Source organism: Medicago sativa, chromosome 8 (assembly GCF_051527215.1).
Source record: "Medicago sativa cultivar Bolivia chromosome 8, Bolivia_mono, whole genome shotgun sequence".
Lineage (NCBI taxonomy): Eukaryota > Viridiplantae > Streptophyta > Magnoliopsida > Fabales > Fabaceae > Medicago > Medicago sativa.
This window is the reverse complement of record NC_140756.1, coordinates 17,326,475-17,398,563: the sequence shown is the minus strand read 5'-3', so window position 1 is coordinate 17,398,563 and position 72,089 is coordinate 17,326,475. Positions and strand designations below refer to the sequence as shown.

The 72,089-nt window shown below is 32.9% G+C and overlaps 5 protein-coding genes and 1 pseudogene across 5 annotated transcripts; 4 read left to right on the top strand and 2 right to left on the bottom strand.

Annotated features, from left to right (window-relative positions):
- Window positions 1-7,722: 7,722 nt before the first annotated feature.
- LOC146897449 (uncharacterized) lies at window positions 7,723-8,452 on the top strand (annotated as a pseudogene).
- A 19,068-nt stretch (window positions 8,453-27,520) lies between these two features.
- On the top strand, window positions 27,521-27,871 carry LOC146897448 (uncharacterized). Its single transcript, XM_085736421.1, has one exon. The coding sequence runs from the start codon at window positions 27,521-27,523 to the stop codon at window positions 27,869-27,871; it is 351 nt and encodes a 116-aa protein (XP_085592547.1).
- Window positions 27,872-36,345: 8,474 nt separating this feature from the next.
- LOC146897447 (transcription factor bHLH14-like) lies at window positions 36,346-38,093 on the bottom strand. Its single transcript, XM_085733518.1, has one exon. It carries the CDS (start codon window positions 37,891-37,893, stop codon window positions 36,499-36,501), a length of 1,395 nt encoding a protein of 464 aa, XP_085589644.1. The 5' UTR covers window positions 37,894-38,093; the 3' UTR covers window positions 36,346-36,498.
- Window positions 38,094-41,714: 3,621 nt separating this feature from the next.
- On the top strand, window positions 41,715-42,560 carry LOC146897446 (uncharacterized). The gene is made up of 3 exons (XM_085736420.1): window positions 41,715-41,886; window positions 42,148-42,279; window positions 42,322-42,560. The coding sequence occupies exons 1-3, from the start codon at window positions 41,715-41,717 to the stop codon at window positions 42,558-42,560; spliced, it is 543 nt and encodes a 180-aa protein (XP_085592546.1).
- Window positions 42,561-56,173: 13,613 nt separating this feature from the next.
- LOC146897445 (uncharacterized) lies at window positions 56,174-62,814 on the top strand. Its single transcript, XM_085734552.1, has 6 exons — window positions 56,174-56,303; window positions 56,404-56,599; window positions 58,604-58,690; window positions 59,178-59,570; window positions 61,493-61,664; window positions 62,322-62,814. The coding sequence occupies exons 1-6, from the start codon at window positions 56,239-56,241 to the stop codon at window positions 62,492-62,494; spliced, it is 1,086 nt and encodes a 361-aa protein (XP_085590678.1). The 5' UTR covers window positions 56,174-56,238; the 3' UTR covers window positions 62,495-62,814.
- Window positions 62,815-65,773: 2,959 nt separating this feature from the next.
- LOC146897444 (S-adenosyl-L-methionine-dependent methyltransferases superfamily protein) lies at window positions 65,774-67,298 on the bottom strand. Its single transcript, XM_085736418.1, has 2 exons — window positions 67,279-67,298; window positions 65,774-67,040 (listed from the first exon to the last, which is right to left on the bottom strand). Exons 1-2 carry the CDS (start codon window positions 67,296-67,298, stop codon window positions 66,095-66,097), a joined length of 966 nt encoding a protein of 321 aa, XP_085592544.1. The 3' UTR covers window positions 65,774-66,094.
- Between the last annotated feature and the right edge of the window lie 4,791 nt (window positions 67,299-72,089).

The window sequence follows — 72,089 nt, the reverse complement described above, 5'->3', positions numbered from 1 at the left end:
GAGTAACACGTTTGATTTGTGGCTATCTACCCAAAAGAGGCTACAATTTTCCCTAGCATTTTGAGTTTTTAGGAGAAATACAGAAGAGAAAATAAGCATGTTTCAATACATAATGATACGTTTAAATATAAAGGCTTCTCATGTAAAGCTTAGATTTTTACTTTCTCTTCAACGTGTACGCAAATGAATGCAAAGGTTCTAATATTAATTTTGTGTCTTTACATTTAATATACAAATCTGCGTATCGGTGCTGATGATTTGAAGAACTTGTGTTTGATTAAAATTGAAATGCTGCTTCAGGAAAACGGACGTTCGCTTACTGATTTCAAATCTATGCCCAAGCCAAATGCAGTAGACATGCCAACCTTCACAAACAAGCTTATCGTCGATGAGCTAAATTACAACAAGGATGAACTGGCAAAGACACACGCTAATATGTTACTGATGCTGCGTATCTAAATTACTGACAGAGATGTGTGCATGACAAGATCAAGGAATCCGTTGGTTCTGACGACGGTGGTTTCTTTTTCTTATATGGTTACGGTGGTACTGGAAAAACCTTTATATGGGAAACATTGTCGGTTGCCGTTAGATCGAAGGGGTTAATTGTTTTGAATGCTACATCCAGCAGTATATCAGCTCTTCTATTACTAGGTGGAAGAACTGCGCACTTAATGCTGACAGTCCCTATTGAGATTAATGAGGCATCATCGCTTACGATGGAAAAGGATAGTCCTAGGGCAGACCTGGTGCGTGCTACAAAGTTGATAATTTGGGATGAGTGATATCATGTCCAAGAATGATCCCCTAACCAAGTTTAGACCTTTTTGTGGAATGACAATAGTTTTAGGTGGTGATTTCAGGCAGATATTGCATGTTGTCCAAAAAGGAACAAGGCAGGATATTGTTGATGCCTCAATCAATTCATCAAAGATATGGGTTTATTGTAATGTGTTGAGGCTTACTGTTAATATGAGATTGGGTGCATCTTCGGTACCTGTAGAGCAGGAAGACATTGCTAATTTTGGGAAGTGGATACTCTCAATTGGAGACGGCAATGACACCTCGGATGAGAATGGTGAAATGAAGGTAGAAATTCCTGAAGATTTCCTCATATCGGACACAACAAATTCGTTGATGTCACTTATAGACTTTGTGTATCCCGATTTGAATTATAAACTTGGTGACCCGCTATTTTTTTTCAAGAAAGGGGAATACTCGCACCAACACTTGATTTAGTTGAGCATGTTAACGAATATACGATGTCATTGATTCCAGGTGAAGAGAAAGAGTATTTAAGCTCTGATTCTGTTTGTCGATCGGGTGAAAATTCTGATGTCCAAAGCAAGTGGTTCACAACGGAATTTCTTAATGGTATTAAGAGCTTTGAATTCCAAATCACCGGTTGAAACTAAGGGTGGGATGTCCAGTTATGCTGATGAGAAACATCGATCAGGCCAATGGACTATGTAATGGTACGAGGCTGACAGTTACACTTCTAGGGAAGAACACGATATCCGCTACCATAATTACAGGAAAAAGGGCAGGTACAAGGGTATTCATTCCCAGGATGAATCTTATTCCGAGTGATCCAGGACTACCCTTCAAATTCAAGCGCAGACAATTTCCATTGACGCTTTGTTTTGCAATGACATTAAATAAAAGTCAAGGTCAATCTTTATCTTGAGTGGGAGTTTATCTTCCTAAGCCCGTGTTCACGCATGGACAACTCTATGTCGTTGTCTCTCGAGTTACTTCTAGAAAAGGTTTGAAGTTGTTCATCTTGGATGAAGATAATAATGTTTGCAAGGAGACCACAAATGTTGTGTATCATGAAGTTTTTCAAAAAGTATGATCATTGATTGTGTTTTAGAATTGTTGTTGCTATAATTTAAAAAACTAAAGTTGCGTATTGTTTGGAAATCATTTTTTTTTAATTTTTTTGTAAGGCATACTGGTCATTACAGAACATGCAATTTCTATATAAGCAGATCATCCTCCATTGACTTTTAATGGATGCACTTTTTAGGTATAACAATACGCGGAACTTTTTTTTTTACATCGTTGTTACCCTAAAATACAATATTTACATTATACCATTGGTTTTGTAAAAAAATAAAAACAAATAACAATCGGCGTTTCTGTAGCCCAAACTATATTTATACACATCCGTAAAAAATTTAACGTTTGCATTCATAGACTAGGTGTATACATCTGACATTGACTACTATATAAAAAATACAATTTTTTTTTTAGTTTTTATGATTAATAAAATACAATATGTCAACAAATAATAATATACAGTACGTCGGCGTATTTTTGCAAAAATATTACATATGATAAGTTTAACAATGAGTACATCTTATACTACAAATAATTAGTATAAGTATAAATCCAAATACTTTCGTTATGTGCAATATTTAGATATTTCAAAATATATACATCATTAACAAAATTAAGATGATATTTTTTCCCATATCAAATTTAAATTATAACCACACTTATAACTTTAAGATAGCATAATATAAAATCCATACATTTGATCAAAAAACTTTTTTTATTTCCCCGTGCTTGGCACGGGTCACTGTACTAGTATCATTAATAATCTACACGTGTTAACGCATTAAAAAAACGGAAAGACCGGCACGTGAGTGCCTGTCTTTTCACTAAATTATGCCTCTTTTGGGGAGATTTTGGGCTGGCTATTTTGTTATTCCAATTATATGATTAAACAAATTTTCGTATAATAATGTTATATTGTTGGTGTTATTAAAAAATATAAGAATTTTTGTTATATTTTTATTTTCATTGAAAAAGATAAATATTTGTTGAGTTTGTTACATTTCAAAGTCACAAATATCTATACCTTTTTTTTTACTAAAGATATATATACTTATAACTTTTATCTATATAAAAATTTTATATAAAATATCGTTGATAATTTACACACGTTAGCACAATAAAAAGAGTGTGGGTGTCTATCTTTCTGCTAGTTTGTATGTGTGTGTGTGTCTATAAAAGAATAAATCAAATTACATTGATATAATGTTATATCAATGTTACACCACTTAATATCGTTTTACTCGACACGTAATTTTTAAATTTGACTGTTGGATTGTAAGTTTATATCATATAATGATATAAATCATTCATGTAAATTTTTACAAAAATCTAAAATTATTTGATGTTATTTAGAAACACAAAGATTAGTGATGTTATATAAAAGTTTATGATAGATCATAACTCTCAACAATCGGCCAAATTCTTTAAAAAAAAAAAAATCGGCCAAATAAAACTTACACTAAATCTCAACCATAAACTTAATAAATCATGCGCTTCAAAATATGCAACAATCTTTTTTTAAGCTTGCGAGAAAATAAATACGTGTGATACTTCTCCTCCACGAAACGAACCCTTTGACCTGAATACAACATTCAACTGTAATTTTTTTAATCACAAAAAGCCTTTTTTCTATTCATACCTCTTGGCTGAAAGGCACTAGAAAGTAGAAACATGTGTTTTTCATGTTTAATTTTTTCTTCACTACTTGCACGAAGCAAATTAATTTTTTTGGGTACATGCAACCACGCATTACTTCATGACTCATGAGTGTATCAGCACCGTGATTTAAAGTTATTTCGATATCGCCGTTTTGTTTTTTTCGCAAAAGAGGATAAGATAATCACGAAATTACAAATGTCTATAGCACCAATATATATGGATATAGAGGAGCTTCAAATGTCTTTTTTTTTTTCGTTGAAGAAATGTCATCAATTTGTTTCTCTGTTGATGGAGTGCAAGCCAATCTAAAAAATATACAACAGAGATCTTGATCCAAAATCAGACATAAAATATTTGTGGTCTATTTCAATAGTCAAATTTGTGATATAAACTTACAATTCAACAGTCAAATTTAAAAAATATATACTCCTTCCGTCTCAAATTATATGACGTTTTAGTCATTTCACACAAATTAAGAAATATAATTATTGTTGTATGAGAAAGAGAAATTGTAAATACTTTTTACAAAATTATTCTTCATTAATTACGTAGGAAAGATAAATTAAAGAATTGAAAGAACTGATAGTAATTTTTAGTTGAAAGTAAAGTAGAAAAAGTAATATTTAATAGGTCATTTGTATTGTAAAACGACTTATAATTTATATCAATTTTTTTCTTGCAAAGTGACTTATAATTTAAGACAAAGGGTAAAACAATATTATGTAGTATAACAATGATGTAACATTACGTCTATCTAATTTGATATCTCTCGCTTTTTCTCAAACTTTAGACCACATACAATACAATGGTGGTGTTGAAATCCAATTTCAACACTTGGTGGGTTTGCAATGGAGACTTGAAGTTGGTTGAGAACTGATGTGGAGGAAAGAGGAGATGAAAGTATTCAACATGTTGAATGCTGAAAAATACCATGGCCAGAATGCCACACGTTGCGTTTTCGTTGGCTAACAAGAGCGCGTGAGATTGCACGGGCCGACAGGTGCGAGTGGTGAAACAGTGACGCGGAGAGAGAAGAGGTGAGAGGATAAGGTATAACACGTGGTGAATCCTGATTGACTGTCTGGATTTATCTCGTCTTAATAATTTGAACCCAATTATTTCATTGCAAATTATTATTTTTTAAAAAATTACCAAAATTCATGATTTTTTTTGTCTATAAATAGAGACTTGGTTCATTTGATTTGGACACAGAAAAAAAAAATGAAGTTTTTCACTATCTTAATATTATTATTATCTTTCTATTAGCTTTTCTTTTGAAGTTTTAATCTTATATTTAGTGAAATGGATCCCAATAATAATCATTTCAACACCCATTTAGCTACCAAAATCCCAACAATTATCAAAATCCAAATCAATTTTGTTGTCTTGCATTTCAAGTTATTTGTGTGCCGCGTGCTTAGTTTGTTGTCTTGTATTTTAAGTTATTTGTGTGTCGCGTGCTTAGTTTATTGTATTGCATTTTAAGTTAAGAAAATAAAAATAAATTATTTAAATAAATTTTGTTTTTACAAAAATCTAAAAGATAAATTGTTAAGTGTTTATTATTTTAATTTAATTATAATCGATAATTATAATTTTATGTAATCATAAAAACAAAAATATAAAATTAAATTAGAATATGAAATAAAAAGTGGTGGGGTAGAGTATTGAATGAAAAATCATTGGAGAGTGTAAAGGTTGAATGAGTGTTGAATTATTAGGTGTAAGAGAGAGAAAGAGAGAAAATAGTCTGGAGTGTTGAAAATTAAAAAAGTAGATGTTAAGTTTTTTAACCATTGTAAATGGTCTTATAAAAAGCTTTTTTTTTTTTTTCATATATCAAAGACTTTTTAACATCTTAATGCCCATACTTAAATCACAAACTTGCGTTACCAAGCTCAACATTTTTAATGTCCCTACTTAAATCACAAGTTTGCGTTACGAAGGTCGGCACTTTTTTATCCATGCCACTTGGAATGTTGGACCACACGCGTATCACTCCTACCACATTAATTTGTTATCATAAAAAGACTGTTTTTTATCCATGCGTCTTGGCTAAAAGGCGCTAGAAACATGTGTTTTTAATGTTTAATTTTTTGCTCACTACTTGCACGAACCACATTAATTTATTTGGTACATGCAGCCAAACATTACTTCATGAGTGTATTAGAGTGATTTAAAGTCTTGTCAGGAAGAAGAAAGAAAACCATGATTGATTTAAAGTGATTAAGAAGAAATTGTCGTTTTTGTTTTTTCGCAAAAGAGAGAATGACGTAATTAGCTGATCACGAAATTACTACTAATGTCTATAGCACCCCAATATGGAGTATGAATTTAGAGGGGTTCCACTTTGGTGCCATTAATGGCACCAATGGTACCATCCAATTCCATCTCCACCACACACACATACATCACACACACATCTCCACGCGGACCCATACACATCAACGGCCAGAATCTCTGCTATGACACCAATGGCAGTATTTCTAAGTCACTGAAGTATTCCCCAATTTAGAGAAGCTTCAAATGTTGAAGGACTAACAAGGTCAATCAAAATCAGACAGAAAATATTCGGCATATCATTCCTACTTTGCCAATTAAATTAGGCTTTATCCTTTCAAAAATAAATAAATAAATTAGGCTTTATCCTTTCAAAAATAAATAAATAAATTAGGCTTTATGAACACCAGTCGAAACATACATCCTCTAATCTTCAAATATAAACACAAAAATTTATATTCTATTGTCTCAAAAGTGTTTTCTGGAAATTGTAGAATTTTTTTTCTGACCCTAATGCCAAAAAAATGAAACATTTGACCCCCTTTGAGAATTATATACCAAAATGACCCACTTTGAATTTTTTTTGTTTTGTCTTTTTCCCATTACAGCCATTTGAAATGGCGGTAATGGGCTGCTTTTTCTGCGTCTCCCTGCTGCATTCCAGAACCATCACTTCTTGTCTTTTTTTTTTAATTTTTTTATTCATTACTGTCATTTGGTTTGGCCGTAATGGATTTATATTTTTTTTTCCGTTTTTCCTTTTTTGGCACAATATATTTATTGTAAAATTAAATACAAATAATAATAAATAAATATTAATGATAATGATAAAAAAATATTAATTTTAAAAACACTAATTATTTTATTTATAGTGTTACAAATAAAAACAAAAAACTACTTTCGAAACCAATTACGCCAATTTAAATTATGACCTCCCGTAGCACATAATTTATCTTTTTTTCTTCGTATGGGTCGTTGGTTTTGCTTTTCCACTTCCTCAGGTTGTTCCTCTTCGACCTCCTCATCATTAGTTTCCATAGTGACATCATTTTGCACTTGTGGAGCAGAGTTCGTCCAAATTTCATTGATGAAATCATCTTCGCTAAACCCTGCAGCCAGACTTTCTATGGTATTAGTATGTGGTGGTGGCCATTGGGGTGTGTAGTTTGTTTGGGGATAATGTACATTTTGTAGAGGGGTTGGTAGGTTGAAAGAAGTGTATTGTGATTGGTCTTGGTAAATGGTTTGTGGGATGTTTTGAGTTGGATTAAAGTCATCAAATGAATGGTTTGATATTTGGGAGCTTTCTCCATGATAACTATGTTGAGAATAAGTTGGATATGGAATTGGGGAGTTTTGTAAGAATGAGTTTGTGGGTTGTGGTGGTGATTGGTAAGTTTGGCTGTAGTTGTAGTTCGTGGATGGGTTAAAGCTTTGGTCAAAGTAAGGGGGTGAAGGTGCAATGAATTGGCTGTTAGGTGGGAACAACAAAACGATTCCAATTTCCTTTGCGCTAGTCGAAGGTGAGACCAAGGAGGGATGGAGTTTTTTTCTGAAAAATCTTAGGAGGCACGTCACACAAGGACTTTCCGTCTGCGTGGTCTCAGACAGACATGAATCAATTAAAAGCGCATTCAATGACCCACGAAATGGTTGGCAAGAAACTAGTTCAACTCATGCGTACTGCATCAGACACATCAAGCAAAATTTCATGAGGGCAATCAAGGATGGAGATCTTAAGGATATCGTCAATAACATGGGTAAAAATACTATCTTACATCTTTTTTAATTCAAGTAATTATTAACTATAATATTTAACTATTTTTTTCTTTAACACACATGATATGCCCTAAACATACCCTTGTTCGACTTCTACCGTGGTATAATTCAGGAGACAAATCAGCGTGCATTAGATTGGGTGGACAATATACCGAAGGAAAAATGGACTCAAGCATATGATGGGGGTTGTCGATGGGGACAAATGACAAGCAACATCGTTGAGTCGTGGAACTCTGTGTTTAAGGGAATACGCAACCTACCTGTTACACCTATAGTCCAATCAACCTACCATAGATTGGCGTGTCTTTTTGCCGAAAGGGCTCAAGGTGCATTTGCAAGGGTAGGTTCTGGAGACATATTCAGCGAATATCGCCAGAACATGCTTCAGGATGACATTGTAAAGTCCAACACCCATCATGTCGAACAGTTTGACCGACAGATGTATACCTTTTCTGTTCGTGAGACTGTCAACTACAGGCAGGGAAGGCCAATGGGAACTTTCAAGGTTGATCTTCGAGCGAGGTGGTGTGACTGTTGGAAATATCAAGCCTTACATTTGCCTTGTTCCCATGTCATAGCCGCGTGTTCTTCTTTTCGCTATGACTACACAACCCTTATTCCAGACGTGTTCAAAAACGAGAATGTTTATGCAATCTACTACAAAGCATTCAAAGTAGTCCACGACAAGAGTTATTGGCCCCCATATGAAGGTCCTAAGCTTTTCCATAATTGAAACATGCAAAGACTAAAGAAAGGTCGACCCAATAGTACTCGCATTAGGACTGAAATGGACGAGGAGGTGGAAGAAAGGACACCGACACCGAGACTGTGTGGGTTGTGTCGGCATCCTGGTCATATTAGGAGAAATTGTCCGACCAATAAAAAACGCTAGTTAATATGTATTCAACCTATCTTTTATAAGTATTTATGACTTGTTTTTTTACCTTCAATCAAATTTCGCAGTTTAAAGAATTTAAGCAGTTTTGTTATTTTTATTATATTAATTAAGCAGTCTACATGAATTGAATGACATAATTATTGATAGAAAAATGTAGAGACTAGAGCACTGACTATACAAACTCAAAAAATTTACTCCATGTGAATTTTGTATTGATCATGGAGTTTGAATCTTGACATGCATTAGTCTTATAATGCACGGCAAGATTCAGATTCTTTGTTCAATACAAAATTCACATGGGGTAAATTTTTTGAGTTAGCATAGCAAGTGCTCTAGTCTGTACATTTTTCTATCAATAACTACGTCATTCACTTCATGTAAACTTATACAAAGAAGAACCGGGAAGAAACCTTGACACACTATCTTAGTCTTCAAGCTGAGGTAAACCTTATGCTATGTATAATATAATTATTGTATTTAAATTAATAAACTAATATTTATTACAATTATAATTAATACTTATTTATTTATTATTATTTACATTAATAAATACATATATTGTGCTCAACAAAAGGAAAAACGAAAAAAATTTATAAATCCATTACGGCCAAACCAAATGACCGTAATGAATAAAAAAAATTAAAAAAAAAAGACAAGAAGTGATGCCTCTGTGAACACAGCAGGCGGTGCAGGAGAAAACAACCCATTACCGCCAAATGAAACAGCGGTAATGGGGAAAAAGACAAAACAAAAAAAAAAAAAAATTCCCAAAGTGGGTCATTTTGGTATATAATTCTTAAAGGAGGTCAAATATTTCATTTTTTTTGGCAATAGGGTCAGAAAAGAAAAATCTTACTACTTCTTTAACCTTATTAAAATAAATTAAATTTTAAATTATATTAAAAAATAACTATATTTAACAAAAAAAAAAAAATTAAACTTCACGATAAATTTTCAATACAAGTGAGTATATATTTTAGGGCTTTATTTTTCCTTGTCTTTTTTTTGTGAGGTTCAGAAACCCACGTGAATGATGCAATGCATGACGATCAGACACAGCAAAGCGCACCCCACAACATTGATAACTAAATTTAATTTGAATAAGTGTCTGAATTTTAATAATTCACTTGCAAACAAAATTTTTGGAGCTGACTATTGCCTATGATAATAACTTGACTATTATGGTTGTTCTATTTTTTTATTCCTTTTCATGATTCCTATAACAAAACGTTGTTGTTACGTCATGTAGGGGGAATCAAATAGTTTTACACAGTATGTATGTTGTCCAAATCCATTTCCTCACGTGCATATACTTCTAAATTTTGAGTAGCATCTTAAGCATAGTTCGTCCGTTCATATTGATATTCACGAATTCCATGATTATGGAAGTGGAAATTTGAATAACTTGTAGAAGAATTTCTCTTATCATTTCATTAGAAAATGAAAATGTTTATTATGGAAGTGGAAATTTGAACAACTTGTAGCAGAATTTCTCTTATCATTTCATTAGAAAATGAAAGTGTTTTACTCCTCTAATATAGATGCTCAAATAGCGGGAAGCACTTTGGTGTCATTAATCATTAAATTTAGGCCATTAATGGCACCAAGATAGATGTGTTGTGTGGCCCAAATGCAATGTCAATGTGTTCGTGTGGCCCAGCTTTAATGGCACGGTGTCATTAATGGCACCAAAGTGTTACCCTTAAGTAGCACAATCAAATAATAGAGTAGAGCTCTAATATAGGTGCTCAAATAAATAACTCAAAAGAACAATCAAATTTGTAACGAACTTGCTGACATGGTAAGTCTAACCCGTTTGAATAACTAAACAATAACTGATTGGGGACTGCTATGGTGCAGTTGTTTTTATGACTTTTCTGGAAAAGTCGCTTATGTGGCTTAATAGAAGAGTGCCACGTGGATGTCTTTTTAAATCGGTTATTCGGAAAAACGATTTTAAAAAGCTTTTGTTTTATATAAAAAATATTTTTTAATTTCTTTTTTATTTTTATTTTCATATTTTTCCCTTAGGATTGTGTTTCCTGCTCTGATACCAGGTTTGGAGTGGGGTTTTCAGCGGAATTTTTTCGAACTTCGTTTATCATTTGTTCGATTTTAGTTAATCCTTGAAAAGGTTTTAAAAGTGTTTTAGCTCTCTGTTTTTGTATCTGAGTAAGATTTTCTAAATCTTCTGTATCTCTTAATAGATCTTCAATATATTCTATATGATGTATAACAAATTCTCTAGAATTGTAAAGAGTTTGTTTAAAAACAATTCTTTCATAATATAATTCTATTTCAAAGACTATGTCTTCTAGCCTTTTCTTGAAGAGTCTTAATTCTGTTATAAGATCTAGTCCAGGCATATCTTAATTGTTGATTCTCCAGCGGAGGTTTTCTTGTTCTAGCATTTGATCAGTTTTTATTTGTTTTAACATTTTTTCGATTTTTTCTAAACCTTGAAAGGGTTCTAAAAGTCTTTTTGCTTTTTCTTGCTGAATACTTGTAAGAGTATTCGAATCTTCTATTTCTTCTAATAAATTAGAAATATAACCTACATGGTAGATTATTAAATCTTGTGAAGCAAAAAGAATTTGTTTTAATATAATTCTTGTATTTTGATAATTTATTTCAGAAATTATTTCTTCTAGTCTTTGCTTATAGAGTTGTAACTCTGTTTTTAGATTTAATCCAGGCATTATAGATTTTTAGCAGAATTACCAGCGGGATTTTCTCGAGCTTTATCTTTTTCTCGAGCTTCGTTTATAAGGTGTTCAATTCCTTCTAAGCCCCAAAAAGGTTCTAAAAGAATTTTTGCTCTTTTCATTTGAATCTCTGTGAGATTTTCTTGCATTTCTTCTACCAGATCTTCAATTAAATCTATATGAGATCTCATTAAAGTTTGTGCTTTATATATTATTTGTTTGTATGATATTAGATCATAATACCATTCTATATCACTTACTAGATGTTGTAACCTAGTTTTAAAAAGTATTAATTCTGATTTAAGAGTTAAACCAGGCATTTTGACTTTTTATAGTCTTTGATTAATCTTATTAACCTGTATCGATAGAGTTTTTATAGAATCATGCAGATCCTTAAGCTCTTTTTCTCTGCTTATTTCGAAATCCTTTCTAGGTGGTTCGAATGAGGATGAAGTATCATCTTCAAATATGGTTTGAGAACTTAATGATTTGCTAAAATCTTTTTGATCTTTGTTTGGTGATGTTATTCGAAGACTTTGGCTTCTAAACAACGGTTTTTCTGTTTCTTCAAACATATTCTTTTCTGCTTCTATCAGAGAAAAACTATTTCTCGTGATATCTTTAAATATTGGTGTTTCTAAAGTAATTAATGGTGTAAATAACTTATCAATATGAATTGTTTCTTTTCCTATGAATTCTATGCTATGATGTGAATTACTCAAAGCATAATTAATTCTGTAGTAAATTGTAAAAGGATGATTTCCTTCTTTCATAAATGTTGAATCTTTTAGCTTATAATGAAAAACTATAGATTTATTCAAATCTATATCTTTTAGGGATAATCCCATCTGTAAATTTATATCAAATTTTATCTTTCCATATTTTAGATTACAATTTCCTTTTGCAATTACTGCTTGTTTTTTATTTCTAATTCTAGAATCTTCTAGAGCTATTTCTAGAGGTGAATCAATACCTTTCATGAAGGTACTTTTGATTAGAATTTGAATGGTTGATATATGAATATAACCAATCTTTTTTCTCTCGTTTTCAGAAAATTTTCCAAGTCTTTTATCGATTTGTTGTTTATCTATAGTTGATATAACTATTTTTCCATTAGTTGTTTCAATTGGAATTGCTTCCTCTCCTACCATTATTCCGAATTTTAGAATATTTTTTCTTGACAGAAATTCCTTAAGTTTACTAAACTTTCTTTTAAAATTTTCTTCAGCAGTTAAAGACAAATCTGCTTCTTCAATTTTATTATCTATTATGCTGTCAGCATGATAACTAGATGTTCCTTCAAAATATGAAACTTCAGACATATTTTATAATAATTTTGATAAATTCATACCTGATTTTTCTTCAGAAATATGGGTTGTTTTGCTTCAGCAATCTGATCTTCAGCAGTTTTTTCTGCTTGTATTGAGTTTATCCCAACTCAGGGCGAATTCCTCCAGAGTATTACCTCAAGAATTCTCAACTATAGTGTTTTACCACTATAGGACCACTAGTTCTTAAAACTAAGAGGCAAGCTCATATCAAACGATATAACTTATATTGCTTCAAAACATGGTGAATACAAATGAGCTTCAAGGCTCTTATTTATAGGCATAGAGACTTACAGATAGGTACTACGTCTCCATCCTTACAGCTGGCTACAACTTACTATATGACAAAAGAAATAAAGAAAATACAGAAAAGTAGATTACATAATTGCCTTAGAGATAAGGCTTATCTCTAAATGGGTCCCATGCCCACTAACTTTCTACATTTTCTTCGTTATTTGGTGATATGTCACTATCATACAACGATTCTTTGTCGGCCACGTTTTTTATGTCCTTTGCGCACCACTTGCATTGGTGTCCTTTGTATTTTTGAAAGTGTCGGCAGCACTCCTGTTGGATTGGGTCGGGTAGATGGCCCAAGTCTGCTTCAAGCCCACTAAAGTTTTCTTCAAACTTTAGGATTTGCTGAAGATGCTCTTCTTTTGCTTGTTTCCTTGAATCACTATAGACTAGAAAACTTTCTTTTGCAGTAATTACCCTGAAGTTTGGTAATTTTACTCCAAATCTGATGAGAGTATCATAGAATTTTTCCATTTGATGCAGAAAACATTCTGGTCTTGGATCTACGTTTCTTCCATCATTTGTTGGATATGAATGATTTGAAATGCCAATCTTGATTAAGTGTCTGGCTTTAATAACTTCATCGTCTTCAAACCATGGATAAGTTGAAGTAAAAGATAAAAAGAACTCTTTACCTTTTGCAAAGCTATTGTTGAACTTATAAGCGATTTCGCCTATATCTTTTGGAAGAAGTTCTAGTTCATGAATTTTTCTTCCTGCATCTTCTTGAAGATACATTGTTTTAATCATTCCACAATCATAGAATGATCTGACTAATTCTTTTCCTATGCCTGGGACTGTTACAGCTTTTACTTCTATCCCGTTATTGCTAGGATAAAAACATTCTGTTTTTAACTCTTCTGAGTAGTTGGTTAACCATCTCCAGTTTTTGTAGTAGTCTCCAATGGTGACTTCTTTAACAAATTTACTTTCTCCATAGATAATTCTATCTACAGATATTTTCTTCTTAGTCTCCATTTTTGATGGCTGGACTATATTGTTTGCTGTTGCAACTTCCTTGTAAACAGCGTTGTAGGCTGTTTTTGCTTCTTCAAGGGTCTCATACCCTTTGTATCTGACATTTTTGCCGTTTGTATGTAACTTTGTGGTTTCCCAGTTCTGGTAGATACCTTTCATAGGTCCATCAAAAATTACATAAGCTTTCTTTTTGCCTCCAAGTTGACTGTCAATCTTTTGACTTGTTTGTTGATCAATGGGTTCTTTTTCTTTTCCATTTTTTCTTTCATCTTCTTCGACTTTATCAGCCCAAGATGTTTTTGGTAAATCTGCAAGGACAGTTGTTGGGGATTTCCATCCTTTTGGTTCTATTGACTCAATTGGGATGTTTGACTCTTTTGGAGCTGAGTATTTTACATAGTAGTTGAACTTTCCAGAATCTTGACCAAGCAGATCCCAGTTTTCACTATTTTTAGATTCTGAAACTGTTGATGTTTCTTTTTTACACAGTTTTTCAAGGTTTTGAATTGTTAATATCATCTCCCCCTCTTCAGAAAGAAGAGTTTCTAGACGATTTTTTGCAGAGGCAATTTGCTCCTGTTTTTGTCTGAGAGAATTCTGTAGCGTCTTTATAGCTGCTTCCATTCTCTTGTCAGTGCATCTGCGAAGCAATTCTTTTCAGATTTTATATATTCAATATATGGGTGAAACGGTTGAAGTTTCATCTGCCATCTTACAAGTCTTCCATATTTATAATTGACACGAAGGTCATATTTCCAAAATCCAGTTACATATTTGGAATCTGTTCTTAATAAAAATCTGGTTGGAATTAATTCCATTTTCCATTTTGTTAAAACTTTAACACAACTCAATGTTTCTAATTCATGGATTGGATATCTTGTTTCGGTATCTGTAAATGATCCTGAAACATATTTACAAAGTAAAAGATCTTCATCTTTTATCTTATTTTTAATATTTTCATAAGAATAATCAATCTTAGTATCTTTTGATACTAATTTTTCTGATGAATCAGAGAGTTTGTCTAATTTCTCTTTCGAGCTACTAGACTTAGCGTACTGGGTTGCTCCAGTATCTTTCATTCCTTGTTGATGGGTTACATCATCAACATAGTTTCCCGAATCATCAAGATTCAGTATCGCTTTACCATTAGGTAGAGCTCTCATACAACCTGCCCAGGTTGTTTTATCAGCATCAATCTCAACAATTAAAAAATCATTTTCTGTCGGATTGTATAAGCTGGGTAAAACTTTAATTTTCCTCTTAATAGTTTTTACAGTTAGAGTATCTTGTTCAGTCCATGACCATGGAACTTTCTCAGATATCTTTTTCTGTAAAATCTTTCTTTCAGTTGCCAAATTTTTGAAAAATCCTTCATTGGCAATATAATTCAAACATCCTAAAAATCTTTGAATTTGTTTTCGATCTTTCAATTCATCAGGGAAAGCTTGAACTTTTTCCTGAACATGTGGAGATAAATCGAGGGTGCCATTTTCTTTAAAAATAAGGCCCAAATACTCGATTTCTTTTTTGGCTAATTGTGATTTCTTTTTTGAAATAACAATTCCCTTTTCTGAAATTCTATTTAAAACAATTTCTACATCTTTAAGATGTTGTTCTTTAGTTCCTTTTGTAAAAACTAAAATATCATCAATATATGCCAAACATATATGTTCTAATCCTCTAAGAGCATTATCCATAAATCTTTGGTATATAGATGGTGCTTGTTTTAGTCCAAATGGAAGAACATTCCATTGGTAGTGTCCTTGTGGACATGAAAAAGCTGTTAAAGGCTTAGTTCCTTCTGAAAGTCTGATTTGATAGTATCCTGATTTTGCATCAAAAGATGAAAACCAATCACATCCTTTTATTTTTTGCAAAATATAATCCTTTCGTGGTAATTTATAAGAATCTCCGATTGTAGCATCATTGAGTTTCTTATAATTTATCACCATTCTAGCTTTTCCTCTTTTTATTTCATTGTGATTTGTCACATAAAAAGCGGGTGCTGAATGTGGACTTGCAGATGGAGTAATTAACTTCTTTTCTTGAAGTTCTTTTATATCCTTTTGGAATTCTAATTTATCTTGTACTGAACAAGGCATTTTATATTTTACATTAATCTCCTTATTAGGATCTCGTAATTTGATGGTAACAAGTTCATGATTTGTATTTTTCAGATTATCCAAAGGATCTTCTGAACATACAGCATCAAGTTTTTGTTCTATTTCTTCAAGATTTAAAAATAATTTACCTTCTTCCCAAATACTCTTTAGGTTTATAAGATTTTCAGAAATTAATTGAATAATCTCATTTCTAGTTATAATTTTTGTTGTTATAACTTTTGTCTTTTCTTTGGGGTTTGCTAAATTTTTCCAAAGTAAAGAAATAGTTTTAACATTTTGCACAAACGGTGCATATAACTTTAAAAAGTTATTTCCAATGATTAAATCTAATCCTGAATCATGGAGATAAATTGTTGGTATGAAGAATTCATAACCTTCTATAGTAATTGAGATATTTTTCAAAACAAACCATATTTGATGTTTTGACTTATCTGCAACAATTATTTCTTTGGGTTTTCCTAATCTTTCCCAATTTCTTGATATGTTTCGTTTTCCAAAACATAATGTCGCGCCTGTATCTAAATAGGCTAAAATTTCCTTCTTATGAAGTTTTATTCTAATAAAGGTAGCACTAGGGTTTCCTTTACTCAAAATCTTGGTTTTGCTCATCTTCGGAATCTGTACAAAGTTCATAGAAACTTTGTTGCTCCCAATCAGAATCTGAGTCTGATTCTACTGGTTCATAACCTATTCTATAGATCATGTTTAAAACTTGTTTCTTTTCTTTAGAAACTTTCTTTGGACATTCATTAGCGTAATGCCCTGTTTCATGGCATAGCCAACATGTGCATGATTTTTTACCTTTAGGACAGGTTTTATTTTTTCTAGGGTACTCCCTTTTTCTTCTATAGAATCTTTTCTTCCTATGTTTCTTTTTATCATAGGAAAATCTTTTAAATTTCTTTCTTCTAGGATATTTTCTTCTTTTCCTAGTTTTTTCACAACCATATGCTCCAATTTTCCCTTGGATTCTATCGCAGCACAAACCTATTCGTGCGTCTCGTTTTGATTGTTTCTTTAAGCATTGTTCTTGCATCCAATTTCTAAGGATAGAAATTCTAGCTCCTAAAGTATCTTTAACCGTTCCTGAGGATACTGCACTGTTAAATTCATTTTGAATTATTTGGGACATAGACATAGGTAATTTTTGGTAAAATAATTCGACAACCTTCTGGTTTTCTCTAGTGTCTTTATTTAAATCATAATATAATTGTGAAAATTCACAAATATAATTTTCTATGTAACAAGGATTACATATGGATAAATTCATTATTCTCCATAATTTTTCAGTGTTAAAGGCGGTATTTGAATCTACCGTATCTTGCCATCCTTTGAATTCATTTAAAAGCCATTCAAAGATTTTATTAATCATTCCCATACTGTTTTCTGCAGTTTGTTCTTCTTCAGGTTTTTCGGCCAGAAATTTATATGCATTACCTTCTGTTCTACACAAAAGATAATTAAAAATTTGTTTTGGGCTTAGACCTTTTAAGTCACTATCTAACTGTATCTGGATAGTATTTTTATTATACCAACTTCTTATGGCTTGGACAAGATTGTCAATACAATCAATATTTAAAATTCCACTTCCATCGTTTACACTATGTTTGGGAATATAACTCATAGGAATTTTTTGATATTTAGCTTGGGAAAATTCCCTATGGAATTCTGCATTCCAATTATAAGAGGGTCCTCTTTTTGTTCCTGAGCTTTCGCCCATTTCTAATTGTTCTATTTTAACGAAATTTCCGTCGTCTTTTGAATCATCATCGGAACTAAAGTCGTAGATAATATCTTCTAGATCTTTAGGTTCAGGTTCTTCCTTAATGGAATCTTTTTCACTTATGTCTAAAGTAGCCATAAGTTGATCTAATTTTTCGAGTTGATACTCTATATTTTCTTCTATACTCATTTCTTATAGTTAGAAAATAGAGTTTTTTCAATTTCTTCAATTTTTTCTTTATTCTTCCCCCCTTTTTGAAGAGAAAGATGTTGTTTACAACAGTTTTTTATCAGATAATTAATCATATCAGTGATATTATTTAACTGAGGATTAAAAGAATGATATATATGAGGATATTTATTATTCTCATTTTTATTGTAACACGGAAAATCTTTTTCCATATTTTCCCAAGTTTCATGGGGTCTTTCTAATCCTTGCTCATAATCTTTTGTAAACAAATTATTTTGTTTATAGATTTGAGGTAAGGTTTCAAGAAAAGAAATCTGTTTTTCAAATCTCTCATTTAACTTCTTGGTTTCGTCAAGCAAAGCTTTTACTCTGGTTGTGAGCGTATTATTTTCTTCACTCATCTAGCTATTTCTTTAAGTTTATTCCTTAAATCTTGAGCTATTCCTTTATATTCATTATATAAAAAATGATATATATTTTCATGGGTTTCATATAAATATTTGTCCAAAAAATATTCAGCCGTTGTATCACACCATCTAATTTGTGCTTTAACTAGTGTAATATCTTGATAATTTGGACATAATATAAAGGGTTGTAAAATACATTTCCCTGTTGGTCCTTTAATAAATTCCATTTTTATTTAGACTTTTAAAGCCGGTTTTCCACAAACTGATTTAAAATGTTTGACTTTATTGGAAAAGTCATTTGGGTGACTGTACCGTAGAATTCTCCTAACTGATTATGTATTATTGTTATGGTTTGGAATATTGTTTTTCTATTAATTAAATGTTCTGCTGGCTTTTAGGATATTTTTCTTATTTCCCTTTACTTTGTTACACTTAGAGCATCTTTAATGGAGGTTCCTTACTTAACAAGAATCACTCTTTGTTAATGACCTTCCATTAAAGGAAGAAAAAATGAGTCTCTATTAAGCAACATACAACTATATAAGGACCCTATCTCTTCTGGGCAACTAACGGATTCCACGTTTAAAATAAGTAATAAAATATGTACTAGTCGGTCCCAGTTGCAAAAGAAGTAATATTTGTCATCATTTTAAATATATACTTGTTTTAAATATTATTTTATCTATTTTTCATCATTTTAAATAAAATGTAATTCATGCAAATTATTATTATTATTATTATTATTATTATTATTATTATTATTATTATTATTATTATTATTATTATTATTATTATTATTTAATGAAGGAATGTAAAATTTGTAATGTTAATTTTTGTATTTTTCGAGTTATTAGAAAATGTGGCAGAAATTTAAGTTCATACAAATAAATAAATATTTTATAATTTAATTTTGTCTAAAATATGGTTTTAGTCCCTGCAAATATGCCTCGTTTTAGTTTTAGTCCCTGTAAAAAAAATTGTTTTTGGTCCCTGCAAATTTTTTTTTTTAAAATAGTCCCTGACCCCATTTTTGTAATGATTTGCATACGTGGCACATGATGACTGAACCCATTTTGTAGTTTTTGGTCTCTGCAAAATATTTTGTTTTTTAAAAAGGTCCTTGCACAATTTTTTGTTTTTTAAAATAGTCCCTCCAAGGACTATTTTAAAAAACAAAAAATTTTGCAGGGACCAAAAATTTTTTTTTTACAGGGACTAAAACCAAAATGAGGCATATTTGCAGGGACTAAAACCATATTTTAGCCTTTAATTGTTTAAGGATTATAATTGAATATTATGAGGGAATTTATAATTTAATAAATAAATTATTTTTGTATAATGATGTAAAGTTAGTGAGTCCTTAATACTTAATAGGTACTTTCATTAAAAAAATATATAAATAAGTGATGTGTATATTTGGGCTCCATTTAAGGAGTCTCTATTAGTGGATTATCAATGTGGATGCTCTTAGAGCATATATATCGCCCAACCATGTCCTTAGCTTTTCAAATAACATTTCACTTGGCAACGGTGGTTTTTTGTTTTCCTTGATAAAAAAATATAAAATATAAGAGAAATTATATTTGTACAACAACTTTTAGAACAACTCTCTCATACTCACAAGTGTTTTTATTCTCTCCCTTCTCTCTCTCTCTCTCTCTCTCTCTCTCTCTCTCTCTCTCTCTCTCTCTCTTTCTCGTTTTGGTCAAATAAAAAGAGGAGGAAAATGGTTGTCACAAAAGTTATCTAAAATTGATTGTACAAATATATATCGTTCCTCAAAATATAAATGTAAGAGATATTGTGATGTTTGATGAGATCCATTTTAAAGTTTTAGATGAGTGGTATAAATATTTACAAAATATAGTTGAGTGGTTTAAATCATTGAGAAGTGTAAAGTAATACTAGTATAATATATTACGTAGGGTCCATTTATATCACCATATGGGTGGCATGAATGTGAGTGCTCTTACCACATACTTAATTAGGCAGATTCAATTTCATATTTTAAGGCTAATATACTACCTTCTAAATCATAACAAAGTGGTATTAGAGTCCCCAATGGGCCTGATTTAGAGAGAGAGAGAGAGAGAGAGAGAGAGAGAGAGAGAGAGTAGTTTTTTGAGTGATTTATGTTTAGAAAAGAGAGTGAAATGGCGAGAGAAGAGAAAGAGAGTTTTGTACAGCTTGTGATTCCTCATTTTAATGGTCATTATGACCATTGAAGCATGTTGATGGAGAATTTTCTTCGATCCAAAGAGTATTGGGATATTGTGGAAACAGACTTTACAAATTCATCAACTAGAGTTGTTTTGAATGAAGCACAACAAAAGAAATTGGATGATATGACGCTCAAAGATCTCAAGGTGAAAAATTACTTGTTTCAGCCTATTGATAGGGCTATCCTTGGAACAATCTTGAGGACGAATATGTCAAAAGATATATCGGATTCGATGAAGAAGAAATATCATGGAAACTCTCGTGTGAAGAGATCGATCTTGCAAGCTTTGACAATGAATTTTGAAACCCTATAGATGAAAATCAGGGGAATCCATCATTGATTGGTTTTCTAAAGTTATTTTTGTGGTTAATAAAAAGCGAGCATATGGAGAGGATATGAAGGATGTATCGGTGGTAGAAAATATACTTAGATCCATGACTGACAGATTTGTATAGTCTCCTCAATCGAGGAGTCTAAGGGGGATGTATTGGATTAGGATTCTAAGAGATTTTAAAAGACTTTTTAATTATGAAAAAGTCTTGTGGTATTCAATCAAGATTTGCAATTTAAAAAAAGTCTTGTGGAATTCAATCAAGATTCTTTGTCATTTTAAAAAAGTCTTGAGGTATTCAATCAAGACTTTTCATCACTTAAAAAAAGTCTCATGGTATTCAAAATCATTCAAATTTCAAAGGATTGTTTAATAAATTAGATTTTGATGGATTTTGTGAGATTGTCTAGTGAAATTTTAACAAAAAAAAGTCTTTCATGAAGACATAAGATTTCTTGGGATTGCTTTTCTTTAAAAGTTTTTACTATCTCTTTCTTATCCCTTCTTCCTTCTCTCTTCCCCCTTCCCTCTGTCCTCTCTTTTCTCCCTCCTCTCTCTCCCTCTCCCTTCTCTCTTGTCTCTCTCTCTTCTCCTCTCTCTCTCTCTCTCTCTCTCTCTCTCTCTCCTCCCTCTATCTTCTCTATTTTCTCCATTCTCTCCGTCCTCTCTTCCCCCTCTCTCTATCTCTCATAAAAATAAAATAAAAAATAAGAGCATGTATTCAAAATATTATGATAGAGAGTGTGTTGTAATCATTTCTTTTCAATGAGTCCTTAAAATTTATAAAATCTTTTGAAATCTTATAAATCCATAAAATCCTTTAAAATCCTTTAAAATCTTATGATGTAAATCCATTGAAATCCAAATTGAAAATCTTGATTGTCTTTTAAAATCATGAAAGTCATTAAAATCCTACAAAATCTTTTAAAATCTTTGAGACTTTTTTAAGCAAAAATTGTCCTTCAAAATCCTAATCCAATACACCCCCCTAAGGGTCTTCGATGGCCAGGATAGGATATAAACATGATAGGACATGGAGCTGGATAGAGACTGAATATGATACAGACATGATAAGCATTAATCATATCATGTGTTTGATGCGCACATCAAAACAAACAGGATACCATTATTTTATTATAATTAAATGAAAAAATTTCTTTCATAATTAATTAAATATTTTAAAAATGGCATGTAATTAATTATATTAACAAATAAATTATATCACTATTTTAAAAGCGGCAACATTTTAAAAATGGCTGAATATCATGATAATAAATAAGGAATGAAATTCTATAGTTTCTAACTCAGTCTATACTCAGGATAAAAATTACACAGGAGAGTTAGGATAGACTAAGAAAATGGTTTATTGTATCATATAATGTCTCCCTATCCTAACCATCAAATGAACCCTAAGGATATTGATGAACTCTTTATTGATAAACTCCAAAGTTCATTGATTGTGCACAAATAGAAGTTCCATAAATCTTCTAAAGATGAGCAAGTACTTTTAGTGACACGTGAAGAAATATATAATAGAAGTAGATGATGACATGGAAGAAATGTTTTTCGAGGAGGAAGAAACCTAGGAAGCGACCCCCAGCCTTGCAACAAAGTCATAGTTGAGTATTATAAATGTCGCCATCTGGGACTTTATCAATACGAATGTCCAACTTGGGATTAAAAATCCTATTATATTGAGTTAGAAGAGACAAAAGAAATGCTTCTCATGTCCTATGTTGAGATGCATGATGCACATAGAAATGATGCATGGTTCCTTAAATCAGGTTGCAGTAACCATATGTGTGGTGATCAAGTTATGTTTCATGGGTTGAATGAAGAGTTCAAAAATGAGTGTTGCTGGAAAGGGAAATCTAAGACTCTCTAAATGGTCTTAATTACACAGCGACTGAATTATTTTATGTCTTGGAGTTGAAGAATAATCTTCTCAGTATTGACCAACTACAAAAAAGAGGCCTAGTTATTCTAATTCAGTCTTGAATCGCAACATTTATCATCCAACAAGACGCTTAATCATCCAACTGATTTGACTGCAAATAGGATGTTTGTTTTTCTAACTAAATCTCAATGTTCTAAGATGGAATAAAAAAAAGTGTGTCTTCAAGAAAAATCACATGATGTATCTCAGAACCTTACATCTCAAAGAAATGGTAAGAGGCTTAACTAAGCTTCCAGAATCTAACAATGTATGTCTAAGTTGTTTGAAGGGGAAGCAACATTTTGACCCTTTTCCAAAAAAGAATACATGGAGAGCATCTCAATAGATGGAACTTTATTATGCACGTATATGCGGACAAATTAATCCAATCTTTAACAAACACAAAAAGTATATGATTTTCTTTGTAGATGATTTTTCTAGAAAGGTGTGGGTAAATTCCCTAGATGAAAAATCTGGTGCATTTGATTCCTTTAAGTATTTTAAGAAATGTGTAGAGAAAGAGACTGGTTTGGAAAATAAATGTTTGAGAACATATCGTGGTGGGGAGTTTACTTCATGTGAATTCAATGAGTATTGAATGAATGATGGGATAAAACGATAGTTAACTACGCCTATGCACCACAAGAAAGAATAGTGCAATAATGAACATGGTGAGATGCTTGCTATCCGAGAAGGATATTCGAAAGAATTTTTGGCCTGGGAATGTAAACTGGAATGTTTAGGTATTAAGATGGGGCCCCATATTATTAGTGAACAATATAACTCCAGAGGAAGCCTAGAGTGGAGTTGAACCATCCGTTGAACTCTTTAGAATTTTTGGTAGTGTTGCACATGTTCATATCCATAATGCTAGAAGGACAAAAGCTACATGTGCATTCTTTTGGGAGTAACCAATGAATCAAAAGGGTATTGGCTCTATGATATGATTTCAAAGAAAATTGTGATTAGTCGTGATGTTGTGTTTGAGGAAGACAAGAAATGGGAATGGGACAAAAGCTACAAGGAACACATTATATTAAATCCTGAATAGGGTGATGAAGAAGAGCTTGATGGATTAGAGAAATAAAATGCAGATTGTAATGAAGAAATCGACGAAGCACCTTCATGTAATGCGAGCATTGATGGATATTTTGAATCTTCAAGTGCAAGAGAAAGTAGAAATAAAAGAGCTACCATCGGGATAACGGATTTTGAAACTGGTGAGTGATGAGTCAATAATTAGTATTTTTAAGTGTTTGTTTTAGTTTATTTTATTTAGATTTTGTGTTTTTATTTACTTTTTAGAACTATTTTACTTTAATTACTTGTTATTTAATTTCAGGAACAAATATATGAAAGATTGAGTCGTGGAGCAAAAGAAAGGGGATTTGGAGCTGATTGAGGTCATAAATATGAAGATCTTTTGCAAAAATATCAGGCACGGCCGTGCCTAACAATGGCGTGGTACGTCGTGCCTCCAAAGTTCAAAGAAGTGCCAAATACCAGAGAGCTTGGCACGGCCGTGCTCGACAGTGCATCCCCTTTTTGCTGCTTTTGTTACAAGGTTGGCACGGCCCGTGCCTGGGGTGGCATGACCGTGCCAAGGTTCCATCTGCCTTTTTAGTTTTATTTCTGACCTAAAAGCTCATGGGTTTCCTTGTGGAACATTCTAGTGATTTATTTCTTGGGGCTTAAGTTAGTTTTAGGCTATAAATAGAATAGCCACCAGACATATATGACCATCTTTTGTTCTTGGAAATTCTAAGTGACAATTATTTCTTTGAATAAAAGTTCTTTATTTTCTTGTTATTTACTTTTATGTTCTTCTTCTTCTTCTTCTTTTTCTCTATGTCTACAATGAACATGAGTGAGTAGACTTCTTTGTCTTGAGATTGTTGGATGAGTCTAATGACCTAATCCCTATCAAACCAAGCCTAGAACCCTAATCTTATGTAAATCTATTTTCTAATCTATTTCACCGTTTTTCTAATGAAATAATAAGTATTAATCGAAGGACCGAAAGGTGAAGTTTAATAGTTGTTATTTCATCATCACAAATATCAAGCGAAGGATCGAAAGATGAAGTTTGATATTGGAACAAGTGAAATTAGACAATGATTGCGAACATGAGAATAGTCTGGCGAACCTTGAGACCTTAAAGTTTCGTTCTTAAAGGATTTCAATAGCAATCAACCATGAGAATAGGCGTGGTTTCTATTGAAATACATTCATTGAGACCGAGAGGAGATATGAAAATCCAAAGAGAAACTTGTCTTTAGAAAATAGATCCAACGTAAGATTTAGGTTTAGGGTTTGGTTTGTGAAGGATTTGTCACCAAGATGAACCAATAATCCCAAGACATTTTTATTATTATTATCTTCAATTAAACAAAAATCCCAACTTTTGAACCTTTAAACTTTCATCTAATCATTATTTTAAAAGTGAATCAAATACACAACTCCCTGTCGGAACGATACTCTTTATTACTACTTCGGTAAACCGTGCACTTGCGGGTTTATGACATCAGTGAGTGTCTCTCTGATGAAGATATTAATCTCAACATGGTTCTTTTTTCTAATGTTCATCCAATTAGTTATGAGGAAGGAGTGAAGCATGAAAAATGGAGATAAGCTATGGATATTTGGAAAAGGAGAATGCAACTTGGCTTCTCACTGAATTACCAAAAGGTGAAAAAAGAATTGGGGTGAAATGGGTGTACAAAACCAAGTTGAATGAGCTCAGAGATGTTAAGAAGTACGTAGCTCGTTTGGTTGCTAAAGTTTATGCGCAAGGAGTTGACTATGAAGAAGTTTTTTCACCGGTAGCTCAAATGGATACTATTAGGATAATTCTTGCCCTTTCTTTAGAAAAGGGTTGAAATATCTACCAACTAGAGGCCAAATCGGCTTTTATCCATGGTGATCTAATTGAGGATGTTTTTGTTGAATAACCAAAAGGGTATGAAATTAAGAATGAAGTTGGCAAGGTCTATAAGCTCAATAAGGCGGTGTATGGACTCAAGCAAGCACACAGGGCTTGATTCAACCGAATGGAGTCATATTTTTTGAAAGAAGGTTTTGAAAGATGTCCCAGTGAGCAAACTATTTTCATAAAAATCAACAAGGAAGGTAAACGTCTGACAATTAGTTTTTATGTTGATGATTTAATTTATATCAAAGATTAGAGGTGTCAATATCATGAGGCCTTAAAGTTTTGGCCCCAGCCCACATATTAAGGGGGCTTGAAAATTCACAAGATTAAGAGGGTTACTTTTTAGGCCCCCTCTATATCTCTTTAGGCCCCCAAAAATTACAAAATTAGCCTTTGTTACGTGTACTGTAGATAGATACCGAACCATCCTGTAGTTACATACCGGAGGACCATTTTCCATGTTTACATCCCAAACAGACTTCTTTTATTTCACCCTCTTTTATTTTACATATCAAAGTCTCTACCCTTTTCAACTCTTCCAACTATGCTGCTGACATACCAAAGTATGCTATGAAAAATGAATGGATACATTTTAGAATCTCTCGGTAGAGAAAATGAAAAGTATGGTTGTCCACATATCATAAGAAAAACTGAAAGTAAGACTACATGCTTATGAAATACTTAACGAAGAATGTATTTCAGAAAACACGTTGCAAAGATCCAACACTAATACTGCAAAATCTAGTTGCAAGAGAAACACCAGTTAAGTCTAGGCAATTACTTACGCGTAATTCTGATTGTAAGTTTGATAAAAATGAAAGAATGCATCCGGTAGTTAACTGCACCATTTTATATTATATATCTGGAGTACCGTGGATTCGGATCCGGTAGTGCAACCGTGCAACACGATACACTGACTGAGAGAGGGAGGGGAAGAGGTTACGCAAAATACCAGTTTACAACAATGGTTGGGTGGTGACTTTATTGTTGCAATGGAGACCTCAAAATTTCATGTTTCATATTGTTGATGCATATAATATAAATCTTGGTTTTAATATCATTGTTGTTATGCTGCATAACGATTGCCCCAAATTGTTGATTATGTTAGGATCAATTCCCCCAATTTATTTTACTCTGTAGAATTAGGAGAGGACAAAAAAATAAAGGCGATGTGCAAACAAATCGTTGCCTGAAAAATATGTTGAAAGTTCATTTTAAGTTTTGAACAAAACTAAATAAAAAAAACAAGATGAATATCCTGAACAAATGGTGGTAGGTTGAAAGAAATAATGGAAAAGGAAAATGGTTTGATGGCGGTGGTAATCATGGCAGAAGTCTAAAGACGGTGGGGGAAAGGTTGCTACAGTGTTTATATATCCATATGTTAATGTGAATTGTTTTTATTACATAATAGAAATGATAAGGATACTAAGCATGAAGAAAACAATTCCTTGCAGTGCAAGTTACAAGCTAGTGCAGTACAATAGCTTATTTTTGTAGTACATTTACAATTCATGTAGTACAATAAGAATTGTATATATACTTGATGTACTTTCATTCACAAGTTAATGAATCATTTTCTACTTTTCACTACATTCTTAATATGGTATCAGTTTCTTTCTCTCTCTTCTTGAGAGAGTTTGTTACGATCCAAACCCTAGCTTCCGCCATTGAAGCTTGAGCTTTAAGCTTCTTTTTCTTCTTCTTTCTCTTTGATTTTCGCATGATTCTTTGCGAATTCTTCTTCTTTCTTCGTTTTTTTGATCTCAATTCTGCATTGAGACACTTCTTTTCTTCAATCACGTTGTTCGTGATTTTGATCTTCATCTTCTTCGTTGCTCTGTTCTTCGCATTCTTCTTTTCTTCGTTTTTTTTTGCATTTCCTTTGCATCATGCCTCCTCGTCGAGCTCCGATTGTTGTTCAACAAGCTGATACTGATTCTGCATTCTACGTTCATCCAAGCGAAGGACCAAATTCAGTTACCGTTACTCCTCTTTTCAACGGTTCTAACTACCTCGCATGGAGTCGTTCTATGCAATGTGCTCTTGGCGCGAAGAACAAACTTGCCTTTGTGGATGGATCCATTCCTATTCATCCTTATGATGATTTGAATCGTAGTGCATGGGAGCGTTGTAATCATCTCATACATTCTTGGATTTTGAATTCAGTTTCTCAGCAAATTGCGCAAACCATTGTATTTCATGAATACGCCGTTGATGTTTGGATTGAGCTTCAGGAATGATTCTCTAAGGTTGATAGAGTTCGTATTGCTTCACTTCGTTCTGCCATTAACAACTTGAAGCAAGGTCCAAAATATGTACTTGATTATTTCACAGAGATGAAATCTCTGTGGGAGGAGCTCAATTCACACCGTCCCATGCCTGTTTGCACTTGTCCCTTTCCTTGTAGATGTGAATCTATGCGTGCTGCTAGAGAATTTCGCATGGAGGACCAAGTGATGCAGTTCCTCACTGGATTAAATGATACTTTTTCAGTTGTGAAGACTCAAGTTCTTCTCATGGATCCACTCCCTTCCATAAACAAGGTATATTCTATGGTTGTTCAAGATGAGAGCAACAACTCTGCACTCACTTCTGCTTCAGTTTCTACTGAAGATTCAAGCATTCTTGTCAATGCTTCAGATGCAAGAAGGACAGATACTCGTGGAAAATCATCCTCTGGTTTTCCTCCATCTAAAAACAATTCAAGATATTGCACCTTTTGCCACAGAAACAACCATACTGTGGATTTTTGTTACCTGAAGCATGGTTTTCCCAATAATAATAAATCTCATGCTTCTTCTAATGCTGTAATTTCTGAAGGTTTAACTGATTCTCAATCAGTTGGTGAAGGATCTTCCATGGTTTCTCAGACTGGCTTGACTTAGGAGCAGTATGGTCATCTGGTCACATTGCTTCAACAGTCATCTTTGGTTCCTCAAACAACCAGTCCTAACCCTGCTAGCACAAATCACATTACTTCTTCCATTCCTGCCTTCACCTCAGGTATAAACAATGTGATCTCTTGCTCTTTACATGTTCAATCCAATTATTGGCTTATTGATTCTGGAGCAAATGAACATATTTGTTCTTCTTTACATTTGCTTCATTCTTACCATAAAATCAAACCAATGCATGTTACTCTCCCTAATGGTACTACCATAATTGTTCTTTATGCTGGCACTGCTGTTTTTTCTCCTCATTTTCACATCACAGATGTCCTTTATTCAGCACATTTCAAGGTCAATTTGATTTTTGTTTCTAAGCTTTGTGACATTTTATCCTATCAAGTTAATTTCTTGCCTGATAAATGTGTTATACATGACATGAAATCTCAGAGGATGATTGGTTTGGGTAGTGTTTGTGATGGTCTCTATAGATTGAATCATGATTCCTGTAATAAAGAGCCATCTGTTTCTTCTTCTACAAGTTTCTGTAATAAATTTTCCCAAACTGTTTGTAATTCTGTTTGTTCCAATGTAGTTGTTTCATCTATTCCTTCTAATGCAATCTGGCACTTTAGATTAGGACATTTGTCTAATCAAAGATTGACCAAGATGCATCAATTGTATCCCTCTATTTCTGTTGATAATAAAGCTGCCTGTGACATTTGTCACTTTGCCAAACAAAGAAAATTACCTTATAATTTAAGTCATTCTATTGCAAAATCCAAATTTGAGTTACTTCATTTTGATATTTGGGGGCCTTTGGCTCAAACTTCCATTCATGGACATAAATACTTTCTCACTATAGTTGATGATTTTAGTAGATTCTTATGGGTCATTTTGCTCAAAACTAAGGCAGAAGCCTCTATAGCTGTCAAAAATTTTATTCAATTGATTGATACTTAGTACCATATCACTCCTAAATTCATTAGGTCAGATAATGTCCCTGAATTTCTCTTGTCTGATTTATATGCTTCCAAAGGCATTATCCATCAAAGAGCTTGTGTTGAAACTCCTGAACAGAATTCTAGAGTTGAGAGGAAGCATCAACATATTCTCAATGTTGATAGAGCTTTACTCTTTCAATCCAAACTTCCTAATATCTTCTGGAGTTATGCTATTTTACATTCAGTTTTCCTCATAAATAGAGTCTCCACTCCCATCCTTCAATATAAGTCACCTTATCAGGTTCTTCATGAATCTTTACCTGATATTCATTCTTTTAAGGTTTTTGGATGTCTTTGTTATGCTTCTACACTTCAAGAAAATAGAACAAAATTACAACCTAGAGCTAGAAAGTGTGTTTTCTTGGGATACAAGTCAGGTTTTAAAGGTTCTGTCCTTTTTGACCTAGATTCCAGAGAAATTTTTGTCTCCAGAAATGTTGTTTTTCATGAAACCATTTTACCCTACATTTCATCCTCTCCTTCTTCTACCACCAATTGGCAATATTTTCCTGATTCCCTAGTTTCTGCATCAATATTTGATGAGCCAACAATTCCTTTAAATCCTCCTTTTCCATCTTCATCATCACCAACTCCTGTTACTCATTCTTCACCCTCACCACCTTCAACTCCTTCTGCATCTTCTCCCACTGATTCTTCTCCTCCATCACCTCCTTCACCTCTTCCTGTTCCTCTTAGGGTTTCCACTAGAAATAAGACTACTCCTGCATACTTGCATGACTATATTTGCACTGCACCTAATATTTCTTCTGCCAATAATAATAACTGTAAGTATCCTATTTCAAATTTCATTTCTCATACACATTTATCTAACTCTCATTCCATTTTTGCTATGTCTCTTGTTTCCTACACTGAACCAAAATCCTATTCTGAGGCAATCAAATATGACTGTTGGAAACAAGCAATGCAGACTGAACTTACTGCTCTTGATCAAACTAGAACCTGGAAAATTGTGGATCTTCCTTCATCAGTCAAACCTATAGGGTGCAAATGGGTTTATAAGGTGAAGCATAATGCTGATGGCTCTATTGAGAGATACAAGGCACGTTTGGTAGCCAAGGGATATAATCAAATTGAAGGCTTAGACTATTTTGATACTTTTTCACCTGTTGCAAAAGTCACAACTGTGAGATTGGTCATAGCTTTGGCATCCATCAATCACTGGTTTTTGCACCAACTTGATGTCAACAATGCTTTTCTTCATGGAGATCTTCATGAAGATGTATACATGACTATACCACCAGGTGTTACTACTTCAAAACCTAATCAAGTTTGTAAGCTTTCTAAATCCCTTTATGGACTCAAACAAGCCAGTAGGAAATGGTATGAAAAATTAACTGGCCTTTTCATCAGCAATGGATACAAACAGGCAACTTCAGATGCTTCTTTATTCACTAAGAAGGTTTCTGATAGTTTCACAGTGCTTCTTGTTTATGTTGATGATATCATCCTTGCTGGTGATTCATTTGCTGAGATAAGTTTTATCAAGAATATTCTCAATCAAGCTTTCAAAATTAAAGACCTTGGTAAATTGAAATATTTCTTGGGACTGGAAGTTGCTCATTCTCAAAATGGTATTTCTTTGTGTCAAAGAAAATATTGTCTGGATTTGTTAACTGACTCAGGTTTACTTGGTTCCAAACCAGTTAACACACCTTCTGATCCTTCCATCAAGCTACATAATGATACTTCTCCTCTTTATAGTGACATTTCTGCTTATAGGAGATTGGTGGGAAGATTGATCTATTTGAACACAACCAGACCAGACATCACTTTCATCACTCAGCAACTTAGTCAGTTTCTCAGCAAACCTACACAAACTCACTACAATGCAGCTTTGAGGGTTCTTAGATACCTTAAAGGTTCTCCAGGTCGTGGCCTTTTCTTCCCCAGGACCTCAGGCTTACACATTCAGGGGTACACTGATGCTGACTGGGCTGGATGCAAAGATACCAGACGTTCCATCTCAGGACAATGTTTCTTTTTGGGTCAATCCCTCATATCTTGGAAGACAAAGAAACAGCCTACTGTATCCAGATCTTCCTCAGAGGCAGAGTATAGAGCAATGTCATCTGCAACATGTGAACTTGAGTGGTTGATGTACTTGCTCAAAGATCTTTATATTGAATGTGTGAAGCCTCCTGTATTGTATCGTGACAATCAAAGCGCCATACACATTGCAGCCAACCCTGTTTTCCATGAACGCACAAAACATCTTGAGATTGACTGCCACATTGTGAGGGAAAAGCTTCATGCTGGTCTGTTCAAGCTTCTGCCAGTAACTACACATGATCAGTTGGCAGATTTTTTCACAAAGTCTTTATTTCCACAGCCTTTTAACATTTTACTTTCCAAGTTGGGATTGTTAGACATCTACCAATCTCCATCTTGTGGGGGGCTATTACATAATAGAAATGATAAGGATACTAAGCATGAAGAAAACAATTCCTTGCAGTGCAAGTTACAAGCTAGTGCAGTACAATAGCTTATTTTTGTAGTACAATTCATGTAGTACAATAAGAATTGTATATATACTTGATGTACCTTCATTCACAAGTTAATGAATCATTTTCTACTTTTCACTACATTCTTAATAGTTTTCTTATATTTGTTGCCACAAAATCAATCAAGTGGCAAGAATAATGCAGCAGAGGCAGTTGTAGTGCCGAGGTGTAAAAAAATTTGAAAATTGTTCATCCGGGACATAAGTACCGTATGTGTAATCGTGAAAATGTAAAAATGTGTATCCGGTGGATACATACCGGAGGTTTAGGGAAAATGGGGTATTTTCTTGGAATTGACGTGATGCAACTTAGCGAAGGGATCTTTATAAGTCATACAAAGTATGCAGTTGAAGTCTTAAAGAGGTTTGGAATGGAAAATAACAATGCATTAAAAGTCCCAAAGTCCCACTCTTTCAGGTTTTAAGATCATTAGTGATGAGAACTGTGTGCATGTTAATGACACATTATATAAGCAAATTGTTGGAAGCATGATGTATCTCACAGCTACGAGAACTTACATAATGTTTTAAGTTAGTCTAGTTAGTAGATATATGTCACAACCAACTAAAATCCATCTTACTGTAGCCAATAGGATTTTGCGTTATTTGCAGGGTACAATCGATTTCGGTCATGGATGCATATTTTGGTTACAACCAAATACCATGTCCAAGAGTGACGCACAGAAGGTTGTGCACATCGCCCAACTATTGTTCCAGAAAATTATACAATTGCTCACTTGTAAAAATACAGGACTTTTCTCACTTGAAAAACATACTCTAACTACGATAAAAATGAGAAATCATGATTTATTAAGGCTACAAGCGTTCGTAGGCATCCTGGATGCGAGGCATCGACCAACAGTTTTCTCCATTCATTGAGAGAATAAATAACAAGAGAAGGTTAATAGGTGTTGGGGAAGAATCAACAAGCTCGAATCTAAGCTCCATCTCTCTCCTATGGTGTCTCACACCTTCATTTCTTTGTTTCCTCTTTATTTGTGTAAGTTACAAGTGATTCCTCTGAAAATATGACTACATATCTATTTATAGAGGTTCTGTAAATGTACGTTCTCTTGGCGAAGTGAGGCTCGCCAAGAGAATCGAGTTTTCTTCCTTGGAGGGAAAAGTCAGCTGGTTTCAGATATTTCTTGAAACTGCCACATCTCGCTTAATGGACCATATCTCGCCTAGCAAACCGCGCTTTGGCATTTCTCCATGTAACTCTCTGTTTTAGCTCGCTATCACATCGCTAAGCTTGCCTATCGAATCGGGGTTGTCTCCAAATGTCTTTGTGGTGCTCTGCCTTGGCTTCTAGCGCGTGTGCTTGTATCACTTTGTTTGGTATTGATGTAATCATGACCAAAACCTACACACAAAAAAGAGTGAGAAGCAGACGTAATAGCTTTCTGGTTTAGTTTTGTAATATACATGATATTTACATAAAATTGGGGGTTTCTAAGTCAGATAACTTGCAAAACAAATCGATAAATGTTATGGGAAAACAATTATAAACAATTATATACTGATCGGACACTAATTATATTTTCTATCTTTATCATAAAGAATGAAAACAATTATATATATATTGTGAAGAATCTGGAGATGTCGTCGTATGTGTCTCAATAGCATTTACGATATTGTTTAGGTTTAGTGTGTACATTTTTTAATTGGGTCTTGTTAACGGGTGCCCCCGGGGCACTGGTTAAGAAAGCCAAAAGAGGAAATTTTAATTTAAAAATGACACTTTTTAAGTTTTTAATGCATTGACTACACAACTTTCAATGCAAATACTACCACATTTGATTCCTTAACCAGTGCCCCGGGGGCACCGTTTAACATTTTCCTTTTTTATTTTGTTTTTATGTTTTTTTAGGAAAGATCTGATGTGTGTTTTTATCGGAGGAAATTTCTAATGTGTTATTCTCTTAAGTATGAAAATATAATATTTTTCGTTTATACCAACTTTTAATTTTAGTCATTATAAAATTTTCAATCATCAATTTTTGTCCTTATTTTTAAGTCAATTTATGTGTAGTATTTGTATTTTTTAACGAAATTGTGTAGAATATTGTAAAAATCTCTCCAAAAAAAATTAGAATTTTTCAACAAAACATGAATTAAATCTGATTTTTTAACAGCAAAAAAATATAAAAAATCATATTTAATTCATGTTTTGTTAAAAAATTCTAATTTTTTTGGGAGCGACTCTTATAATATTATAAACTTTTCTGCAAAATTTTATTCAAAAATAAGAATTTTACATATGAGTTTATATTTAAAAAGAAGCACTAATAGTGAAGATGGAAAACTTTTAGGAGACTAAAAATCGAAGAAAATTCTTAGAGGGACTAAAACGAAAAAAAGTTGGTATATTTATAGGGAACAAAAACAAATTTAACACAAACACACACAAGAAAAAATCTCTTAAGAATGAGAATATAATATGTTTGGAGTGTTTGTTGATTAATTAAATTAACTATTTTTGTTTCTAGCTATAAAATTTGAAAAATGTAAATTCTTTGAAGAACTCTTTGAGCTTGATGTCTTTCATGTTCTTAATTAAATAGGACAATGATCCCTCTCATTCTAAAGTTTTCTTATAAAAATGTTTGTTTGAAAAGAAAAAAAATCCTTTTTTTTTATGATCGCCGAGGCGTCTAATACAGATCTCTTACAAAATTTATATGGGTTTGTTAAAGTTAAACAAGTTTTGTCTACACCTACAAATAAATAATGTGGTAGTCGAAATCGGAAAACTAACAGATTTAAGGTTAGGCGAGTTTCCTTTAGTCAAATGAAGGTTAGACAAATTCATATACATCTAAATGAGTTAGTTGAATCTTTCTTGAGTCTGTTGAAGTACAAGAAGCTTGTGAGGATGTTAAACTCAGTCAACGTTTAGTTGAACTTAATAAGTTGGTATTTTACTCATGTTTCATGTTCGTAGCGCCACTAACTGAAGTAGCCATTAGCGCATATGGACGTTCCATGGAATTACCACACGTGTCTAGGAAATGAGAAAGGTCGTTAAAGAGGGAGGATCAAGACAAACATGGCCACTCACACAATTAGTTGAGCAATGCTAAATGCTATAGGCCACATTATTTTGCCTAGTAGGACTATTATTTTGCCTTAAATACCATATGTCTACATATTTAAGGGCACACACAATCAAACAATCAATCAAACAAGCTTTTAAAACAATTTATCCCTTTAACTTTCTATTTTACTTTACTTTTATTCATTCCTTAATTCAATAGCTCAAAAAACATCCAAACATTATACTTAATACACTTTGGATAATGAATTCATTGCTAAGAGAGAAAGTTCATCTCTCATTGTAATCACTTGAAGAACATAAATTCACATTTGAGAACTATTACCGATACCGCGACTAACATAAATGAAAAAAAAATAAAAATAACTATTAGGATTAGATTTCTACTATTAGGTTTCTACATATACAGTATATATGAAAATAACGAGCTAAGATTCTCTCCATTTATTAGTCTCTCCATTTCTTCAATTTGGAGAGATAAAGACACAAATAAATTTGAAAATAATTAATAGTAGTGAGACTCACTTAATGGTAGAACCCATTATATACTTTTTTGTATCTATATCTCACCAAATGACATTATCCATTTACTTTTAGCAAATAAAGAGGATCTTGTTCAATAACTTCTCTTGTTTGAGTTAAAGAGTTAAGAAGTTTGAGATCTTTGAGTTTAAATCCGGACAAATGAGTATTAATCTAACAATTAACTGCTCATATTTATCATTAAAAGCAAATGAATATTAATCTAACAATTAACTACTCATATTTATCATTAATATATATATATATATATATATATAACTTAAGAGAAAAATAATTTAGTCATATTATTTTTTATGATTTAATTCTTTTCTATTTTAATTTTTCTCATATTTATATATGTGTTCCCAAATATTTTTTATCTAAGACTCTCGACGTAAGTTTTGTTTTTTTAATGGAGTGGTTTACCTCTACAAACAATGGCACATCATTGGTACCCTTCAATAGGTCCCATGTGGTGAAGTTCAAAATTATATCTATTGAGATGAGTGACTCACATAAACACTTTATCATTTCACGGGTCTTACATATTTTAATATTAAAATATGATGATATAAAGTTAGTATTGATATATGATATTGAATTATTAGTAGGTTTTAATTAAAAAAAATTGTGTGAGATGCTCGATTGCATTGCAGTAGATACTCTTAATAAATAAGAGTAACAATAAAAAAAAAACTAATATATTAATATCATAAAATGGCTAACAATTTTAGACAAAAATTTGCTTGACACATAATACAAGATGCAACATGATTGGAGATTCTCTAGAAAAAAAATGACTCGAGATTGATCAACCTAATTAGAATTGCAGACCTAATTTCATGAGAATTGCAGACCCAATTTCAGTCTCTAAAACTCATAATTTCATGAGAATTGCAGACCTAATTAGGCTCTCTTCATTTCTCATCTCATTAGGAATTTTAACAATAACATCTTGAACCATTATAACTTTATTAACGGTTGATATACTAGCATGATGTACCTGAAACTCCAAATCTTTCAAGACACTCATTAATCGTGCACTAGGGTGATTAACATTCAAACTTTGAACTCTCACCATAGCATCATGTCCTATAATCTTCACATCAATCTCTAAAGCAATAAGATTCTTACTACAACTAGGTTTGTTTTGGTCTACCACGATTGAAGTTGTCGTTGCACTGTTATTATCGACAATTTTCATCGTTTTCATCATCATCTTTTTCGATTCCTTTTGTTGCCCTAATTTTAAATCTTCAATCTTTGCTTTTAACTCATTGATGTAATCCACTGCATCTGATAACAAAGAAGCTTTATCCATCTTTGAAACGTTTGGAACCACAGATCTTAAAGCATAGAATCTATGGTTTAGTTTATCTCTCCTTTGTCTCTCGGCTTCCACATGGTTCATCGGTGTTTGAGTTCGTGTCAACGGTTTTCTTCCTCTTTTCTTCGGTTCTCTTTTCTCAAAAGAATCGTTCTTTGTCGTTGTTGTTTTTGTTGCTAATAGTGGACAATATTCTGAATCAGAATCTTCAGAATCTAAAGAACATGATGAAACATTTTTATGTTTTTCTTGCAATTTTTTTTGCTTCTCATGGGTGGCTTCTTTGGCGCTGGCGCCAGAGACGACACCCATGTTGGCAAAAGATGTGTTTTGGATGAATGTTTTACATTTGTCAAGTGGGGTGGTGGAGTTAAGATCTAAATTTGAGTTTGATTCTGAGGAGGATGTTTGGAACATAGATTTGGCTTGGTATACGAGGTTCCAATTTTGTTGTATATTGTCATAAGAACCCATTTCGATTACACCGTTAGTTGTAGGTATACAAATCAGTGTTTCAATTCCATGCATGTGTGCTTCATTGGATCGCTCACAGTTATAAATTTGAAGTTCATGTTTACTATTCAACCAAAGAACAGAATCTAAAGCAAAAGCTTTACCGGGTAATGAAATTGAAGAAGCATTACCTATGGAAAAATTTCGAGTCATCGACATCATGTAGAACCATTCAGCATCGCCGTTTGTACACGTGTTACTGTCGTTTTGTTTGTTTGAAGTTGTTGTTTCTTTGGTTCCTTGAAAATAGCCTTCACCCCAAGATAAGAAAGGTTTACCTTTTTCATCTTTTGTTGTTTGCCACAAAATGGCATAGATCCAATTTTCGGATTGGGTTTGGACTAAAATTTGAAGCTTTTGTTGAAGGGTTGGTGTTTGTGGTGAAGGGTTTTCATGAGAAGATGAAGATGGTGAGATAATGAAATCTTTCATAGGTAATAAAGTATAGGAAGAGAAGCAAAGATATTATTGATGATATTCGAAAAGTTGTAGAAAATGGAACAAGTTGTGATTGATTAATAGAGTAAAAGTGGAAGTTTTAATGTTGTACGGATGAATATTCTTTTCTTTCGTTCTTCTTTTTCTTTAATATGAAAAGGAGAGAGTGTGTAGTTACTAGTTAGGATTGGGAGAAGATATGAAGATTTCTGAGCATAAGTGGAAGGATTTACTTGACTTTATATGGGGAGGAAAGAGTACGGTTAAAGTTTGGATGCAAATAATATAATGTTGAGGACTTGAGGTGCAATCCCCTAAAAAACAAAGAATTTGAGGTACAATGAGGCATATAAACAAAGGGTCTTATTAACCGGTGTATCCGGACATTAGTTGAGGAACTAATAGTAGAAATAAAAGTCAAGTTTTATATTGAAAATGATATTTTTTTAACTTTCAAAAAATAGAATATACAATTTTCAAAACAATATTTCTTTTTATAATTTCTTAACAAGTGCTCCGGAGCACTTGTTAACATTTCCCATAAATAAATTATTGGAATACAAGTTGTATGGGTTCTTGTGTATAAAGAAGTAGAATTTTTTTTAGATAAAAATGTTAATATGTTAATTGTTTTTTCTTTAAATTTTAGTTTCGATTAATTGAACTACTCAACCTCTTGGGTGAAGATGTAGAAATTAAAGAGCAAATATTGAATGGTTACAACTCCAGATAAAAATTATTTAAATATAAAAATAATTAAAAATAAATAAATGAAACGATGATAAAATATGTGACTAATTACTACTGCTCTTATACATGAGAGCGTTTAGATGAATTAATGTGGGTCTCTTTTAACTTAACCAACGTTCTGAATTCGAATTCAGCATTAGGCATGCAGCAAAATTAAAACTCTCAAAGAGAGTTTATTGTCCATTTGAATCGGATCGAGAGATTGGTCACCGAGAGAGATGCATCAGGTTCCTTGAGAAACATTAGATACTTCTTTCCAATTATATTAAAACATGAACAATTAATCTTTTAATCACTGATACCTCAGCGAGATATTCTATTGTGAAAGATACTTAAACCTGATCCTTGCTTGTTGAATTCACTTAAGTGGTATGAGTTCTTGGAAGGGAATATTCACTTGGCTTTGGCCAAATGCTAAGTACGTGGATGTTAACGTGACTAGAACAATGTCACGATTTGTCTAAATATTCAATTACTCTAGCAATGGGCTTCCACTTTTGTGCATCATTTATGCTTCTAACTGCTACTTTGAGTTCGTACTTGTCATAAGTAATGGTGTCAATGATTCCATTAACACACTTGTACTCTTCAAAGAGAAAGAACAGCCAAAATTGGTTGAACTTGTTGATGGCAAATTTGGTAAAGAATATGAACTTGTTGTAGTGAGATTCTTCATGTCACTATTTATGCTCTCAGGTTGGGTGCCACTATATTATGCTAGTGAATTTCTCCACAACATGTCAATGGTTGTCGCACAACGGTGCGGCTTATAATTGTTTCTCAGTATACAATTGTAAGATAACTTCCAAGAATCTTGGAGCAGGGCCGGTCCTAAGATTTTTTGTGTCCTAGGCGAAACAATAAAAGTGTCTCTTTTTAATTATTTCAACATTTTTCTTGCATTATTTGTTGTAAAAGATTCATTCATAATCAAAGTTCTCTAAAATATATTCTAAAAATATATTTTGAATAGAATTAATCAAAGTGAATTAAAAATAAATATACCTATATAATACTAACTCCTAAGTAAAAATAATAATTTTTGTGCTCCTAAAAAAATGGTGTCCCGGGCTGCCGCCCACCGTCAGGGCCACCCCTGTCTTGGAGCATAACTTTTGAGAGCATCAGAGCATAATTTTCAATAGTTATTATGTGTAGACACATTTTAAGAATTTTGAGAGGCTAATGAGCAATTGGGGGGCCTAAAGAGGAACTTTCACAAAAATTTGAACTAAGCTGGCCTCACCCTGTATAATTAGGCCTTGGACCATTATGGTTAGGCTTTTTTTTTCCTTTTTGATAATAAACTCGCCATCGTTAGGCTATATTATACGATTCGATTATTTTTTACATGTAAAATACTTTCAACATTTCTTTAAGTTGGATGTTTATAACAAATTAGTTTTTAAATTTTTTACATCGTAAAATACTTTCATTGTTAGGCTAAATTAATCTCTACCGTTGTACACAGCTGATATTTGAGTTAGGCCAAGAAAAACTACTTCTCTTTCAATTACTTTCATTTAAGTGTGTTTTCAAATAATTTTCATTTGGAGTTGTGATCATTAAAGCTCAAATCAAATATAATGGGTAGATTTCAGGTGATATCATGATAAAAATTAAACAAACCGATTTCATCTAACCAAAAAAAAATTGATTCCTCTCATTGGATTACTAACTGTCTTGTCATTGTTTGTTGGTTTACAAACTTTTTAACGCCGATGAAATAATTAAGAGTGGGTGGGAGTTGAGTTTTTGCTATTTGAACACAAACTTGTGACAATAATACCATACACTCGCATTGTTTATCATCTATACTATATATACACATTGGCAGAAACACTACCGTATTCGTTTGTCTGCTTTTTTTACTGCGATAACGTGTGTATATTTTATTAAGTTTGTTTGTATAATTTTGATTACAATTTTTAAATTTTTAAATATTAATGAAAAATATTCGTACATCAATTTATCTACAAATTAGTCAAAGCATATAACGAGACTTTTTTTTGACAAGACTATTTATCAAAGCATATAACGAGACTATTTATCAACTCGACGTATTTTAGTTTGCTTGTGTATAAATTCTAATAATAATTAGTAAAATAAAAACATAAATGTATAAATTATTTGTTATGTAAAGGAAAAGTTATATGATTCCGATAATAGAATATCTTTAAAAATTATTTTTTGTAAAGTCTCAATCTTCTCCTTGTATTTATTTGATGAGAACTTTTGTTGAATTTTGATAAACTCCTCTTGATAAAGCTACATATAATTGACCATGACTGAAAACATGTCATGGAAGATAGATTCCAACATTGAGAATGGTTTGCCCTTGTGACTTGCTTATGGTAATAGCAACAAAAAAAAAATATCAATGCATAAATGTGAGTTTTTTTAGACGAAAGTCAAATATTTTGGTTATTCATCATCAAATTGTAGAACAACAACATATATGAAAAAAAAATAAAAAAAATGGGAAAGAATCCATATATGAAATTGAAATCATCAACCTTCCGAAAAAATGGACAAATCTCAAATGACCCAAATAGTATGGACCAGAGATTTTATATAACTTTTTTGTCAAATAAACTAAATAAAACAAATAATAATGATTCCATAATAATTTCAAAATAGAATTATTTTTTTGTTTTTTGGGGTTTTATGATTACAGTGATCGAGAGAACATGAATCAGTGAAAAGAGAAACAAAAATTTGTTTTGGCAACTTGAATCTATAATCAATGATCCAAGAATAAATATTTTATCTCACATATGTTAAGACAATGCACATATCATAAGAGTCATTATTTTACTCTCTAATTTCTCCTTTGAAAATATTTCATCTCAATGTATCGATGATAAATTTCATTTTCTTATTGATTATATTTATAGTGACATGTACTTGATCTAGTTTGTTACACTTTTTTTTAAGGATAAATGAAAAAACTGGACATATACTCATATCATGTTAGTTACAAGATATATTTTGTGGTAACCAAAAAATAAATATTGTGTTTGTTACTTTTAATTTAATATTTGAATTCACCGCATCATTGCAACATGGTAGCTTCTCCAAGCTACACCCGTTGCTCTTCACCCATAGAGGATATTCTTCACTGTTTACGTGATTGCCCGCACTCTAGTGAGCTTTGGCACCGCTTGAATATGAGGCGTTATAATAATTTTTTCTCTGAATTTGATGTCAAGGTTTGGCTTCATGAGATGACAAAGGGTACTTCCTCTACTTTGTTTGTTACAGGAGTATGGTATGCTTGGTGTTGGATAAACAATACTATTTTTGAGGAACAACATTGGTGTATTCAAGATGTGGTGCGAAAGACCTTATTGTTAAATGATGAATGCATTTCTTACTATCCTAATCTTGGTCTGGACCCACACTCATCGCGCCCCTTGGCTCATTGAATCCCCCCTCCGGAAGGTACACTCAAACTCAATACTGATGGTAGCTTTCTAGAAAACTTTGTTTGATTAGGTGTTGGTGGTGTTGTTCGCAACCATGATGGAGATTGGATAGTCGGTTTTTCTCACTATGAAGCTGGAGGTGATGCATTATTAGCTGAGTTACATGCTATCCAGATAGGTCTTGATTTTTGTAGTAAAAAAGGTTATGTCAACATTATTTGTGAGAGTGATTGTTTGGAAGCAGTTGACCTGATTATTGATGGTCGTGATCATACCTTGCCCACTTATGCTACTGACATCCTCCATATTAGAGATGCTTTACATGGAAATGGAAATACAACATTGGTGCATGTTCTTAGGGAACAAAATATGTGGGCAGATTTTATGGCTAAGGAAGGATCACATGCAAGGTGCTCTGCTCACTGGAACTGCCCTCCGCCTGGCATGGAATCTCTCATCCTAAGAGATAAGCTTGGAACTTAATTTCGTCTCTCTTTTTTTTTCCTTTTTTTTTTGCCTCGTTACATTGTAACACTACCAAAAAATATTTGAATTCACCCTCATTCATTATCTTTTTTAAATGATAAGAAAAAAATTGGACATATACAATTTGTTACATTTTATTTTAATATTTTAATTTACCCTTATCTATTTGTTATATGCATTATTAGTATTGAATGTTGATGGTGATTTTGGAATGAGAAAAAGTCAATTCAAACCCTAATTTTACAATCTGTAATTTACACTTCAAAATTTCTTCCAATAATTAGTGGTAACGTTCTTCCTCAATTCAAAAAACTTTAAACCCTAATTATTTGACTAACTATCAAATCGATCCCTACATTATATTAAAAATCCATCAAATAAGTCCTTGAATTATTTAATTAAATATCAATTTGATTCTTGAAGCATATATGTCCAGAACAAAGGAAAAAAGTAATAAGACACAACTTGATCCTGAAATATTACATAGACAAAAGAGCATGCAGGGCGACAGATCAGCAACAGTAACGGAGCACCTGGACGGAGGGACCATTTTGATGGACGTCTGACAAATTCAAGGACTAATTTGATATTTCGCATAATTAAGGGACGAATTTGGCCGATTCGTGCAAATTCAATGACGAAATTGATGATTCACTCATTAAGAGAATACATGAGTTTGAGCCAACTTTTTCTTACCTATTTTATCCTTCATTTAAGTTATTTAATTTACTATTTTATGCTTAAATAATATTAATTAAAGTATTAATAAAAAAGTTAAATCTCATTAAAATAGGACTACCCCATTACAATATATCTTCTATACTATATATAAAGAAGATAGGAGATTTTAGACTGAATAATTTACTATTTCATTGATACCCTTAAACAATTCATTATATTAATGTTATATTGTTGGTGTTATTGAAAAAGATAAAAATTTATATTATATTTATTAAAATATTGTTGCCATTGAAAAAGGTAAACATGTTTTGATTAAAAATGATAAGAATTTATATTATATTTGCTATATAATTGCTGTTATTGAAAAAGATAAACATGATTTGTTTGGTTTATTACATTTTGTTTTTTGGTACTGGGGTTTGTTACAATTTGAAAGTCACAAATTTGTACTTATAAATTATATTTTTAATCAAAATTTCATATAAAATATCTTTCATAAATTAAACATTTTAGCACAATCAAAAGAGCAGAAGCCGCTAGTAATTATAAAGTGAATATTGCTTTTTTTTTGCCACTTTTTTTTAAAAAAAAATTATATTTTTGTAACATAAAATTTGAGTTGTGTCATTAATCAATTTTACAACTTCGTTAACTACAAAAATGTATGTTGTTAATCATTTTTTTAACATGAATTTCATTAGTCACTTTAGCTACTTCATTAACCACAAAAATAGAAAATATTAACCATGTATTTTACATAAATATACACCCTCCGGTCACTAATATAAGCAAAAAACTACATTTTAGGTTCATTCATTTAATGATGTATGTGGTTTATAATAAAGACCATGTGCATCATCAAATGAATGAATCTAAAATGTAGATTTTTGCTTATAATAGTGACCAGAGGGTGTATATACTTTGGTCTTTTTTTTAAACTATGTCAAATAAATGGTTAATAACTTTCATTTTGTGGTTAATGAAGTAGTCAAAATGATTATTGAAATTCATGTTAAAAAAGTGGTTAACGGCATATATTTTTATGGTTAACGTAGTTGTAAAATTGGTTAATGATTTAATTTAAATTTTTAGTTACAAAATCGTCCTTTGTATTTTTTTTTAAAATAGCTTTTCTTTTGTGTACAAAAATAGCTTTTTTTAAATAGAAATAATATTTTGCCCCAAAAAATGCACTGTTCACTGTACTTATACGATAAACAGTGTCAAAATGTCGTATTATTGTCAATTATTTATGTTCAAATAACTTGCAAACAAGAATTTTGGAACGCTTATGATAGGCAACTTTTTTTTTAGATTAGGTGACCTATGATGATAACGTAGTTTTGTTTTAAAGATTTTTGGTGCATATAGTTTCACTTTGTACGATGGTTGTTGTTCAAATTCATTTTCTCTCACAACCCACGTGAATGCTGCATGGGCTAGACAATGAGACACGTGAATGATGCATGGGATGGACAACGAGACACAGTAAAGCGCTACACAGTACATATCATTGATAATTTTAGAATGAGTGCCTTGCAAACAATTTTTTTTTTTATAATCTCTCTTAAAAAAAACATTTTTTTAATATTGCTGGTGTTTCGACATGTGGGCATTATTAGAAATCGTGGTTGGGCCTAACACAATCCCACAAAACCGGCTTGTGAGGTGAGGATTGTCCTCACTTATAAACAAATTGTCAGGCCAACTCCTAACCAATGTGGGACTCTTGACACACCCCCTCACGCTCAGGATTGCACATCTGAAGCGTGAACATAAATGACGGGTGGCCCAAAGAATCGTGAAGAGGCTCTCATACCATATCAGAAATAATAAGATCAAATAGAAGTAGATTAGCTTCATATGAGAAGTATATAGGAAGAAACATAGAGAACTATAGTTAGTTACAAGTAGTTAGGTCCTTTTATAGACCTAACTACTTGTAACTAACTATAGTTCTCTATAACTAACTTTTAACCAATTCTAATTAACTTTACTAACTCTAGTTATCTCAACAGGCATTTATCAAAATAGTTTTACAAAGTATCATATATGGTTGTTGTCCAACTTCATCTTCTCATAAACACACGTACATGTACTACTAAATTTGTGAGTAGCATCTTTACAACATAACACAGATGGGGTGAGCAAGGACTGTTTTGGTTCATGACAACATAACACAAATGGTTCATGACATCATCCCATTCAACGACAATGCAAGGACACAGTGGAGGAAAATAAAAGTAGTAGAGACTCCACACCACATGGAGATGGATTATCGATCTAGCATGCAGATAAGGAATGAGACAAGTTTTTTTCTTTTTTATAGCATGCATACGAGGTATATGACACATACTGCCTCCGGTCACTATTATAAGTAAAATTCCACTTTTTAGATACATTGAATAATTAATGCATCTTGCCTTTATTATAAACTAGATACATTAATTATTCAATGTATCTAAAAAGTGAAGTTTTGCTTATAATAGTGACTGAGATATCTAATGTCTTAAGGTTTGACTATATGTATAATGTTTTAAGCTATGAAGTCTGGATACTTCAAAATGGAGACGTACCTGTATCAGCAAGCCAGACTAAGGGGTGTGCAAACCGCTCAATGAAGTTGGGCCTCCCTAAGGTATGAGCCTAAAAAAAAATTATAGCCCAGTAGTACTGCTAAGTACTACCCCGCTACTCCCCAGGTTTCCACTTTCCTTTTCCGTCGTCTTGTTTTAGGCCTATTAGAATTGGGTCATCTTGCTTTTGGTGTTAGGTGAGTTTTTTTTGGGATGTTGAGGTTCCTCATGTATACGGTAGTGATTTTCACCTTTGGGTGTACATCATACATATGACACCTTGTATTTATCTTTTAAAAAATTTAAATAGAACATTGTTCTTTTAAAAAAAAAATACATTTTTATTTTATTACGTGCCTCTTTTCACTTACAGAGCGTAGCCTCCGGATTTGTAGGAACGGCCCTGCGTATCAGATACGTATCAGATACCAATACTCCACGGATACTTGCGGATATGTACCCACGGAGTATAGGAATTAATTATTTTAATTTAAAATAAATATTTTATTGGATACTTATAAGATATTCGACATATACACATATATACTTATAAGATACTTCACAAAGACGTATCATGGAAAAAAATGAAGGGTAAAAAAGTGAGACTGTGTTGTGGAAATTCAATGGAGACATATATGATTCAATTTAAGATAAGAATCGCTATAATTGTTTTTTTATTAACCAATTAAAAATTATGTTTTTGGTGGATAAAAGTAACGAGAGAGATGAGATTCAATCAATTAACATTAAATAAATTTTATTTTGAGTTCTTTTATTAATGCATTTGTTGATATCATAACATATGAATGAAAATAGAATATGATTTATAGGAGAACTTTACATTTTTTATTTTGATCACATTTATTATTTTTTTGTAAATTGTGACTTTTATGATTATATAGTATTGAAGAGTAATCAATGCTTTTTTTTTTAAGTATTTTACATGCATATAATTTTAGTATATATATTTTGTTAACGTATTTTAGCTGTATCGTATCCTGAATTTTAAAAATTTCGTTTATCCGCGTACCCGTATCGTACCCGCACTACGTATCTGAGCTTCGTCGGTCTTAAGGTTTAAAGTGAAGGTGTGGCATCAATCTCATTTGTTTGGTTTCTATTGGTCTAATATGATGATCAAACTCAATGTAAAATCCTCTCGTAGTAACAATATGATGATAAACTATTTTTTTAGTTTTTGGATGTCATTTGCTTGACCTTTTTTTATCTTAAAATTTAGTTTTGGATGTTATTTATACTCTTCCATGAGTTTTTTTTTCTTTTCATTCAACCTCTTTTATATCAAATTCCTTTACTTTTGGATTTTGGTAGCAAGTGGCAATGAGAAGTTACAAATGTGTTATTTTGAGTTGACAAAATGCATGTTTAATAGACATTTAAACTTATGTGATGTTTTTTAATTTAATATAATTATTAGCAAGAACTTGTGCTCCGAACGGCTAAGCATCGAAGCACATTTGCAAGGTTATTTGCATTTCAGCATAAAACTTTAGGGAAAAATTGCTAGGGTTTGCCACCATCATTTGGTTGGACATGCTAGAGTGTCTCTTGAAATTTGCTGTTGACACGTGTTAAGGCTGAAAAACACCACAAAAAAACCGAAATGCTCTGGCGGCAGACTACCGATGCGATCCTGATACAAATCCAGGCAGAAGCTCTCTCATCCATTATTACTCTCAATCTCTCAAAATTTCTCAAATCTCTCTCCAAACCTATCTAAAAATCCCAACCAAATTTATTCAATAAAATCACAAGTAAGTAATCATAGTGCTATTAACTTACATTTTAGTTGTTATAAATGTTTTTCTTTTTTTTATAATTTTAGTTTTAGGTTGATGGAAATATTGTTGTTTTTTTTTTATATATATAATAATTTTAGTTTTTGAGTAGATTTACATGTTATAATTCATTTTTAGAGTAGATGCAAGTTGATTAATTTTGTTAAAATGTTTGCATGATGTTTATGTTATAGTTTTGAATTTTAGGGTTTTCTATTTTTTTTTTTTTAATTTTAGTTTTTTAGTAGATTTACAAGTAAGAGTATATGATTCATTTTATGAGTAGATATAAGTTGATTAATTTTGTCAAAAAAAAAAAGTTGATTAATTTTTATTTTTTTTTGCATTTTTATGTTATAGTTATGATTTTTAGGGTTTATGTATAATTTGCACTCCAAGTGTTTGATGAAATGTTTGAATGAGTTTTTCATTGATTGTTTAATTTTTTATGGTGTAGGTCTGAAACAATGACTGATTTGTTCAGTGTTTGCATATGCTTCAATGGTGGAAATCCTCAAATGTTCAAGGTTCGGTACATTAATGTCACATTAAAAGGTCTCAAGGGTCAACTGGATGAAATCAACCAAGGACTCAACCTAGGAGACATAAGGAGAGTGAAATACATTTGGTATGAACGTCCAACTTTGGACGACGGGAGCATAACGTTCAATCGGCTAGAATTAAAGAACGACGATGACGTGAGGAGTATGTTCTCAATTTTTTGGCAGCACAACATGGTTCCATGGATCGATATGTTTGTCACATTGCATAGATCAACTGAAGATATTCTCAAGAGTTTGATTCCGCCAGAAGATCGTGATTAGGTAGGGAATGCACCTTCCAACTACAACAATTATCTTACCTCTGAAATTGGATAAGGTCAAACCTGTTAAACAACAACTCTCAAGCATTCACCCGGAAGTTCTATGTTTAGGTAGTGTCTTTATTTTGTTGGAATTTAAATTAAATTCTTGTTAGTTTGTTGAAGATGTTGGTATTAAAGAGAACACAACATGTATTATGCAAAATCAGCTATATAAGTTATGATATCGAATTCCTTCATATAAGATGAGTGTCACGGAATGCACCTCATTCTTTATGTGATGAATCGTCTTATTTGAGGGAATTTGATGTGATAACATATATAGTTGATTTTGTAGATACATGTGTCGCATTCTCTTCATTCTTATAAGACACTTTAGTGCCAATATTTTCAGTAAACTTTCAAGAATTTAATTTAAATCCAACATCATAATGATGCTAAATATATTTAGGGAGAATGTAATGTAACGTAGGTGATTTTAAATTTGAATAAATACGCAATTTCACTTCGAATTTGAACAAATACACAAATTCGCTTCAAATTTAATCAAAACGCAATTTCGCTTCGAATTTAATCAATACGCTATTTCGCTTCAAATTTATTCAAAACGCAAGATTATTCAATAACAAAATGTTCCAAAATGTGCGACATATTCAAGATTATTACAAGCCATGACATTATTTAATCATCTCCCTCGTCGCTTATCTCAATTGGGTTGTCCTCGACAGTCCATGGGGCACCTGCTTTTGGTTGAGGACCAAAATATCATGTCCTCCCGCTCCTCCTCAAACTAGACTAGTTATACACCAGCACCTTTGAATTCTTTTTTTTTTTACAGAACCATCACATTCAATTTCGTGCCATGTCACATGCGATTTTGATTTCTTCTTCTCATCACCCTCCTTTTTGTTCAACTGAACATCACTCTGATTGTCCTCGTAAGCTTAGCTCAGTTGGTACGGACAATGTATAATATATGCAATGTCCGGGGTTCAAACCTCGACCACCACCAAAAAAAGAACATCACCCTGATTCTGATTCTGAGACATATCTACATAAAGAAATTTGTGACCAAAACCTAAACTAATCATAACAATTCTATCACAAATCAATAACAACAACAATTCATAAAAAAAACCTAAACTAATCCTAACAATTCATAAAAAACCAAAACTAATCCTAACAATTCTACAACAATTCATCAAAACCTAAACTAATCCTAAAAATTCTACCACAATTTTCTAACAATTCTATAACAATGTTATATTCAACTCTACCAAAATTGGCGTTGAATCCGCAACAATTGGAAAAATTCGCTCCTCTTCAACTTCAATCCGCAACAATGGAGTTTTGGAAACTCCTAGGTGCTGTTCTGTTCTTATAACAGACACTCGACACTTAACTATCGATGGAATCCTCTGCACTTAACTGCAACAGGTTCCATCAGTGATTAGCTATCGTCGGTTAACTAAAAATCGGCACTTAAGTGCCGAGGGTTATTTTGGTCATTTACATGTGTTTTTCAGCCAATGATGACATGTCAACAGCAAATTTCGTGTCTCTTTATTGGGCTAGACTAGAAGAATGGGGGAAGTTATACCCCACACCCCTACTATTATACCTTCACCCCAACATTTTACACAAACTACCAAATTTACCCCTCATTTTCAACATCTAATTCAGGATGAATTCACCCCCACATGATATTTTTCCAGTTACGTATTTCCCTTTTTTTTCCTTCACTATAAAACATTTCCGAAAATAATTCGGAATACTCATATAAATGATTCCGAAAATAATCCGGAATACTTGCATGCTTAGCTTTCCGGTGCATGCTAGTTACTTACAAAATCAAATAATTATCTATGTCGAAAATAAACAACCGGAAACGTTTATACTTACTTTCCGGTGCATCTAATTTAATAGTTTCTTATTCATTCTTGATAAACGTTATGCCAGTTATAATAACATCACAGAGTTGATTGTAAAACATTTTTTTATTAGCATCTAATAACATTAGAGTTGATTGTAAAGCTTATTGTTTGTGTTTATTCATCACAGAGTTTATACAATAATAAAACGTTTATATGCTAGTTTCTTATTCATTCTTGAATAAACGTTTATGCTAGTTACAATAGCATCTAATAAACATTTATTAAAAATATACAATAACATCAAAAATCTGGAAATCTTCATCATTCCGAAAACAATAATCACAGAGTCACAGAGTTGAACAAAAAGGCATTGATTTACGGTAACAATGCTTTCATTCATTAAAACAGTTTGAGTCCAAAAAAAAAAATAAGAACTTAAAATTTTAAAAAAATAGTGCTGAACCGGAAATCTTCACACAACCATTCCAGAAAGAATTCGAAACAATTTGCATGCGTTTTTCGGAAAATCAACTGGAACGCTTCACATGCGTTTTTCGGAAAATCAATGATTCAAAGATGATTCTGGAAACTCATAACACGATTCTATGAAGGATTCCGGTAACCCACTACCTCATAAATCGTTAACAACCCCAAAAAACCTTAAACCTCAATTAATAATTCCATTGAACGACTAAGAGAAAGAAGAAAGAAAAATGAAACGATTAAGAAAAATTAAACGATTGGCAAGCTTATTGTTTGTATTTGCTGGGAGTGGGGGTTTTCCTTTTGCAGCAACCGTGTTTTTTTTCCTTCAGAAATGTAGGGGTGAATGTGGGGTGAATAAGTGAGAGGGTGAAATGTGTTTTATTCTATATAAGGGTAAATTTGGTAGTTTGTGTTATATGTTGGGATGAAGGTAAAATAGTAGGGATGTGGGATATAACTTCCAAGAAAGGGTAATTAGGTTGCCCATGAAATGACAAAATGGACTTCTAGGGAATCAAAAGACAAATGCTCCACACACACCTTAAAAAAAGAACGAAAGATAGTTAATTGTCATTAAAACACTTTTTAAATTGATTAAATAATTTTTATTTTTATTTTTGATTACAAAGAGGGCCGAAGCCCAAGAACGGAAAACTACAAAGGAACTAAACGAGGGATGGTAATCCCCAATACATCAGCTGCCAACAAATGACTAAATTGCGGCGGACATGCATCAAACAACACAAGATTGGCATCCAAGGAGCCTCCGAGCTTAGCTAATGCATCCGCACACTGATTTGCCTCTCGATAAATATGATTAACAACCACTTCCCAATCCATATCCAACATCCTTCGAATCTTCATCACTAGAGACCTCCCATCTGGATTACCGGATCCTCCGGAGTTGAGAATGTTGACCACCGCCACTGAATCCACATGTAACTCAACTCTCCGAAAATCAAGTCTTCTAGCATACCTCAACCCTTCAAGCACCCCCCATAATTCTGCTACATAGGCGCTACACAGACCCACACTTCTTGCAAACCCACCTAACCATTCTCCATCACTCCCTCGCAGAACACCTCCACACCCAGCAGCTGCACCCTCCTTACAAGAGCCATCAGTATTCAACCTTACCCATCCATTCTCAGGGGGTTTCCATCCGATAAGAATGGTTTCATGAAGGGAAGCATTAACCACTTTATTAACCTTAACAGCTGATGCATAGTTCTTTACAACCTGCAACACATGTTGCGCCGGATAAATAGGCCTAGAAAATCCTTCATCATGCAACTCCTTATTCCTCCATGTCCACAAACTGTGACACGCCACTGCCCAAAAATCACGCCACTCAGCTGAGTTATTCCAACCTGCTACAGTACTGAGATTAAAGTGAATCCAATGTTGCAGGTCTCCCATAAAAAACTCCTCTCTATTATTGATATGAACAACATTCATCCAAAGCGGCATTGCTAAGGCACAATCGCGCATAGCATGCAGAACTGTTTCCGGGACTGTCCCACAATACTCGCACATAGCTGATCCTATCCCCATTCGACTCTTAGCATAATTAGTTAAGAGTCTTTCATGCCTCATAAGCCATATAAAACAACGAACTCTCTCCGGAACTGCAAGTTTCCAAATCATACACCAATTTGGCTCTGCAATATTATTCTGAAATCCTCCTAACTCCTGATACAACGCTGCCACTGAATAGTTCTCGTGATCTCCACTAAAACTTTCCCTAACATCACTGCCATATATGATATGAGGAGGAGGTATAGCTTCAATTTTGTGTAACACCTCTAACGGTAACCATGTATTCAGCAGCTCCCATTTCCATTCTCCTTCGTCATTCACCAGGTCTGCCACCTTCACCGCTATAAGCTCATTAGGAATGTCCAGATTCATGTCCTTAATCCGAAGTTTAGGTTCAACCCAAACATCATTCCATGCATCCACACGTTTCCCATCTCCCACCGTCCAAATAATGTTCCTTTGCGCTTCATGCCACAAATTAACAATATTTTTCCAAAGACTCGAATCTGATGGTTTGGCCACTACCTCATTAACATCTTCACTCCGCTGATACTTTCCACGAAGGACTTTGCACCAAAAATCTTGATTTCCAGTTTGCATTTTCCAACCTAACTTGAGAATACAAGCTTTATTCATAATGCTTAATCTTCTCAAACCAAGTCCTCCCATATCTTTTGGCCTCGTAATCATATCCCATCCAACAGCATGGTACTTACGCTCCGTTCCATTTTCTCCCCAAATAAATTTCCTCTGTAACTTCTGAATATTTTCTAAAATGGATTTAGGAATTGAAGTTGTCATCATAGGGTAGATAGGGACTGCCTCTATAACACTTTTAGCTAAGGTTACTCTCCCCGCAAATGAGAGTTGATTAGCCTTCCAAGCCATTAGTTTAGAGCTAACCTGATCCAAAATATATTGATAATCAGCTTTTCTTGGTGCTTTACCGGTCACAGGCACACCCAAATACTTCCCAAGAACATTTGTTTCTCTAAATCCCGACATAATCCTCAATTGATCCCGAGTACTTCTGTCGACATTCTTAGAAAAAATAATACTGGTCTTCTCCTGACTAACTTGTTGTCCAGATAATCTGCAAAAAAGACTCAGAATATCTGTAACACACTTCATTTGATTAGTTGATGCTTCTCCAAAAAGCAACAAATCATCGGCGAACATTAAATGTGAAACTAATGGACCGTTCCTTCCAGCTCTCATTGTTTTCCACCTCCCCTCTTCCACAGCATGAGAAATGAGATGAGATAATTTATCCATGCACAAGACAAACAAATACGGCGAGATTGGATCCCCTTGTCTGATACCTCTCTGCGGTCGAAAGTATTCTGCTCTCTTGCCATTCCACTTCACATTTGTTTCCACACTTGTCACCGCATGCATAATAACATTGATCATCTTTGTTGGCAATTTAATTTCTGTCAAAATCCTCCATATAAATTCCCAGCTCAACTTATCATAGGCCTTTGACAAATCAACTTTAATGGCAAAATAACCTTTCTTACCATTCATCTTTGCCATACTATGCATCATTTCTTGGGCCACTACAATGTTCTCATGAATATTTCTTCCAGGCACAAATCCTGTTTGATATGGCGAAACAAGAATAGGAATGTACTCTTTTAATCTTCCAACTAGCACTTTTGTCACTATCTTGTAAATAGTGTTACACAAAGAAATGGGCCTAAATTGATTGACAAATTCAGGCTGGTCCACTTTAGGAATCAGACAAATATCAGTTTGGTTAACACTAGCTATCCCACTTGGCTCCTCCCACACATTACGGACAAAATTACAAAGAGTCACTCCCACTAATTTCCATGATTTTTGAAAAAAACCTGCTGGAAATCCATCTGGTCCTGGAGCCTTCCACGCACTCATACCAAAGACAGCACGTCGAACCTCATCATTATTAATATTAGCAGCTAACTTATCAATAACATCTTGATCTAATTGTGGATAACTGTGATCAGTTTGAAACCACACTCTACTATCTTGCTCCAAAGCAAACAGATTTTTATAGAAATCATTCACAAGAATACGAATCTGCTCACTATTATCTATCCACTGACCTTGAGCATTCCGAAGCATTAGAACATTGTTCTTCCTTCGTCTGTTTATCGTCTTCAAGTGATAATACCGAGTGTTCCGATCACCGTCTGTGAGCCACTTTGTTCGAGATCGTTGGAACCACATCAACTCTTCTTTCTTTAAAATTTCAGTGAGTTCTTTTTGAAGCTTATCTTCCAAACTTCTAATCCCACCATGACCTTGACCATTTTGAATGCGCTTCTGCACACCCCCCAATCTTGCAAGAAGTCTCCTCTTTTTATTTTTAACTTGATCAAACGTAGTCATCTTCCAGCTATAGGCCTCCTGCTGAACATTAAGCAGATTGTCTACCACAGAATTTTTTGGATCCCAACTATGCTCAAGCATTGCATAATAAGACTCATCAAGAAGCCATGCACTTTCAAAAGCGAAACAAGCGTTTAGATGGAGGTTGTTGTACTCCAAAAGGACAAATAAGAAGAGGATGGTGATCAGAGAATTCTACTCGAGGCTAGGTGCCCTTTAATGGGTTGTTCGGACGATAATTAACTACCCTTTAATGTATTTCAGATGTCTGTAAACAAGTGCTAGGTGCCTAAATAACAAACTCCAAAACCAAATAGGATATGAACTTCTAATGTTCCAAACCATATATACAAAAATATATGAGTAGCTAATTTTTCGTCAATAGTAACTCAGTTTTCAACCAAAAATAAAAATAGAATTACAGTGACTAGGTTGGATCACCAAATTCTTCACCTCTAGACACATAAAATGTGTGAATATAATCAACTAATGGTGCTTTACCCCTGTAATATAGGTCATTTCCGGTTTTCCCCCTGTAATTTTTTTTATTTACCTGTAAAAAAATTTGTTTTGGAATACCCCTAATAGGTCATTCAAAAACAAAAATTTCTGCAAAAAAAAAAAAAAGGTTTTTGAATGACCTATTAAGGGGTATTCCAAAACAAAAAATATTACAGGGGAATAAATAAAAGAAAATATTTACAGGGGAAAAACCGAAAATGACATATATTACAAGAGGTAAAACACTATTAATTCTAAAAAAAATGAAGGATGATAAATGAATACCCCTAATAGGTCATTCAAAAACAAAAATTTCTGCATAAAAAAAATGTTTTTGAATGACCTATTAAGGGGTATTCCAAAACAAAAAAATATTACTGGGGAATAAATAAAAGAAAATATTTACAGGGAAAAACCGAAAATAATATATATTATAAGAGGTAAAACACTGTTAATTCTTAAAAAAAATGAAGGATGATAATTTCATGCCAATCTTATTAATTTGTAAGGAAATAATTATAGAAGTATCATTTCTCTATTAAAAAAATATTTGCTCCATCCAAAAATATAAACAAAAATTATAGACCACCCTCCGGTTACTAATATAAGCAAAAATCAACATTTTAGATTCATTCATTAAATGATGTATATGATCTTTATTATAGACCACATGCATCATTTAATGCATATCTAAAATGTTGATTTTTGTTTATAATAGTACCTGAGGGGAGTAATGTATATGATTTAAAATTTATATCAAATACATTTTTTTTTTTGGTTCAATAGCCTAGTGGCTAGATCACACACTTTTAAAGTGTGAAGAAGTGGGGAATCCGGGGTTCGAACCCCGGCCCCTGCAAACATTGTCCCTGGTAGCTACCAACTGAGACTACATTTTTTTTTTTTTTATCAAGTTCGAACGACAACATATATATTATTGTGCGACGACAAACACGACACAGTAAAACCTCTATTTCGTTTTCAGCAGAGGGTTTAGGGTTTTGCAACAATTTGGGATTACCGATGCCAGAAAATAATCCCAAGAAGGTTACCTTCTCCGAAAACGACGCCGCTTCAATCACACAACGGTATTCTTCTTCTTCTTCTCTCTATCTCTCTCTCTCTCTCTCTCTCTCTAACTATTTGTTTGATTAATCATGCTGAATAATCGTTTTTTGTGTTTTGCAGGTATGACACAAAGACCTTATTGACGTTGTTTCAGGAATTATCAAATTACCCTGATACCAAATTTGATTGGAATGGATTGGTGAACAAAACTTCCACTGGTATTTCTAATGCCAGAGAGTATCAGATGCTATGGCGCCGCTTGGCGTATGGTTGTTCCTCGCCCCAAGATTTCAAACAAGGGGACGATGAACCTATGGTCCGTCTCATACTCCCTCCGGTCTCATAGTATTTTTTAGATTCTCATATTTTTTAGATTCCTTGAATAATTGATGTATCCGGTTTGTTTATGAAGCAGATACACCGCTGAAGAAAGAATCCGTGCTTATATTTGAGACCTAGGGTCCATTTGAGTTGACTTATTTTTTGAGCTTATGCAAATAAATAAACTTTTATGGATTATTTATAAGCTTGTCGATGTAGTTTATGAAGAAACAGCTTATGAAGATACAATTTTCGTTAGTGGGAACTTATGAATTAACATAAAAGATTATTTATTTGCATAAGCTATTTTTCATAAGCTAAAAAACAAGTCAATCCAAACGGGTCCCCTATTTTGTTATCTATATTTATATATTTAATGATAAGATTGTCTATTTGAGCGATTTCATGATCTAATAACCTCGTTTTGTTCGAATAGCTTTTGATGTTTGTGTCTGTTATTGTTGGATCAATCAGCAGAGTTGTTGCAATAATCATAGTTGTCAAAGCGGAAACGCGGCGCGGCGCGGGCGCTATTACATGACGCGGACACTAAAACTAAATATTATATTATTAATTAAGGACTAAAAAAGTATGAAAAAAATATATTTAGTATTTATATAGATGAGAGAATTTTATTTTGCATTCACATTTAGACTTCATCTTGATCATATTAATTCCTAGATCTCTAGATCGTCTTCATCTTGATCATATTAATTCCTAGATCTCTAGATCTCTAATCAATCTTTCACTTCTTCCCTTTCTTCTTCATTTTGACTGTAAAAAAAAGGATGATTAACAGAGAACAGAGATGAGATTTTGTGGTTTCTGATGAGATTTTTTTGTTGACCCGTTTTTTGCCCGCGTTGAACCGCTTTTTGCCCGCGTTGACCCGCTTTTTGCCCGCGTTGACCCGCTATTGTTCCGCATTGGCCTAACGCGCGACTCGGTCGCGTTCTGACGCGCTAGGCTGTTTTCAGCCGCTTCGCGCCGCGATCGCGCCGCGTTAGACCGCTATTGACAACAGAGGCAATAATTAATTGATATTTCTGATAATTGATTATTTGGGGCCTGTTTGGATAAATAGCTTATTTGCAGCTTATAACACAAGTGGTTTTCATGATAAGCGCTTATGTATAAGCTCACATAAGCTATTTTTGTAGCTAAAGATAAAATAACGTTAAATGGTTTTTGTATATGTTGTAAGTTATTTTTATAAGCTATATTAAAGAACTTGTGAAAACAAGTTTAAATAAACTTACGAAAATGATCATAAGTTGTCCAAAATAGTCTCAGAAAACTTATGCCAGTAGATAAGCTAATCCAAAAAGGCCTCTTGTTACAAGTGACGGTGCTTATGTGGGCACTTTACAAGCTGTTAAGTTAAGAACAGATATACCTGAGCTAACTACTGTTGGTATCTGTGATCTTTAATCATTCAATTGTACATGATTTTGAATTACTGCAATGTATTGGAAAGCACCTTAATTTCGGTCTTCCCCTAGTGCCTTAGTTCTGGAAACTTTTAGCTGCCTTTATTTGAGCATTCGGCTTCGTCACTGTGCTGGGCGTGTTTAGTCTCACATCACATAGAGATATGTAGTAAGTAGTTCATACAAGGCTTGAGTAGTCATCGCCTTAAGCACCAGTTATGTGGTGATGCATTAGACTTTTAAGTCCATATTCTATGACTAATCAGTTATAGTCAGTATCACAATGCATTAATTCAAGGCATCATACTGGCACAATTTAATTTCGGTTTATTCTGGCACAATTTAAGAACATTATCATTATTCTGCATATTATTTTAGTCACAACCACCCTTTTACATGTACTGCCTTTGTTACTCTTCCAATTGCCATTTCCAGTTAGGTTTGCACAATCAGCTGTACTCTTTTTTTTATTTTATTTTTATTTTTTATTGAATTTTTGTTTCGTAGATTCTTGGATAGGTATTGTACTTTCATGTATTATTCATGCTTTTTTGTTTTCATATTTTCAGGATGATGATAGTGACCTAGATTGCGAGCTGGAATCATTTCCTTCCGTACATGTTGAAGCTACATCAGAGTCCTCAGCATGTGCGAAGGTGAATTTACTAATATACTAATTATTAATTCTATTTCAATATTTTAAAATTGTGTTCGCGACTTAGCTAGTTACATTTTACTTTATCATATTATCAGACCTCTATTAAATGAAACAGTATTCGTGGCATATTTCTTAAATTTTGTCTTATTTATAAAGATCCTCAATGGAATCACACATTTAAATTTTGCAAATTTCTTTCTGATTGTGGGAAGCTTTATAATTGTAATTCTAGTAAAAATGCGGATTCTAACAGATTAATATCTGACAGTGATGCGGCTTGCCTTATCATACAGCTATAGGACTAGTAATGTTTTTACTGAAAAATATGGTTTTTGATAGAGCCTATTTTTGTTGTTTGATAGATAGTCCCATTTAGTGTGGAATAACCAAGTTCTTTATGGTTTCAATGTTTAAACATCTTGTATATGCTATTTGTTGTTCTTCAATTTTGACCAGCCTGGTTCTCGGCGTTGTTTAATCATCAGGTGATAATTGCTTCCCGCACGCTAAGTGAATCTTCCCCTAATAGCTCAACAATTGAGGCTCCAATGACTGTAAATTTTCCAGTTTACCGTTCATCTAGAACTTCAAAGGAAATTTCACAGCCCTCTAATTTGACGGAACAGACAAGCATTACGTTTCCAGTTACTGTTCAGAGACAGAAACTGCGAACTGTGTCAGCAACAGATGCTTTAGAAACCAAGAGAATAGTTGGTGGTACCAGTACCACAGCTTCCAAAAGGAAAAGAAAAGAATGGTCAGAGGAAGAGGACAATCAGCTACGGGCTGCTGTTCAGAGATGCGGTGAAGGGAATTGGGTAGCCATGGCAAAAGGAGACAGATTTCCTATTAAGAGAAGTGCAACAGAATTGTCTCAGGTGGTTTTTCAACCCTAAAAGTTTATGAATTACGTGGCATTTTCCATTCATTATACCATTTCTTTATCAGCAATTCAGCATGCATTTGTATTATGTATACCAGCGGAAACACGGGCACTAACGTGCCCGTCTTATCCGTTTTTCTATTGCGCTTAACGGTATATCTATTTATCACATCTTATAAACTTTTACCATCTACCTCCTTTTAAAGTGCAAAATGTTCCGCTTTTATTTTTTAATAAGATATTGTTCCTCTATTTTACCATATCCATAGCCACTGCTATTTAAATCTGAGAATTAAACAACGACATATTAGCAATTGAATCATAATTAATAGGTTCAAGAGTAATACTGTTTAATTTAGGTATAATTGAAATAGGCTACACTAAAAAATTATGTATCCCCTTTATTAGTAGTATAGAATAGATTTCATGTGAGGCAACATGTTTATCATTATTCCTTCTGATTAATAGCTAGAAGTATATGTGAACAGTCATGCCCATCAGGGCAGTGAAGAAAGGAAAGAAAATACGTTTAAGGGTTTAAGTTCTTCAAAATCATAAAAAGGGGTAACCTGCTGCTACAAAGCTTCTGCCACGAGGGATCCAGAGAAGGGGTAACCTGCATCCTTCCCTTACATTTACAAGAGGTCTATTCCATAACGTCAGCCGATGACTTTTTATTCACATAGCCACAACATATCAATTTAGTGTGTTTAAGATTTGATTGCTTGGTGGTTGTTGAAATTTGGGGCCTAACTCATCCTTACAAAACCGGTTTGTAATGTGTGGAGTGCCTCCTCTTTATAAACTCTTCTCAAGAGTCCTATCTATCCGATGTGGGACTAAATCCACCCCCTCAAAGCCAACACGATGAGGGTGTTGGAGGCTGCAATGTAGGCAAACCAAAGGCCGCAATTTAGGCCACTAGGGGGGCCCACAATAAAGGCGGAATTTCCAACAGTGGTCATAGCCCTATAACAGTATGAATTAATCCTCGAATTCTGCATTATATAACAATATGTAGTTTATTTAATCTTTGGCCTAGATTGTCACCAAGATTCAATATATGTACACTATAATACACTTATCTATTACATTTGCCTACCAGCCTGATTTTCCCTTAAATTCAAAACAGATAGGTTAAATCATTGAATGCTCATTCTCTGTGGTTGATACTTTTAAAATGATCAACTTTGCTAACCATGAATATTTATCAAAATTCATTCTGGTTTGTGTTATCATGTTGATTAATAAGGTAGATAACGGTGGCAGGCATTGTTTTAAGTTAAATATTGATAGGTCACAATCCATGGATTCCTATAGATGGTTGATTTGTTGACATGGACGCTAATAAGTTGTCTTATTCTGTGATTTTTCTAACATGGCAGTCTTGGCAGATCTATACCAGCCAGATCTAGCAGCTACTGTAGTTGTGCCTGTTGAGGCTGGCCATATTTAGTGTACATATCTGTAGTCTGTACACTGTTATGTTATCTCTTTCTTGATTCTAAAAGGATGAAAGAAAAATCATCAGTTGAATAACAAGTATGTGCGCGCACACTGCTTGTCTTTCTTAAATATTACATTTTACTGGAGTCTGATGACTGATGGTACTAAATTTATTTTAAACCGTTGTCATCTAGTCAGGTCAGATGTCTGGGTATCACCCGGTTCTCCCGGGTTCAAATCCCGGCAACGGAGTTTTACAAATACTGCTCTTCAAGCAACTTCTGATATGTATAAGATGTGTAATGTTTAATCAGCTATTTTAGGTCATAGTAAAATGAATATTTGTTTTGCGATTAGTTGATAATGCTTGCAAGTACAGTTTTGTACTAATTGTTTTGTTTCCATTTCACCTTCATTGTTAATTGACTATTAATACTACACATCTCCATGGTCTATCCAATACTCTCTTAGAGGTGGAGCGCTTTACGAAAGAAAGACGGCAGTGCCAATTCAGGATCCACTGCGACCACTGTGACAACCAACACAGAATATACTGCTGAACAGTTGGCAACTCGTCACTCCCTAAATTTAGCCCTTGACAAGCCATTCAAAAAGTTTACTGCTCCTGGAATGACTGATCCCGGTAATAGTCATTTAACTCTTATTTTAATTTATTTTCTAATTAATCCAATTCCAGAATTTGCTAGTTGTATTTTCTCATTGTTTTCTTTTTTCCTTGTTCGCCTGAAGTCTCAACAATTGACGGAGTCTCAAGTTAACTTTATGTTATGATGGCTCTAGTTGATGATTGTCGAAATATTTAATATCTTTTCTAGGCTTGGCAACAGGGACCCATTATTATAATGATCATAATAAATGTTTTTTTTAATTTAATTTTTATATATGGGCAAGGGGAGCCCACTTGGGTTGTCTGGATGGTGTTGGCTTGGGACCTTGGGGTGTGCTCCTCTCAAGGTCTCAGGTTCGATTCCCATCTGTGCCAATTTCGGTGGGCTAGTCCATAAGATCTGGCTTTAAATGGGAACCCACAAGTGGACGGTGGGATGGGATCTCAAGGATTAGTCGGTCCTTGGGCCGAATATCAAGCTTTCAAAAAAAATATATGGGCGAGGGGCAGGGCAGGAAACCCTACCCCCGTCGAGGGTGGGCGTGGATATCCATTTTCCAACTACGTCCATAAATATTCTGGAAAATGCATTGTTTATAGTTTCATTCTTTCAATGTAAGGCTCGTGAATCTAATGGAAAAGTTGATATCTGAATAATTTAAATGATTGCAGGTAGGACCTCCACACCAATTAAAAATCAAGAGCACTCTCGTAGCACGACGCAAGTCTCCACAGTTTGTAGTTCGGTAGCACCTCAACGTCCGTCTCAACAAGCTTGTGGTCCCCTGCGAAACCGAAATTGGCCTGTGAAGCATGCATCTCCACACATGGAGGCTAATTTTTAAACTCTTCAGCCAACAATCCGTCTTCACTTTGAAGGATGGTTTTTTTTGCATATCGCACAAACTAACTGTTTGGACCCCAAACCCCTCTCCCAATAGTTTTCATATTACTTCTTCTCTTTAATAGCAGTAAATACTAGGGCATTTAATACGGCACATAAATCTTCCATTGTGGAAGGAGAATTTTGCTGGTCCATGGAACCAAATGTATGAAAAAGCCGCTGCAACATTGTTTGAAGGTGGAACTTTGACCAAACTTTTATACTCTTGATTGAGTTATATACATCATACAAATTAAACAGAAAGTAAGATGTTTTATCCTATGTAGGCGAATGTGTAATCCAGTATGCTTTACATAACGAAAATGAACTCTTTTGCAAGAAGAATGAATCTTCTTTTTATAGAGGAGACAAAAAAATTAAGTATTGCATGCATGACTCATGTCATCTTAACCACTTAAAAACTTCTGCAAGTTTCTTCTTGTTTTCAAATTCTTGCTTTTGATGACTTCATAACTGCATTCATTGTAACCACCTTTAAATCCCCACTTGCGCCCTTCTAATCTATCAGTTATTTTTTAATGAAAGTGCTTTAAATTTTCGAATTCCATCAGAAATTGCATTCTTCAAATATTGCTCTGATGATTCTTGAGGGCATGCTTTGTGTGCATAAGTAAACTTGGCCCATTATCTTTGTCTTGAGGCGAGCCTTCAAGATGTAGCCGAAATGTTCCATATGTAATTCTATCAGCGTCCTCGAAAATAACTATTTAAATCTATGATATGCTATGTGGACAATAAAGTCTTTTCCGTCTTGGATTAGAACTAGTTTGCGACCCGTGCGCGGATGCACGGGTAAATTTATCTTCGCAAAACACATGTCACAACAACAAACAATCGTAAATCAATGCTTGACAACACGTGTATTGACAAAGGACAAAGGAACCTCAATGTTCGTATAACGCACGTCTCGTATACGACGTACATTACACATGACCACTGATCAACATTATGTTCGTTTCGTCCAACGACAGGCCACATACTACATGACGCACACACAACACGGACACGATAGGTAGAACAAAAATACCAACAAATTTTCCATAAAAAATTATTGGGACCACTCTCATATTCTAACCATGCAAATTTATCTCATAAATGGTAATTTTTGTCCTTACATGTTCCCTCAATGGCCAACAGGTAGAAGAAGCAAAAGCTGTAGAAACATCACTGTCAAAGACCACTAAAGATGTTGATCAGTTGACCAACGACTATGAACAGTAATCCAAACAGTACCAAAACAACAACATAGTCAAGTATAGCAACATCACCATTATTTTGCACAATACCTCCTATAAATACATCACCTTCTTCAACAATCCTCACACCATTCAAACATAATTTACCACTACTAAACAAATGGCCAAGTGTTTTCTGATCTGCATCACTCTACTTGGATTAGAATATCATCCATCCATCCCCGTGAGCTTAGCTTACTTGGTAAAGGGTATGCATAACATATGCAGGGGTCAGGGTTTGAACCCCGGATACCCCACTTGTTCTCCTTTAAGGTGAATTTCTCTAACCGCCAAGCTACTTGACAAAAAAAAAAAAAAACTATGATATCATGCGAGTTACTCAATAGAAACGTATTTTGCTTTATTTATATACCTTATACGAAGTATGTCCTTGAAATAATAGAATACCACAGGTGGGTGAGTATAACTTGAGTTAAAATTATATCGTTAGTGTAATTAGCAGTTGTGTTATTTAGACGGAAAAAGCGGACACCGTTATCCCAACACCATATATGGATAATTATGGACATTGTATCCGATGGAAAAGAAAAAGGATTCGGGGATACGGAAATAGCTGTGTTATTTGAACATTTATTTATATGACAACTTTTGATATAATTAAAATTTTACAAAGAAAATGAGGTATTAATACAAAAAACAAAGTAATAAAAAGAAAAGGTAAAAACATAATATAAGTATAAAACAGAAAGTTGTCACAAAAGTTATAAAAAAATGGCTATTCAAACATCATTTCTCATACAGAAAAATAATATAAAAGTAAAAATTGTATACATAATTGTGATGAAACTGATGATGTCAAACTTTGTGGTGTAATTAGGGGAGAGGTGAATGGACCTTTTTAATTGTTTTTCTCTCATCATGTCTCTCAATTTTTTTTAATCTTATCATTAATCTTTTTACTCTTATTTTTTATATTAAAAGTTAATCTCACTTTTTTCCATTTAATGATGAGATTGACACCAATTGAAAAACATGAGAGAAAAACATTTGAGAAGATTCATTCTCGCATAGTACAATTATTTTCACAAGTTTATGTTAAATAAATTTCTTACAAAGTGTGACATTATTTTATTCTCTTCTAAATGTTAGAGTGCTCTACATAAACAGGAGCAAATTGAGACAGATTCACACGTATTTTTGGTGAGCTTTAAACTTAAAGTTTAACTGAACTTACACCATAATTTGCCCAAAAAAATGCTGAAAATTACATAAAAACAACTTTCCCTAGAAATCAACAAAATTATAAACCACTAGTACAATTTCAATTGCCTTGCCTTACATCTAATACTATTGTAGACACTCAAAGAGTAGATGAAACCTTCATCTATTCAGAAATGTTTTAAATACAAAGAAAATTCTAATTTATAGGGCAAAGATGCGCATAAAGAAATTTAATAAGTAAATCATTCCTGTCATATGCAGAATTGAGTGGAAGTCATAAGATGCTTTGAAAGAACATATGAATTGAATGATAAATAGATTATGAGTTTAACTTTGTCTTATAACAAAAACAACAACTAACATTTGTCATTTAAACAAAAAACATAGTTGAGAAGTGTGACGTATAATGAAATCTTCGCGATTAAATTATAAATACAATATAATCAACTACCCTATCATTTTTTCCACCTAGACTATCATATTAGTCACTCCAAAAAAAATGTGTTGCTGTGCAAAAATAAAAATAAAAATACTTGGTTGAGTACAAACATATAGACACATTGTTTTAATTGTTTTTATTTGGAGTGACTAATATGATAGTCTAGGTGCAAAAATAATTCACCTAGACTATCATATTATACATCATTTAATTGTTTTAAAAGTACACATTATTAAATTATTTTCACTTTCTATCTTTTATTATCGATTCTTGTGTCTATCCAAGACTTTCTTGCAATGCAAGTCATTGCCATACATTGTAAAGAAACTTAATTCTTAATAATAAAGAAGCTTGAAAGATAAAATAAGAACAACAATCATATGTGTGCACTCCTAATATTTTAACATCTATTCAAGATCTTATTTTTCTTCTATCTCTCTATTCTTACCATGTCACCAATATATCACATCACACTCTATATTTTTCCCTCTCTTAAGATATACAGTTGGGGTATGAATCTTAGAATGATAATTCTTTCAATAGCATTTTCTTTTCTTGACCTCAAAGTGTAACTTTCAACTTTTACATAATGAATAAATTTGATAAATAAGAATATACCTTCTTTCTTTTTAAGGGAAAAATAGGAATATACCAATCAACCTATCATGTATGTAATGTATGATGATTATTGTATATAAGTAGTGTATATAACCCAATGTTGACCATCAATATTCACCTTAAGACCATGAATTTTAGCAAATAAATCAACAGCTCTTCTAACCCCTTTATTATCAGCAGCAGTAAAATAATCATGCCCAAAAATAACCCCACCCGGTCGAAGAATCCGAAAACCCCGGTTTATATCCGACCAAGCCGATAAAAAATCATGACCCGCATCAATCTCAACCAAATCGGCCCAAACACCCCATTCACAAAGCTTCGTCAAAGCCGAACCGCTTGAAAATGGAACCGGTAAAACCGAACCGGTTTGATTATAACTAACAACATTCATAAGAAACTGATAATAAAGCAAAACGTCACCGTTTAAACTCGCAATGTATTTGAACTTGTCTCTGAACCCGGCCCAACCACGAAAATCATCGATACATAGAATCTGAGTTTTTAAACCGAACCGTTGAGTTAACTCGGCCATGTGAACCGCTGAAGCACCGAGGAAAGTTCCAACTTCAACGATGATTTTTGGTTTCACTTTACGAATTAAGTTTTCGAAAACGGCACCGTTTGAACCCCATCCTTTGATTTTTTTACTCCGGCGAAGGTGCTTCGCCGCGTGCGGCGGAGGAAAGTCGGTGAACGGCGAGGTTCCGTTGAAGATGAGGGAGATGATTTTCCGGCGAATATTTTCCGGTGGGATTGGATTGATGCAGTGAGTTTTGACTCGAAATGGGTCGAGGACGATGGAAGAAATATACGACGGCGACGGTGGTAGCGGTGGCAGCGACAGCGGCGACGACGGCGGCGAGAATTTTGGTGGTGAGAATTTTGGTGAAGAATAAGAATGGGATAAGTAACCTAAGGTGTAAGATAGCAAAAGGAGGATAAAATACGCCGCGAGTTTTGAAGTTTTAATGATGTTAGACCATTTACAATGGTCACCAACATTAAACACCCTTCAACACCCACTTTTTCAATTCCCAACACTCCACATCATCTTCTCTCTCTTAATTCAACACTCATTCAACTTTAACCTCTCCAATGGTTTTTTCATTCAACACTCTACCCCACCACTTTTTATTTATTATTCTTATATAAAAATCTCAAAACCAATCAGCAAGCAGCACCTGTCCTTAATCATTCCACAATTCTTCTTTCTCCCTCTGTTTTATGCTTTCCACGCAACATGTCTGCCTGTGTTCTGCAAGCTCCATATTTAATCCAATCAAACTTGGACGCGTGGCAATTCTGAGACATTAATTTGTGTTGAACCGGTTCAACACCTCCCTCATCCATGTCATGCTTGCAGCACATTAAACACTCCCATTGCAGGCCTTTTTGTGTTGAATGTCAGATTCAACACAACCATTGCACATAGTCTTATTGACAACTGAAAATCTATTGTTATGTTCTGTTTTCATGTTTATAGGAATTTTCGAACTTTTGTTTCTCTTATGTTGTTGTTTTGTTTGAATTGGAATTTGGAAGGAGTGTTTTTTTTTTCTTCTTTTTTTGAGCTATTGGAAGAAGAAGTATAGAGTGTGGACTAGAGATAATTAGTGACCACAAAAATGGTGAAGACGAAGAAGAAGAAGGAGATGATATATGTTCTTCAAAGTGAGAGTTGTGTTTATGGATTTTGGTGGTAATGTTGTTATTTTATCCTTCAAATTTATGTGACTAGTATTTAATAAATAAATAATTAAAATAGTTTAATGTATTGTATAATATATTTAATTCATCCTTCAAATAGAACATGGTTGCTTCTACTATATAGATTTGACTAGTTTTTAATAAGAATAAAATATTTCCTTAAAAAAATATTAGAAAAAAATATTTGATTATTGAGAATTGCGTTTTGCAATATTTTTTTCATCAATTGATTTAGGGGGATGTATTGGATTAGGATTCTAAGAGATTTTAAAAGGCTTTTTAATTATGAAAAAGTTTTGTGGTATTCAATCAAGACTCTTTGCAATTTAAAAAAAGTCTTGTGGTATTCAATCAAGATTCTTTGTCATTTTAAAAAAGTCTTGAGGTATTCAATCAAGACTTTTCATCACTTAAAAAAAGTCTCATGGTATTCAAAATCATTCAAATTTCAAAGGATTGTTTAATAAATTAGATTTTGATGGATTTTGTGAGATTGTCTAGTGAAATATTAACAAAAAAAAGTCTTTCATGAAGACATAAGATTTATTGGAATTGTTTTTCTTTAAAAGTTTTTACTATCATCTCTTTCTTATCCCTTTCTTCCTTCCCTCTCTCCTCTCTTCCCTCTCTTCTCTCTCTCTCTCTCTCTCTCTCTCTCTCTCTCTCTCTCTCTCTCTCTCTCTCTCTCTCTCTCTCTCTCTCTCTCTCTCTCTCTCTCTCTCTCTCCCTCCTTCCTCTATTTTCTCCCTTCTCTCCTTCCTCTCTTCCCCCTCTCTCTATCTCTCATAAAAATAAAATAAAAAATAAGAGCATGTATTCAAAATATTATGATAGAGAGTGTGTTGTAATCATTTCTTTTCAATGAGTCCTTAAAAATTCATAAAATCTTTTGAAATCTTATAAATCTATAAAATCCTTTAAAATCTTATGATGTAAATCCATTGAAATCCAAATTGAAAATCCTGATTGTCTTTTAAAATCATGAAAGTCATTAAAATCCTTCAAAATCTTTTAAAATCTTTGAGACTTTTTTAAGCAAAAATTGTCCTTCAAAATCCTAATCCAAATCCAATACACCCCAGTTGACTTTTGTTTACGTAGTTTATAAGAAGAGAAATTGTCGTATCTTTGGACATAAAGAATCTCTAATCCATCAATAAATTTGATAAATGAAATTTTTCTTTCCTTTTGTTGGTTGAAATAAAAAAAACATAATTTGGCTTTAATTTTTATTTATGTTGGTTAAATCCTCTCCAAAGTATGTATTTGTTACCTACATTTTGATCACCTTCATTCTCTTTGTAGGGTTTCTTGTGCTGGATATAAATTTTTGTTGGTATTAATATATTTTATTTTGTCTTCTTAAAATAAAAATTATAATGTTTTTAAATAGAATAGTTTAAATTTGTTCAAGTCAAATATGTAGTCTAAAAAATAGTGTCATTATCATAATTTACGGAAATTTACTTTGAAGAATATGATTTTAACATTTTCTTTCTATTTTCAATCTATAAGACGTGACGTATGGTATTTAATAAGATATTTTTCACCAAATTTAAAATACTAGTACGCAATAACTAGTTTGAAAGGAGTGGGGATGAATAACAGAATAAATCAATATACACCCAGATACAGAATTTACGTGCCTTGTTTTTTATTTTGAGAAATTACGTGCCTTGTTTTAGAAGTTAACAGATAACACTGATATATACTCTATCATCGTTTATTTTTTAATGAAAACATGTTAGGAGAATTAAGGAATTTAATGTGGCTCTTTTGCGGAAGTAGTACCAGAGGTTGAGGATGGAAAGGGACATGTTGTGTCATAGAATTTTAGTGTCACCGTTATGGGAAGGTTGGAGGTAGGATTTGTGTATGGAAGGTTAGTCTTTTCTTCCTGGCACACCTTGTGCTGGGAAGTCTTGACCATTTGGTAATATGATTTCATTTTAACTTCTTAAAAAAAAAAAACTCACTTTTTTAATAGTGATCCCCTTTAAGTTGGTATGTGATGTTGGTTTAGAATCTTAAAGTGGCTCTTCTCTCAAAGTTTCAGTTCGATTTTTCTCGGTGTCAATTTCAGTTGTTAGTTTATATATAGTTTTGCTTTTTGTTCTAAATAGACACTCACAAATGGATAGTGGAATTAGTCCGTCTTTAGTAACATATCGAGTTTAAAAATAAACAATAAATTAGAGAGAGAATATTAAAAAGAAATTTTATAGCGGACAAAAATTAATTTTGCCAATTCCACTAAAAAGAAATAGTTTTGCCGAAAATAAACCACCATTTTTGAACATTGGATAATTTGATCATCTAGATTTATAAAATAATGATGTAATATTTTAAATCAATAAACATCGCTATAGCTAAATAAATGGTGTGGCATAATCGATATTCGATACAGATAATCGAGTCTTTAAACAAGTGATCAAATCTTTTTTTTGACAAGAAAACAAGTGATCAAATATTATTATATTTATATTTTCCCTCAAAAAAAAAATTATTATATTTAATTTACAAGCCAAAAATATATATTTATATTATACTTAACCAATTTTTTTTTTAAAGATGATTTAACCAAATTTTGAAACATAATTTATTATGGCTACATCATATACAATATGAAATTGATTTTTTTTAGATCTATACTATATCATAATATTATTTGATGGAAATATTAAGTATATCATCTTTTTTGAGCAATTTATGTATATCATCTATATTTTTCTTTCAAAAAAAAATGTATATCATCTAAATTTCGTCTGATATATCAATTGCATTGCATCCAAATTAATATATTCTTCGGTATTGGTTTCATTAGTGGCTTTTCTAGAGACAGGATTTTATTTTTGAAGAATGAGACAAGATCATTATATTGAGTAAAAAAAAATAAGATAAGATCTTTTTGTTGGTTTTGGATATAAATTAGTATTTATTTAATTTTTGTTTCGACCAATAGTATTACTTACTTGATTCCTTATACTGATTAAATTAATAATTATGTAGTAATAAATTTATAAATTTTTGTTACTGATTAAATTAATAATTTTGTAGTAATAAATTTATAAATTTTTGTTTTGCCTATCAATTAATAAATTATTTATGTATGTGTGTGTATAAATATTGTCTAAGAAAAAAGATAAGATAATATTGTCAATACATTATTATAGAGAACATGGACGTATTATTTAGGGGAAATAGTGTTTACTCAATTTATCGATTTTCTTAAGTGTCATGTGTTTCTAACCTTCTTTAAAAAAAAAAAGTTTTTCTAACCTAATCGATAAAATAAATTAATAGAACTGATGATGGAATCAAAATCATAAAACATGAAGAATTTCCCCTTCAATACCTAATGAAAATAATAAAACATTAATATATACACAAAAAAAAAAAAACTAGGTCATCCTTCAAAAAAAAAAAAAACTAGGTCAAATCTCCATGAAATAAAATATAATGGAGTACAAAACAAGAACTTGGAATTTTATACGAAAGCTTCCAGCTCATCAGCATGTCATGGTTTATCACTCTTTGTTTGTTTTTTCCATTTAAAATCCATTGTATCATCTTTCACGCAAAATGATCACAATATATAATCTCATTATACTATTTTAAAATTGAGTATATTTGGAGCAGGGTGGGAAATGTTTAATTCATCAACCACTACTTGACACAAGTTTTTTTTTTTTAGAGGTACTTGACACGAGTTGTTGGTGGAAATATATATTTCAAGAAATATATATCCACCAAGAGATTGAACACAAAATTTCCACCCACAACTTATATTGAAAATATATATATGTCTATGTCTTTTACATGTTCAATATTTAATTCATTTATAGTCGGACCAATCATTCACACTTAAATTCAACTACTCAATTTGAGTCCTTTACATCCTACTCCGTCAAAAAAGAAAAACTCCTTGAATGCTATAATCTACTCTCATTGTATGGGTCACATATTTTATGTATCAAACATTTAGTTCATTCATAGTCGATGTATGACTTGTCATTCACTCTTGAACCCAACAAAAGCAAGTACGATAATACAAATTACTTATGAATTATGATATAGTTACATTTGGATGGGACTAATTGTGATAATACATTTAATCACGACCCATATATTAAATTTCATAACTTAATAACTTGAAACTACTCATAGACAGCATAAGGAGTGTGAAAACCGTATCACACCTCTTTTTAAGTATTTTTAGAAACCCAATTATCCACTTAAATTCATGCACCTCTTTTGAGAGTCATGGACCACGCTATTCTTGATAACCCTTTCCTTTTGTTTCCTACTTTGAGTAGGATCTACATTCTCTCATATCACGTGATCAAATCTCA

Bases quoted from the DNA above. Each gene is read 5' to 3' on its own strand.
- LOC146897444 (XM_085736418.1), bottom strand. From the start codon at position 67,298: ATGGAGCTTGCAGAACACAG. The intron at 67,041-67,278 runs GCAGACATGTTG...TGGGTGTTGAAG, and splicing joins ATGGAGCTTGCAGAACACAG to GGTGTTTAATGTTGGTGACC.
- LOC146897448 (XM_085736421.1), top strand. From the start codon at position 27,521: ATGCCTCCTCGTCGAGCTCCGATTGTTGTTCAACAAGCTGATACTGAT.
- LOC146897445 (XM_085734552.1), top strand. From the start codon at position 56,239: ATGCCAGAAAATAATCCCAAGAAGGTTACCTTCTCCGAAAACGACGCC. The intron at 56,600-58,603 runs GTCCGTCTCATA...TCATATTTTCAG, and splicing joins AAGGGGACGATGAACCTATG to GATGATGATAGTGACCTAGA. The intron at 61,665-62,321 runs GTAATAGTCATT...AAATGATTGCAG, and splicing joins TCCTGGAATGACTGATCCCG to GTAGGACCTCCACACCAATT.
- LOC146897447 (XM_085733518.1), bottom strand. From the start codon at position 37,893: ATGAAAGATTTCATTATCTCACCATCTTCATCTTCTCATGAAAACCCT.
- LOC146897446 (XM_085736420.1), top strand. From the start codon at position 41,715: ATGGTAGCTTCTCCAAGCTACACCCGTTGCTCTTCACCCATAGAGGAT. The intron at 41,887-42,147 runs GTACTTCCTCTA...TTGTTTGATTAG, and splicing joins GCTTCATGAGATGACAAAGG to GTGTTGGTGGTGTTGTTCGC. The intron at 42,280-42,321 runs GTTATGTCAACA...GTTTGGAAGCAG, and splicing joins TGATTTTTGTAGTAAAAAAG to TTGACCTGATTATTGATGGT.